The 72,089-nt window shown below is 42.8% G+C and overlaps 2 protein-coding genes across 14 annotated transcripts; one reads left to right on the plus strand and one right to left on the minus strand.

Annotated features, from left to right (window-relative positions):
- Positions 1-6,478: 6,478 nt before the first annotated feature.
- LOC112248460 (indoleamine 2,3-dioxygenase 2) lies at positions 6,479-24,333 on the minus strand. Of its 12 annotated transcripts, none has more exons than XM_042320546.1 (12): positions 24,194-24,333; positions 23,922-24,008; positions 19,051-19,148; positions 18,398-18,493; positions 15,180-15,299; positions 10,137-10,255; positions 10,009-10,023; positions 9,726-9,825; positions 9,364-9,481; positions 9,215-9,266; positions 8,661-8,809; positions 6,479-8,453 (listed from the first exon to the last, which is right to left on the minus strand). In XM_042320546.1, exons 2-12 carry the CDS (start codon positions 23,965-23,967, stop codon positions 8,029-8,031), a joined length of 1,338 nt encoding a protein of 445 aa, XP_042176480.1. In that variant the 5' UTR covers positions 23,968-24,008; positions 24,194-24,333; the 3' UTR covers positions 6,479-8,028. The 12 variants fall into 12 exon arrangements, with proteins under 12 accessions (XP_042176480.1, XP_042176481.1, XP_042176488.1 ...); XM_042320547.1 differs by having other exon boundaries at positions 24,187-24,240; XM_042320554.1 differs by lacking the exon at positions 18,398-18,493 and having other exon boundaries at positions 15,119-15,299; positions 24,187-24,240.
- On the plus strand, positions 22,523-37,443 carry LOC112248459 (rho-related BTB domain-containing protein 2). 2 transcript variants are annotated; one of them, XM_024417496.2, is made up of 11 exons: positions 22,523-22,793; positions 22,877-23,001; positions 28,033-28,234; positions 29,445-29,548; positions 29,657-29,842; positions 30,085-31,028; positions 31,112-31,230; positions 31,438-31,588; positions 32,688-32,776; positions 32,964-33,069; positions 33,252-37,443. In XM_024417496.2, exons 2-11 carry the CDS (start codon positions 22,937-22,939, stop codon positions 33,455-33,457), a joined length of 2,172 nt encoding a protein of 723 aa, XP_024273264.1. In that variant the 5' UTR covers positions 22,523-22,793; positions 22,877-22,936; the 3' UTR covers positions 33,458-37,443. The 2 variants fall into 2 exon arrangements, with proteins under 2 accessions (XP_024273264.1, XP_042176478.1); XM_042320544.1 differs by having other exon boundaries at positions 22,523-23,001.
- The last annotated feature ends 34,646 nt before the right edge of the window (positions 37,444-72,089 follow it).

Raw genomic sequence — 72,089 nt, forward strand, 5'->3', positions numbered from 1 at the left:
TGGTGAGTAAATGAGGGTTCCGTTTCTGTACATACTATAAACATTAAAATGTATTAAATTGAATAAAACTGTTTTGTGGACATCATTGTGAGAACTCACTCTGCTTCATTGATGGGCATCATTCCCCAAATCATAATCAAATGTGCACTTAAAAAAGAAATTGCGGTATTTTTGCTTGGGGTTATCGTTATATGAGTAAAAATACCCAGGTGTTCCCAAATTTACTTGCATGTGATTCTTCTGCTAACCACTCATCTCTGCTCCATTTACAACAATTTAGGAGAATGTTCAGGGCAGAACTGCCAGGCTATAGGTGTAAGGACAAATAACAAATATTCGTACATAAATTCTCAAATTTGATTAATAAATCCTCTACGGGATCAGTGTCCCCCCAGTTGAGCTAATGTGATTATCATGACGTTGTATGTAACAAGAAACTTTCCCAGGACATTATATGTCGACTACTGTGGCGGGCCGGGCGCAGTGCGCGCTAACCAAGGTTGGCAGGTGCACGGGGTTTCCTCCGACACATTGATGCGGCTGGCTTCCGGGTTGGATGGCGCTGTGTTAAGAAGCAGTGCGGCTTGGTTGGGTTGTGTATCGGAGGACGCATTACTTTCAACCTTCGTCTCTCCCGAGACTGTACGGGAGTTGTAGCGATGAGACAAGATAGTAGCTACTATCTTAAAATTCTAAACAAAAAAAGAAAATGTATCAATAAACCAATTACGCACATTTGGGCAGACTTGATACAACATTTTGAACAGTAATGTAATGGTTCTTTGGATCAGTCTAAAACTGTGCATATACACTGCTGTCATCTAGTGGCCAATATCTAAATTGCGCCTAGAGTCCTAAGTCATATAATGGCCTTTCTCATGCATTTCAAAGATGATGGAACAAAAAATAAATAAAACACGTTTTTTTTTCATTGTATTATCTTTACCCAGATCTAATGTGTTATATTCTCCTACATTAATTTAACATTTTCACAAAATTCAAAGTGTTTAATTTCAAATGGTATCAAGAATATGCATATCCTTGCTTCAGGTCCTGAGCTACAGGCAGTAGATTTGGGTATGTCATTTTAGGCGAAAATTGAAAAAAAGGGTCCAATCCTTTAGTTGAACACTGAATATTTATTCTGTAGCCCTTTCCTGCAGTCAATGACTTATTTGGCCTCATGGGTAGAATGTTATTAATATTTAATAAAGATATTTATTTATTTTTCTGATAAAATAATCAGTGTTTCTATGTAAAACAGTTTTGTTATATTTCAGTCTTCTGTGATGTACATACAGTGTAATATTGGGATGATAACTCAAAATTGAATATGTTTTATCTGACATGGTACAGGTGTTTTGTTTTTTAAGCCCATAACCATGTGTGTGAGGTGTATTCTTTTGCTTCAAAGTAGATTTTTTTAAGACTTCCAAGAATCTCTCTGTGTGACCCTGACTTATCCCACTGCACAGCAGGTTAAAAAGAGATCCTCCTTTTCTATGTCTCCTTTTAAGCATATACCACATTTTTTTCTCAGGGAATATCATTTAGGTATCCAGTACATGATTTTAAAATATACTAAATACTGTACATGAAGAGTACACCGTGGGTGGCTAGCTGAAGAAATAACTTCAGCCTTGAACCAATATTTCAGTTGGATCTCTCATGCTCTCTTCTGCAAATAATTTGCTTAATATTTTTTTTAACGATTTTGTAGTATGCTTATATCACTGTAGTAAGTCACAATATTTGGTTTCCAAATTCAGGGACTTGTATATCGCATGGCATAATATTTGAGTTTTGAGTTTTATTTTGGTTGTGTTTGGCCTGAGTGGCGGACATGATTTGGCAGAACATGTTGTAATAACTTAGAGTTCTCTGTAAATATGTGTTTCCATGACCTTAGGAATTGTCCAGGAAGCCACTGAAGGAAGAGCAGAGACCTATTAGTACTACATACATCAAAGATAGCGGTGGTAGCACAATACATACAACCACAGAGGAGCGACTTGAGCTATACTTGAGCTATGTTTGTTTACAAAGCTTGGCCTTGTCTAACCAATGTACCAAGTATCAAGCTACTATTATCACACTGTACTCATGAATGTGCTCTTTGAATGCGAGGATACTTATGGAGTTGGATAAGAGTGCATCAACAGATGTGGTCCTCTCCTCTGGGTCTCCAGGAGTACAGTGTACCCGAAGTGCACTTCTCTAACACCTTCGTGTCCTGGTTGTCCTGGTGTGTGCTGCCCCCCCTCATCCTGATCCTGCCGTGGCACGGCGGACTAGTCCCAATCCCCTGGGAGGAAGAGGAATGTTTTCCCAGGGAAGCTCCACTACAAAGAACCCATCCCTTACATAAATAAAACATCACTATGGATTAATGAGGTTTATCCCACGCAGAAAAGCTAACTGTACAGTGTGTCCTACAGTACACAATGTCCTTGACTGTGTGTGCACCACCATGTGTCTTTTCTCTGTCTGGAGTTAGAACCTCTCCATCCCTCTACTGTCATAGGGTTTATTATCACACTTTTTGCCATTATCATGTATCATCAAGGTAATATATTTACACTCAGCTACTTTTTCAGTTGATTGTAGATCTGTATAGTTTTTGCTATACAATATTACTTGCTGGAGGTTTAAGGAATTGATATGCGTAATGCAATGTTACTGTAGGATGCCTGATCAGAGCGATAAGCATTATGCTCTATGGGGCCAATTCCTACACATGCCCTTCTTATGCACTTCTCAGTGGTTGTCATGTAGACTTATCTTATGCATCGTTCTGGTGACTGGGTGTATTAATACACCACCCAAAGTGTAATTAATAACCTCAAAGGGACATTCCATGTCTGCATTTAGGTTCCCTGCTTTGCGAGGCATTGGAAATCCTTCTTGGTCTTGTGGTTGAATCTTTTTTTGAAACTCACTGCTCAACTGAGGGACCTTACAGATAATTGTATGTGTGGGGTACAAAGTCGTTGAAAAATCCTGTTACACACTATTATTGCACACAGAGTGAGTCCACAGAGTGAACTTATTATGTGACTTGTTAAGCAAATGTTTACTCCTGAACCTATTATTAGGCTTGCCATAACAAAAGGGTAGCATGCTTATTGACTTAAGACATTTTAGCTTTTCATTTTTATGAATTTGTGATAATTTGAAAATAAATCATTCAACTTTGACATTATGGGGTATTTTGTGTATTCCAGTGACGCAAAACCTACATTTAATCCATTTTAAATTCAGGCTGTACAACAAAATATGGTAAAGTCAAGGTGTGTGAATACTTTCTGAAGGCACTGTAATGTTTATGTGTGGTCTGAGTTCCATAATATTCTATTATTCTATTCTATTAATAGTCTATTCAAATAGACTACAAGTCCCAATGTTAGCCTAATATAATCGACTAAAGCTTGCGACCCTCAGGATCATCCACACAGACGTGACAGAGGAATGAAAAGTAAACAGAATGGAATGGAATGAGCCTAAATGTATGCTACAATTGGAAGAAAACTAACACTGAAGTTAGAGTTATAAATGTATGTGCCTATTACTGACGGTGGCTCTGGATAGTAGCTAATATTTAACATGTTACAAATTGTAAAATAAAATAGAGAAAAGCCTGGGCATAGAATTAAAACATACATCAACTCATACATCAACTCGGCAGGTTCAGCCCTATAACTTGTGTCTCATAATTTTGAGGGCACACAATAAAAATTTGGAATAACTGCACAGCTAATTATAGCCGACTTCCCTGTGGAAAAGGGGCCGTAATACCTGTCATGCTGATATGATTTTCAGTTTGTTTCCATATGACTGGTTTCAGATTCGCCTCCAGGGCTCATAAAAACAATTGTGTAATCCCCTCTTCCAAACGGATTACTCATTCACCTAGCTCTTATCAATAGCTCTTATATATTTAGAAATTACAGTGCATGTAGAATGCTGTTATTTCGATCAGGAAAAATGAAGTAGATTATTTTTCCACATGGAACCGATAGGTTCGCTCGACCATATTCAAGGTTTCTCGCACATAAAGGTGGTGGAATTATGAGGGAATTAAGTCAAGGTTAGAGTGTGGCTGACCTTGACACACCTCTGCCACACCTTTATTTCTTAGATCTCCATCCTGGATGAATAGCATGCTATTCTCATTCGTAATTAAGTTCAAGGTCAGAATAAGCATAGAGAGAACAATGCGCAAAAAGGGAATTACGCTCCATTTACGAACACTTAACTCGGGTCGGAATCAGCCCCAATATGCACAGGGACGTACACTATATACAGAAAAGTATGTGGACACCCCGTTGCTGACAGGTGTATAAAATCGAGTACACAGCCACATGCAATCTCCAAAAACAAACATTTTCTGAAGAGCTCAGTGACTTTCAATGTGGCACCGTCATAGATGGTCACAAGTCAGTTCGTCACATTTCTGACCTGCTAGAGATGCCCGTTCAACTGTAAGTGCTGTTATTGTGAAGTGGAAAGGTCTAGGAGCAACAACGGATAAGCCGCAAAGTGGTAAGCCACACAAGCTCACAGAACGGTATTTGGAAGCAATGTCAGCACAATAACTGTTTGTCGGGAGCTTCATGAAATAGGTTTCCATGGCCAAACAGCCGCACATAAGCCTAAGATCACCATGCACAATGCCAAACGACGGCTGGAGTGGTGTAAAGCTCATCACCATTGGATTCTGGAGCAGTGGAAATGCGTTCTCTGGAGTGATGAATCACGCTTCACCATCTGGCAGTCCGACGGACGAATCTGAAATTGGCGAATGTCAGGAGAACACTACCTGCCCCAATGCATAGCGCCAACTGCAAAGTTTGGTGGAGGAGGAATAATGGTCTAGGGAATTAAGGGAAATTTTAACACTACAGCATACAGTACAAAACCATTCTAGATGATTCTGTACTTCCAACTTTGTGGCAACAGTTTGGGGAAGGCTCTTTCCTGTTTCAGCATGATAATGCCCCCGTGCACAAAGCGAGGTCCATACAGAAATGGTTTGTCGAGATCGGTGTGGAAGAACTTGACTGGCCGGCACAGAGCCCTGACCTCATCAGTGCCTGACCTCACTAAAGCTCTTGTGTCTGAATGGAAGCAAGTCCCCACAGCAATGTTCCAACATCTACTGGAAAGCCTTCCCAGAGGAGTAGAGGCTGTTATAGCAGCAAAGGGGGACCAACTCCATATTAATTTGGAGTGAGATGATTTTGGAATGAGATGTTCGACGAGCAGGTGTCCACATACTGTTGGTCATATAGTGTATTTTTAAAGCCTTGTGTTAAAGGGCCACAGATCCAAACTGCTGTCACTCAACTGCAGCACAGGCTCAACAGGACTGCTCTTAGCTGGGTTTTGAACAGGCAGATGTGTGAACACAACCTAATGGTTCCTGAGTGTTTGCAAATTCATCACCCTCATACATAGTTGATCGGTGTTTATGTTCGATTACCTGCTGTGTAATCTATTCAGTTTCTACTTTAACTCTCAGTCATGCTCTCCATATCAAGCTATGTATCTTTTAGTGTATCTGCATGTACAGTACTCGTAGGTGTGCGGGGTGGTGGTGTGTGTCAGAGAGAGTGAGGGCGAGAGAAAGAGAGATTGATGGATAGATGGACATTCCCTCTCCATGCTGGAGAGCCCCCGAGAGCTTCCTGTAAGTTTGTTAAAAACACGGATGAGAAGCTGTTGATAACATGATTGTGTGGGCGCCATCAGGGAAGGTGACATTAGAGACAACCTTTAGTGGAAGAGGAAGTCAATCAGTGGAGCAGGAGGGAGGTGGACAGCCAGCAGTGGGACGTGTGGTGGTGCACAGGGGAATCTCTGGCTACAGGCCAGACACAGGAACATGCGGGTAGTCACGGGTGTTATGACTGTGTGTGTGTGTGTTTTTGACTGTGCACATGTGTGAGCACGTGCGGATGTGTATGTGTGAGTGTGTGTGACCCACTGGTTTAAAAAAAAGTAAAGCAACACCTCACGGCACGTGACCTACTTGTTGTGTGTACTGACATGTATGTGTACCTGATAGATCCACACACAAACTACATGTTAATATTTTTAAATGTATGGAAATTGTGAAGTATTTTGCCTGTAATATATTGTTTGTTATATGTTGGGCCCCAGTAAGACTAACTGTCACCATTGGCGTTGGCTAATAGGGACCCTAATAAATCAAATCAAATCATTGCCACTGTTTCTGTTCCACACCTGGCCAGTGAGTCACTCACTAGTGGTGTCAGTGTGAGCCGCTATGCTCGTCACTCTGATCGTGGCTCTGTTAACCTTTAAGACAAAAGGCCCTGATGTGCTCAGGCTCCTACTGACCTTGTGATGGGAGGCGCCTTGAATTACATTTATTCTTCTCTCTCTCATCTTTCATCAACTCCAAAGGTGAATCATAAAAGCAGTTTTGTCTCCTTGTTTGTAATATAACAGATTGTGAAATTCCAGGTTGTTTAATACAGTGCAATACAATCATTGACAGCAATATTACTAAATTTACATTATCTTATGGAGGTTTGACAGCTGTTACAGGACCTTGTACCAATACTACAGAATGAGGACAGAGACCAATAAATCCCCCAGCTCTAGGTTGATTTCCATGGCCATAGGTTAAGGTGGGGTTTCACCATGTAGTTTTTCCATTGTGATCGCAAATGTTTTATAACAACATAGGCAATACAATGGACTCACCTTGAATTAACAACATATGAAAGAATAAAGGGTGTGCATATGTTTTTGTGTGTGTTTGTATATCACGTCCCCCGAAAAAGCTCCACTGAACCCTCTCCCACGTGACAGACAGGCCTAACAGGCCCGGACACACAATGAACAGATCCTTAGAGATGGCCAGTGTTTACTGGAGGGTTGTCAGGGACTCCTCCACGCTGAGGTAATAAGGAAGGGATTATTTGCTTTGGCTGCAGAAGAGGGCTCTAATCAGATCACTGCGACATGTGAGTGCAGTATTTTATTTCTCGCCACCCAATTCTCTCCCTCCCTTCTTATTCTCTACTCTACTCTCCTGTATGTCTGTCTGTCTGACCGTCCCTCCCTTCCTGTCATGTTTACTACTCAGTTTCTCCGATTGTAAAAGAGGTATGTGTGAGTAAGTAAAGGAGCTCTTTCCTTCCCTGTTTGCTTGTTTAGTGAAAAATAACTAGTATACAGCCCATAAAAACATGGCTTTTGGGACAGATGCCTGATATCATTTTCCCCTCAATGACAATCTCTTGTTTTTGCATGTCCTCCCTATTCAGTATGTGGGAGAAGAGGGAGGGTAAGATAGATCAGTCACGTTTGTGGAATTGGATTTCCATGGCAGATTGACACACATCACCAGCTTTATCTGATGGTGCATGACAGTTATTGTAATGAAACGCCAATGGAGGCGAGCCAGGAAAGGTGAAGATAATGCCACGGCACACAGGCCATTCATGGCACAATCCAGCTCTTTATTTCTTTGGGTATTCCATGCTTTATCACTCCAGGAAGTGATAGCTGGGGCATGTGAGGGTTGTATGTGGGCAGGAGGAGCGCTGGTCTAGAGGAGTGAAGGAATATCTCTGGTAACTGATGGAGCTTCACTCCACTGCATTGTGTTCTGAAATAACTCCCTGATGGAGATAAGACACCTTTATATAGAGGACATACAATGGCAGTTTATATCTACTGTGCTAAAAATGTTAGTGCCCTACTTGGAAATAAATTGTATACACAATGACTACAGACATTAACAATAAGCCCGTTTTTCCTGAACACTTTATGTCTCATGGCATGTCTCTGATGGAATTTGGTGTGATGCTTTCGTCCGTCCCATTATCGTCAAACAGAAGATGAAAACATAAGGCTATTTAATCAATTCTAGAATAATACTTAAACATAACAAAATGTAGAAAAAGTCAAGGCGTCTGACCCTCATGCAGGAATTGGGGATTGTGGTATGAGCACAGTCGGTCTGGACTAGTCATCCGATACATATTTTACATTCTATTTTAGATTAAAGACGTCCCGTGTGCGATCCCTTACAGTCTTTAGGAAGCTCATGATGCCCGAGCCGCCAGTGCCCTTCTCCTCCAGTGCCGTGGGCGCCCTGCTGACAGTCTCCTCCTGGGAAATGTTCCCCTGGTTTCGGAGCTGTCGGGCACGGGCAGCAGGCACAATGATGAAGCGGCTGACCACGTTGATGTGGTAGCTGCGGAGGGCAAGCAGCTTGGTCACACAGAGCTGGAAGGCTGCGGTTAACGGCTCACAGGCCTGCTGCTGGACAAAGCCTCGCAGGGAGGGCTGCAGAGAGATGTCCTGGATCAGACGCTTGTGGGAAGGGGGCATGTAGTTCCTCATACGGGTCAGAAAGGCACCTGTACATGTAGATAGCACATTCACCCTCACGGGAAATGACATCTTTAGGATACCTAAGTACAAAAGATATGTCTATGTAGACTAACAAGGGACGTGTTACAACAACGTGTTACAACAACGTGTTACAACTCTTTGTGGTGAACATTTCCTTATTACATAAGAAAAGGCCCGTTAAAAAGTATCTCTGCATAACATTGATGGATTTTTGTGCGGTAATATTTTTTGTACGCACTGACTCTTCTGGACCTTTGCTTTCTTACCACTCATTGCTTCATGTTTGACACCCAGCAGCTCATCAAAGCAGTGCAGCAGACTGCTCTGGGCAGCACTCCCACCAGAATACTCCATAGGCTCTGCCTGGACGCCCTCATACACCAACCCAGCTGGCATGGAGGAGTTGTCTTTCCACCTGACCAACATACACACAGGTATATAACACAATGAGTATACAAAAACGTTAATAACACCTGTTCTTTCCATGACAGACTGACCAGGTGAATTCAGGTGAAAGCTCTGATCCCTCACTGATGTCACGTGTTAAATCCACTTCAATCAGTGTAGATGAAGGGGAGGTGACAGGTTAAAGAAGGATATCTAAGCCTTGAGACAAATGAGACATGGATTGTGTATGTGTGACATTCAGAGGATGAATGGGCAAGACAAAAGATGTAAGTGCCTTTGAACAGGGTATCGTATTAGGTGCCAGGCACACTGGTTTGTGTCAAGAACTGAAATGCTGCTGGGTTTTTCACACTCAACAGTTTTTAAAAAACTCATTTTATATCGTCTAGGCCTAGGGGTATTCAGTACCTACCCAGACAGATAGATCCTCATAATGCCATAGAAGACTTCTGGTTTGACATACACTGGAACAACATAAGAGACATCTACATGCTGAGAATGCAGGTGAACTGGACTGAATGTCAATGCAGTAAAAAATCTAATCTGTTTCAGCTGTAGTACCATGCATCAGTTTAAGTGCATCTGTCATGCCCTGTATGGCCTGGCTGAATTCCTCTAGTGCTCTGGTTACAGTCTCAGCATCATCGCACTGGACCCCATTAATAACCAAAGGAATACTCTGAAACACAACAAAGCATCACAAATCAACATAACACTATGGATATTATCTGCTCAGCTATGTGAGCTACTGTAGTATTTTTTATTTGTGTGTCTTGTCTATTTTGTCTTTACTAGTCACAACTAAAAGACCTCTGTTTCCTCTGACGGTTTCATGCCTGTCCTTCTCAGAATGTGCAATACATGTGTGAGCAACTGGACATGTGATTATACAGCTCTTTGTGTGTTTCAGGAGAGGCCTCCACCTTAATGGCTGGCACTGCAGCCAGCTCCACTAGCAGAGTGACCATGAAGAACCCTCTCACACTGTCCCCACCAGGTAGCGTGACAAGCAGTTCCAAGTTCCTGGGAAAGCGATGAAAACAACAACTATCACCAAGGCCACAATGACAGCTGGTAAGAAGTCAAAGTTCCAGCAAACATTTTATGAGATTTACAAATTGTATTAGCTAACAAGCAAAGACTATTGGAATGTGTGGAATCTACCAAGACAGCTTGTTGGAATCAGTTATTTAAGGCGATACTTACTCCATGTCAAACAGTCTGGTATGGAAGATGAGGTGGTGACATGAAAAATAAACACATTTTCCTTAAATATCACTGACAGACAAAAATAGAATTGTGTAACAGGAGACTGTTGAGTATTCTAATCTTACCCCTGTGGATCCCTCTTCCTCCAGTTAGCCAGTACTGCGTCTGCATGGGTAAGGATGGGAGGAAGTCCTAGGCGCTGAGACACCTCACAGTATGGAATGGCCAGGTTGCGGGGAAGCATCTTATGGTAGATAAGAGTTCATATCAGAGGGACTTGCTGTTATATAACAGCTGATACTCAGTGTATTGCATGATGACTGGGGTTACGTTTACAGATAGCCAATGTACATACAGTAAGTCCCTAATGTGCATGGATCTAGTAATGATTTGTTGCTATTCGTATCCCTGGTACCATCTCCAATTCGCACAGATCCACAGATGACGCAATCTCTGTTGCACTCCACACTGCCCTTTCCCATCTGTACAAAAGGAACACCTATGTGAGAATGCTGTTCATTGACTACAGCTCAGCATTCAACAACATAGTGCCCTCCAAGCTCATCACTAAGCTAAGGACCCTGGGACGGGATCCTAGACTTCCTCACAGACCACTTCCAGGTGGTGAGGGTAGGCAACAACAAATCTGCCACGCTGACCATTAACACGGGGGCCCCTCTGGGGGCGTGCTCAGTCCACTCCTGTTCTCCCTGTTCACCCACGTCTGCGTGGCCACGCACGACTCCAACATAATCATTAAGTTTGCCAACAACACAACGGTGGTTGTGTTGTGATTCCAACAAGCTGATTCCAACAAGCTGTCTTTGTAGATTCCACACACACACACACGACTCCAACACCATCATTAAGTTTGCCGATGACACAACAGTGGTAGGCCTGATCACAGACAACGATGAGACAGCCTATAGGGAGGAGGTCAGAGACCTGACCATGTGGTGCAAGGACAACAACCTCTCCCTCAACGTGATCAAGACAAAGGAGATGATTGTGGACTACAGGAAAATGAGGACCGAGCACACACCCATTCTCATCGATGCGGTTGCAGTGGAGCAGATTGAAAGCTTCAAGTTCCTTGGCGTCCACATCACCAACAAACTAACATGGTCCAATCACACCAAGACGATCATGAAGACTGCGGCGGCAGGGTAGCCTAGTGGTTAGAGCATTGGACTAGTAACCGGAAGGTTGCAAGTTCAAACCCTCGAGCTAAAAAGGTACAAATCTGTCGTTCTGCCCCTGAATAGGCAGTTAACCCACTGTTCCTAGGCCGTCATTGAAAATAAGAATTTGTTCTTAACTGACTTGGTTAAATAAAGGTAAAATTTTAAAAAATTAAAACATTTTTAAAAAAAGAGGGCATGACAAAACACAGCTGCACAATCGAGAGCATCCTGACTGGTTGCATCACTGCCTGGTATGGCAACTGCTCGACATCCGACCGCAAGGCACTACAGAGGGTAGTGCGTACAGCCCAGTACATCACCGGGGCCAAGCTTCCTGCCATCCAGGGCCTCTAGACCAGGCGGTGTCAGAGGGAGGCCCTAAAAATTGTGAAAGACTCCAGCCACCCTTGTCACTTGTCACAGACTGTTCTCTCTGCTCCTGCACAGTAAGCGGTACCGGAGTGCCAAGACTAGGTCCAAGAGGCTTCTAAACATCTTCTACCCCAAAGCCGTAAGACTCCTGAACATCTAATCAAATGGCTACCCAGACTATTTGCATTGCCCCCCTTCTACACCGCTGCTACTCTCTGTTATTATCTATGCAGTCACTTAAATAACTTTACCTACATGTACATTACCTCAACACCGGTGCCCCCGCACATTGACTCTGTACCGGTACCCCCTGTATTTAGCCCTGCTATTGTTATTTACTGCCACACTTGAATTATTTGTTATTCTTATCTCGTACTTTTTATTGGGGGGGGGGGTATTTACTTAAAACTGCATTGTTGGTTAAGGGCTTGTAAGTAAACATTTCACTGTAAAGTCTACACCGGTTGTATTCAGCGCTTGTGACAAATACAATTTGATTTGATTTTGTAGGCCTGATCACTGACGACGATGAGACAGCCTATAGGGAGGAGGTCAGAGACCTGGCAGTGTGGTGCCAGGACAACATCATCTCCCTCAATGTCAGCAAGATAAAGGAGCTTATCGAGGCCTACAGGAAACGGAAGGCCGAACACGACCCTCTTTACATCGACGGGGCTGTAGTAGAGCGGGTCGAGAGATTCAAGTTCCTCGGTGTCCACATCACTAAGGACCAATCATGGTCCAAATACACCAACAGTCGTGAAGAGGGTATGACAATGCCTCTTCCCCCCTCAGGAGACTGAAAAGATTTGGCATTGTTCCTCAGATCCTCAAAATGTTCTACAGCTGCACCATTGAGAGCATCTCGACTGGCTGCATCACCCCTTTGTATGGCAACTGCTTGGCATCTGACCGCAAGGCGCTACAGAGGGTAGTGCGTACGGCCCAGTACATCACTGGGGCCAAACTCCCTGCTATCCAGGACCTCTGTACTAGGAGGTACCGGAGTGCCAAGTCTGTAACCAAATGGCACCTGAACAGCTTCTACGCCCAGCGTCTACCCAGACTATTTACATTGACTCCCTTTGTTATTTATTCCTTTACCGTTTGCACTGCCTTCCTTGCACATGCTCTATGCACACTCACTAGACTCTACCCATACACTCTTTCCACACACACACACTCACTAGACTCTACCCACACACCCTATACACACACACTCACTAGACTCTACCGAGACACTCACACACAATACATACGCTCACACACACACACACACAAAACATTCTCACTAGACTCTACCCACACACTCACTAGACTCTGCCCCCCCACACACACACATACGCACTCACTAGAATACCCACACACTCACACATACAACACACATTAACTAGACTCTACCAACACCCTCACACATACTACACTGACACTCCAACTCACACACACACACGCTCACACACATAAAACACACACACACAAACGTATGCATATTGATGCCACACACACTCACACTAGAAAGTGTAGACACACTTTCACATATGCTGCTGCTACTGTTGATTATACAGTGCATTCAGAAAGTATTCAGACCCCTTTACTTTTTCCACATTTTGTTACTTTACAGCCTTATTATGAAATTGATTAAATTGTACACCATAATGAAAAAGCAAAAACTCTTTTCAGAAATTTTTGCAAATGTATATTTGAAAAAAGAATGGAAATATCACATTTAAATAAATATTCAGACCCTTTACTCATCACTTTGTTGAACCACATTTGGCAGTGATTACAGCCTCGAGTCTTCTTGGGTATGACGCTACAAGCTTGGCACATCTGTATTTGGGGAGTTTCTCCCATTATTCTCTGCAGATGCTCTCAAGCTCTGTCAGGTTGGATGGGGAGCGTCGCTTCACAGCTATTTACAGGTCTGTCTAGAGATGTTTGATAGGATTCAAGTCCGGGATCTGGCTGGGTACCTCAAGGACATTCAGAGACTTGTCCCGAAGATACTCCGTTGTCTTGGCTGTGAGTTTAGGGTCGTTGTCCTGTTGGAAGGTAAACCTTCGCCCCAGTCTGAGGTGCTGAGCACTCTGGATCAGGTTTTTATCAAGGATCTCTCTGTACTTTCCTCCGTTCATCTTTCCTTCGAGCCTGACTAGTCTTACAGTCCCTGTGGCTGAAAAACATCCCCACAGCATGATGCTACCACCTTCATGCTTCACCGTAGGGATGGTGCCAGGTTTCCTCCAGATGTGCCCCTTGGCATTCAGGTCAAAGAGTTCAATCTTGGTTTGATCAGACCAGAGAATCTTGTTTCTCAAGGTCAGAGTCCTTTAGGTGCCTTTTGGCCAACTCCAAGTGGGCTGTCAGGTGCCTTTTACTGAGGAGTGGCTTCCGTCTGGCCAATCTACCATAAAGGCCCGATTGGTGGACTGTTGCATGAGATGGGAGAACCTTCCAGAAGGACAACCATCTCCACAGTGGAACTCTGGAGCTCTGTCAGAGTGACCATTGGGTTTTTGGTCACCTTCCTGACCGAGGCCCTTCTCCCCTGATTGCTCAGTTTGGCCCGGCGGCCAGCTCTGGGAAGAGTCTTGGTGGTTCCAAACTTCTTCCATTTAAGAATGATGGAGGCCACTGTGTTCTTGGGGACTTTCAATGCTGCAGAAATGTTTTGGTATCCTTCCCCAGATCTGCGCCTCAACACAATCCTGTCTCGGAGCTCTAAAGACAATTCCTTCAACCTCATGGCTTGGTGTTTTCTCTGACATGCGCTGTCAACTGTGGGACCTTATATAAACAGGTGTGTGCCTTTCCAAATCTTGTCCAATCAATTGAATTTACCACCAGTGAACTACAATCAAGTTGTAGAAACATCTCAAGGATGATCAATGGAAACAGGATGCACCTGAGCTCAATTTCAAGTCTCATAGCAAAGGGTCTGAATATTTATGTAAATAGGTATTTCTGTTTTTTATTTTTAATACATTTGCAAAAGTTTCTAAAAACCTGTTTTCGCTTTGTCATTATGTGGTATTGTGTGTAGATTGAGAATATATTTTTTCATGTAATCAATTTTAGAATAAGGCTGCAACGTAGCAAAAAGTGTAAGAAGGAAAGGGGTCTGAATACTTTCCGAATATACTGTATGTCCTTATTGCCTAGTCACTATGACCCTACCCATATGTACATACTGCATTACATCAACTACCTCATTCCCCTGCACATTGACTTGGTACTGGCACTCCTTGTATAGAGCCTCGATATTGTTATGTATTGTGTTACTATTTCCTTTTTTATTTAGCAAATATTTGTCTTACTTTTTAACTCTGCACTGTTGGGAATGGGCTCGAGTAAACATTTCACTGTAAAGTCTACACCGGTTGCATTTGGTGCATGTGACCTAGAAACATTTATTTTATTTGATGATTTGATCTCAAACCTGAAGGTGCCAAAGTGGCTGGATATTTTGACCTTGGATTTATAGTCAGAAAATATGATCAGCAATTTTTTTCACCTGCTGTGATTTTAGAAGAAAATAATCTAACGGTTACATGTGTCTCTCTTCCCTCTCCAGGTCCAGAATATTCATAATAAGAAGGGTTGGTGGAAAACCTTGACTGTGTCATCCTCCCCCTCCTGCCACACGTAACCCATGGTCATCACACTCAGGGCCAAGTGGGCCAGACGCAGCTCTCTGTGGCTCTCCAGGAGTTGGGTGTTCAGCAGGGGCATCTGAGGGAGTAAGTATAAAAATGGAGCTGACACTACAGTTTATCACGTACAAATGTTAGTCATTATTAATACACTATGCTTGGAATATTACACATTACCCAGTTACTTTGTTAGATATTTGAATGCTTCAGGCTATGTAATGAATCAATGAAATTAATGAATGAATCTTCATCATCCGGAGGCTGCATTCATTGTAGCTGGGGATTTTAACAAGGCTAATCTGAAAACAAGACTCCCTAAATTTTATCAGCATATCGATTGCGCAACCAGGGGTGGAAAGACCCTGGATCATTGTTACTCTAACTTCCGCGACGCATATAAGGCCCTGCCCCGCCCCCCTTTCGGAAAAGCTGACCACGACTCCATTTTGTTGATCCCTGCCTACAGACAGAAACTAAAACAAGAAGCTCCCACGCTGAGGTCTGTCCAACGCTGGTCCGACCAAGCTGACTCCACACTCCAAGACTGCTTCCATCACGTGGACTGGGAGATGTTTCGTATTGCGTCAGACAACAACATTGACGAATACGCTGATACGGTGTGCGAGTTCATTAGAACGTGCGTTGAAGATGTCGTTCCCATAGCAACGATTAAAACATTCCCTAACCAGAAACCGTGGATTGATGGCAGCATTCGTGTGAAACTGAAGGCACGAACCACTGCTTTTAATCAGGGCAAGGTGTCTGGTAACATGACTGAATACAAACAGTGCAGCTATTCCCTCCGCAAGGCTATCAAACAAGCTAAGCGCCAGTACAGAGACAAAGTAGAATCTCAATTCAACGGCTCAGACACAAGAGGTATGTGGCAGGGTCTACAGTCAATCACGGACTACAGGAAGAAACCCAGCCCAGTCACGGACCAGGATGTCTTGCTCCCAGGCAGCCTAAATAACTTTTTGCCCGCTTTGAGGACAATACAGTGCCACTGACACGGCCTGCAACGGAAACATGCGGTCTCTCCTTCACTGCAGCCGAAGTGAGTAAGACATTTAAACGTGTTAACCCTCGCAAGGCTGCAGGCCCAGACGGCATCCCCAGCCGTGCCCTCAGAGCATGCGCAGACCAGCTGGCCGGTGTGTTTACGGACATATTCAATCAATCCCTATACCAGTCTGCTGTTCCCACATGCTTCAAGAGGGCCACCATTGTTCCTGTTCCCAAGAAAGCTAAGGTAACTGAGCTAAACGACTACCGCCCCGTAGCACTCACATCCGTCATCATGAAGTGCTTTGAGAGACTAGTCAAGGACCATATCACCTCCACCCTACCTGACACCCTTGACCCACTCCAATTTGCTTACCGCCCAAATAGGTCCACAGACGATGCAATCTCAACCACACTGCACACTGCCCTAACCCATCTGGACAAGAGGAATACCTATGTGAGAATGCTGTTCATCGACTACAGCTCGGCATTCAACACCATAGTACCCTCCAAGCTCGTCATCAAGCTCGAGACCCTGGGTCTCGACCCCGCCCTGTGCAACTGGGTACTGGACTTCCTGACGGGCCGCCCCCAGGTGGTGAGGGTAGGCAACAACATCTCCTCCCCGCTGATCCTCAACACTGGGGCCCCACAAGGGTGCGTTCTGAGCCCTCTCCTGTACTCCCTGTTCACCCACGACTGCGTGGCCATGCACGCCTCCAACTCAATCATCAAGTTTGCGGACGACACAAGTGGTAGGCTTGATTACCAACAACGAGGGGACGGCCTACAGGGAGGAGGTGAGGGCCCTCGGAGTGTGGTGTCAGGAAAATAACCTCACACTCAACGTCAACAAAACTAAGGAGATGATTGTGGACTTCAGGAAACAGCAGAGGGAACACCCCCCCATCCACATCGATGGAACAGTAGTGGAGAGGGTAGCAAGTTTTAAGTTCCTCGGCATACACATCACAGACAAACTGAATTGGTCCACTCACACAGACAGCATCGTGAGGAAGGCGCAGCAGCGCCTCTTCAACCTCAGGAGGCTGAAGAAATTCGGCTTGTCACCAAAAGCACTCACAAACTTCTACAGATGCACAATCGAGAGCATCCTGGCGGGCTGTATCACCGCCTGGTATGGCAACTGCACCGCCCTCAACCGTAAGGCTCTCCAGAGGGTAGTGAGGTCTGCACAACGCATCACCGGGGGCAAACTACCTGCCCTCCAGGACACCTACACCACCCGATGCTACATGAAGGCGATAAAGATCATCAAGGACATCAACCACCCGAGCCACTGCCTGTTCACCCCGCTGCCATCCAGAAGGCGAGGTCAGTACAGGTGCATCAAAGCTGGGACCGAGAGACTGAAAAACAGCTTCTATCTCAAGGCCATCAGACTGTTAAACAGCCACCACTAACATTGAGTGGCTACTGCCAACACACTGTCAATGACACTGACTCTACTCCAGCCACTTTAATCATGGGAATTGATGGGAAATGATGTAAATATATCACTAGCCACTTTAAACAATGCTACCTTATACAATGTTACTTACCCTACATTGTTCATCTCATATGCATACGTTGATACTGTACTCTATATCATCGACTGCATCCTTATGTAATACATGTATCACTAGCCACTTTAACTATACCACTTGGTTTACATACTTATCTCATATGTATATACTGTACTCGATATCATCTACTGTATCTTGCCTATGCTGCTCTGTACCATCACTCATTCATATATCCTTATGTACATATTCTTTATCCCCTTACACTGTGTATGACAGTATTTTTTTTTTTTTTGGAATTGTTAGTTAGATTACTTGCTCGTTATTACTGCATTGTCGGAACTAGAAGCACAAGCATTTCGCTACACTCGCATTAACATCTGCTAACCATGTGTATGTGACAAATAAAATTTGATTTGATTTGATTTGATCATCAAACCAGATGTATCTTTTGTCATCATCTCTTCACACATGAAGTCACACATTGTTATTAACAGTGTGGAACTGTCACCAAAAGCTGTTGAACTTATAAATCTATTTAATTTCCACTGTTTAATGTCTTCCAAACCAGGTGGTAGAATTCCATTCCCCCTATTTCACCCCTTGTTACTTACTGATCAGCTGAGTTTTACAGTATAGACAGCTTTACCTTGAGAATGTGGGAGCGCAGCATGTGAGAGTAAATGAGCTCTGTAACATGCTGGGCAATGTCCATCCAGGGCTGGTAGTATGGCGGCAACTCTGCCTTTAGGGTATTGAGTCATATTGAAAAGTGTCAAGTTATTGTCCTGGATTGGAATGCTCTCATCTGCACTCCAAATTCAAACGCCAATGCAGTCTAGAGCAGGGCTCTCCAACCCTGTTCCTGGAGAGCTACAGTCCTGTAGGTTCACTCCAACCCTAATCTAGCCAGCTGATTCTAATGATTACAGTAGCTGGTTGATATGCAGAATCAGATTAGTAACAACTGGAGTTGTAGTGAAAAACCTACAGATGGATAGCTCTCCAGGAACACGGTTGGAGAGACAAAAAATTCCAATACCAAACTACCTACACAAAAAAAAAACACAGCTTGATTTGGGGTCTCAGGAAAATGAATGTCACTGTGTGAGGCTAAGAAAGTTATAACCTGCCAAACACATATCAAAATTAATCAATGCTACTTACTTTACACTTACTTTCAATCAACAAACAAAAACAAATGACTATAAGCAGCAGCAGCAGACCTAATGAGATTCAGCAAATACCAACTATTGACTGACACCAATTACAAATGCAATTGGTATCCATTGAAATACCTACCAGGGGTGCAGGAAGGATGAAGCCAAATTCCTCAGAGACATGGTAGGGGTCCAAAGAGAAAGGCTTCTGTGAGTCTGTGATAGTAGTGGCCATGGGGGCTGAAAGAGCACAGTTTGAATGATCTGGTAAGTATGCTAAGTTAGAGTCCAGCCAGACCTCAAACTGTATGGACCCCAGCACAGAGTTCACTTGTAAACCGTGTCAACAAAAATCTGCTTACACAACTTTTCTCTTTGCCTGTAGTCACACTATTGCACATGGTCTCATATCATTATGTGTTAGTAGTTCTAGGGTCGAGACATGCTTTTGGCCTTGTGATCTAGTTTGACCTGTACTGGTATCAATCTATAAACATGTCTATGCGAGAAATGTTATGTTCAATCAATATCGCATTCTGATTACCAGTGATGTCAAAATAGTAGCTTACGTGAAGAAAATAGTAATGCAGCAGCCTCATCTAGTGGAATATATAACACATTACAATGGTTAGAATAACATGGTGGACACATTTTGGTACTTATTCACATATGTCAATTAACATATGCAATGTCTCAATGTCTCATTGTCTCAAGCAATGTCTTGATTAGGGTTACTGTAGCCAAAAACACACATGTTTATGAAAGTCAATAACTAATTAGTCCTTCCCAAAGGGGGTTACTGTTAACAATAGCTGTTTACTGTAAAATGAGAGAGTGTGCACCGATATGGGTGCGATGCAGCCCCTGGCTCATTATTGTTATCTAAAAACATTGTGTCTGGGCAATTTTGCAATCTATAGAAAATACATTACTAACTGTCATTACACAATTATACCATTTTGGTGTAACCAGTAGGCCTACTCTGGATTTTCTTTCCACACCAGGACATTTAACACTGTGGAAAATTACTGCTCTGGGTAAGTTTATAGAACGTTCAACTCTAATGGTAAAATGTAATTTAATCTTCCTGTTCTCTCAACAAAGTTAAAATATACCAAAACATGTGACTGTGTGAGAGAGAGAGAGAGATGTACTGAGCAAATGTCAAATTGGCTTTTTACCAAATTACCGTACAACAGACCATGTATTCACCCTGCACACCCTAATTGACAACCAAACAAACCAAAACAAAGGCAAAGTCTTCTCATGCTTTGTTGATTTCAAAAAAGCCTTGACTCAATTTGGCATGAGGGTCTGCTATACAAACTGATGGAAAGTGGTGTTGGGGGTAAAACATACGACATTATAAAATCCATGTACACAAACAAGTGTGCGGTTAAAATTGGCAAAAAACACAAATTTCTTCACACAGGGTCGTGGGGTTAGATAGGGATGCAGCTTAAGCCCCACCCTCTTCAACATATATATCAACGAATTGGCGCGGGCACTAGAAAAGTCTGCAGCACCCGGCCTCACCCTACTAGAATCCGAAGTCAAATGTTGTTTGCTGATGATCTGGTGCTTCTGTCACCAACCAAGGATGGCCTACAGCAGCACCTAGATCTTATGCACAGATTCTGTCAGACCTGGGCCCTGACAGTAAATCTCAGTAAGACCAAAATAATGGTGTTCCAAAAAAGGTCCAGTCACCAGGACCACAAATACAAATTCCATCTAGACACCGTTGCCCTAGAGCACACACAAAACTATACATACCTTGGCCTAAACATCAGCGCCACAGGTAACTTCCACAAAGCTGTGAACGATCTGAGAGACAAGGCAAGAAGGGCATTCTATGCCATCAAAAGGAACATAAATTTCAACATACCAATTAGGATTTGGCTAAAAATACTTGAATCAGTCATAGAGCCCATTGCCCTTTATGGTTGTGAGGTCTGGGGTCCGCTCACCAACCAAGACTTCACAAAATGGGACAAACACCAAATTGAGACTCTGCATGCAGAATTCTGCAAAAATATCCTCCGTGTACAACGTAGAACACCAAATAATGCATGCAGAGCAGAATTAGGCCGATACCCACTAATTATCAAAATCCAGAAAAGAGCCGTTAAATTCTATAACCACCTAAAAGGAAGCGATTCCCAAACCTTCCACAACAAAGCCATCACCTACAGAGAGATGAACCTGGAGAAGAGTCCCCTAAGCAAGCTGGTCCTGGGGCTCTGTTCACAAACAAAAACACACCCTACAGAGCCCCAGGACAGCAGCACAATTAGACCCAACCAAATCATGAGAAAACAAAAAGATAATTACTTGACACATTTGAAAGAATTAACAAAAAAAACAGAGCAAACTAGAATGCTATTTGGCCCTACACAGAGAGTACACAGCGGCAGAATACCTGACCACTGTGACTGACCCAAAATTAAGGAAAGCTTTGACTATGTACAGACTCAGTGAGCATAGCCTTGCTATTGAGAAAGGCTGCCGTAGGCAGACATGGCTCTCAAGAGAAGACAGGCTATGTGCACACTGCCCACAAAATGAGGTGGAAACTGAGCTGCACTTCCTAACCTCCTGCCCAATGTATGACCATATTAGAGAAACATATTTCCCTCAGATTACACAGATCCACGAAGAATTCGAAAACAAATCCAATTTAGAAAAACTCCCATATCTACTGGGTGAAAGTCCACAGTGTGCCATCACAGCAGCAAGATTTGTGACCTGTTGCCACAAGAAAAGGGCAACCAGTGAAGAACACACACCATTGTAAATACAACCCATATTTATTTTCTCTTGTGTCCTTTACCATTTGTACATTGTTAAAACACTGTATATATAATATGACATTTGTAATGTCTTTATTGTTTTGAAACTTCTGTATGTGTAATGTTTACTGTTAATTTTTATTGTTTATTTCACTTTATATATTATCTACCTCACTTGCTTTGGCAATGTTAACACATGTTTCCCATGCCAATAAAGCCCCTTGAATTGAATTGAGAGAGAGACAGAGAGAGAGACAGAGAGAGAGACAGAGAGAGAGACAGGCAAAAAGGAAAGGTAGGGGGTGACAGCATGCCTCACAGAGAGAGAAAGAGAGGGGGGGGCAAAAGAGGAAAGGGGGGGGTGGAATATTGAAAGTGGAAGGATGAGTGACCATTCTTTCTTAAACAAACTAAGGTGCAGTGTTTGGCCAGCCCATAAGAGAACAGGTAAGAAGCTTAAAATAATTTTCAAACAGTATTTATGATGCCTGTGGGTGTTTAAAATGTTTTAACGTGTGTACAATCTTGTTTATAAAGGCTATGCTTTGAGTTAGGTTAGAACTTTGCCAAATGACACATGGTTAAATTGACCTATAGTCATGCAAATATTTTATTTATATTTGGAAGGTTTTATGTTTTGTGAACAGAATACTTGAGGGGAAAAAAACAACCCCATTGAGTGATGGCAGTCATGGCAACTTTAAAGTCCACTCAGATCACATCCCATTATGTTTGCAATAGCCTTCCTTTTTTAAGAGATATATATAGTTTATTGCTTATCTCAGACATAATATTTGGAGTTTAGACATTAACCGTAATAATGATCTGTACAGTAGCCGAGCTGAGACTAAATGTCTTTACAGTAGAATCTGAACCAGAAGATACAGCAGCTAAATAGCCTACGTTTGGATTGAATGGGATTTACGGGAGATTTGCAGTGGAACGCTGTTTTATAATGAATGGGGTTTTTATTGGTGCGCGTGCTTCTATAATAAATTACGTAGGTGACTGGAGCTGGTTCTTTGACGCGGCGTGGCCTGCGGTTGACGGTGAAGACGGACTCATGTAGACCACAAGTGTCCTCAGGCACACGGTGATGATAACCTTATTATTTTTACCAAGTATACTTTTCTGGTGACTTAATCCCCTATATTTAATATATTTAATTCCCTATAGTTATCCTTGCTGCGAAAATGACGTTCAGCCCAGGCTATGGTAGAGTGCTAGCCGCATCGGATGGAGCCCTCTTCTTCTCAGTCTCAAACATCGGTCAATCCGATGCACCATTTCCTTATGTTGAGGTAAGGAGACATTTTGGCCAAATGCGCAACGGGATAGGCTTTTGGGTTAGTAACCTATAATAGCCTATACTAATCTAACATTTTGGCATGCACCTCAATAACATAAAATGGCACAAGGAAGGAACCTCTGGGTGTTACGTAACGGTGGCGCTGAATGACCAGTGACTCGGCTTGATGGAAATGGCTTTTGTAGCAAGCTGGGTGAATGTTATTAGCTAAACCCTTTATAATTTGCTTACCTGCACGTATGGTCAGTTCTTGGAGCGGATATAGCCTCTAGTATAGTTATATTATAAAGCGGCTATCATATGGTCTGTATGGCTAAGTTATCTAATTAATGGAATCCTCTGAAATAATGAGTTTTTTAGGCTATGATATATCAAACGTACTAGTTATGTCAGTCTAATTTGCATCTAAAGCTGCCTAACTAAAAGGGTCCATAGGCTCATGAGAATCCATACGTCCATAATATAACGAAATAACTATGGAATTCTTCTTTGCACACAAGGTAGCGCTAGACATGTTGTATAGGCTATTCTATGACAGACAGGATTTGGTTGCATCACCTCGGCATTAGCCAGAGGTCTGAACTGCAGCTGAAGTACCTCGGTTGAGTTCTTGCTAAATTATGATTGATGACATGGCTATTTGTTAAAACCTCTTGGGGATAGTGAGACTCTAGCGTCTCAAGTGGCCAATTGCCCCTGGAAATGCAGAAGCCAATTTCAAATAAAATGTTATAAAACTCAAACTTTCATTAAATCACACATGCAGGATACTCAATTAAAGCTACACTCGTTGTGAATCCAGCCAACATGTCAGATTTTAAAAATGCTTTTCAGCAAAAGCATGAGAAGCTATTATCTGATAGCATGCACCCATCTGAACCAGTAAACAAAAGAACAAGCGTAATGCATTACCTTTGACAAGCTTCTTTGTTGGCACTCCAATATTTCCCATAAACATCACAATTGGTCCTTTTTTTCAATTAATAAAGCAGGTTTGATCTGGAAAAAAAACAGCTTGTCAAAACACAATGTCACTACAAAATATTTCAAAAGTTAATAAACTTTGACAAAATATTTCAAACTACTTTTGTAATACAACTTTAGGTATTTTTAAGCATTAATAATCGATCAAATTGTAGACGGGGCAATCTGTATTCAATAGAGCAAGTAAACAAACCATGCACCTTTTTTCCTCTTGCGTAACTCTCAACAGTGTAACGTTGTTCCAGGATGTGCCTCTTCTTGTTGCACCAATGATTAACTTCAACCCAATTCCAAAGACTGGTGACATCATGTGAAAGTCATAGGAACTGTAAAATGGTCGCTATCAAATATCCCTTGGCAAAGACAACTGAGGGAACGTAAAAATGTAAAAAATCTGAACAGTTTTTCCTCAGGGTTTTGCCTGCTACATAAGTTCTTTTATAGTCACAGACATGATTGAACCAATTTTAGAAACTTCAGAGTGTTTTCTATCCACACCAACTAATCATATGCATATAATGTATTCCTGGCATGAGTAGCAGGAAGTTGAAATTGTGCACGCTATTTATCCAAAAGTGAAAATGCTGCCCCCTATCCTTAAGAAGTTTTAAGCACAGACTGTTGCCAAATAGTCAACATTACCAACGAGAGAAAATGGCATTGAGGAGTAGGTTGGCAATCCACCACAGAATTCAGCTTCTGCCGCCTTCCAAGTTCGCAGCCTTCTTCCATTCACAAACATAATATTGAAGCTATTTTTAATGAATTGGCGTGCTGCAGATAGACCTGCAATGTAGTTAGTAGGCTAATAGCCCTATATTGGAACCCACAGAGACCAAGCATAACCAGCCAACGGTACAGCCATGCAGAGTGGACACTCGAATTTCGTCGAAACACAATGTCATCATGTTTCGCGCCCTCATTGTCAAAGACGGTGGAGACATTGTTGCAACTCATAGTTGCGGAGGTTGTCTGGGTATTGGGAATGGACATTTTATTAACGAGTTAAGATACGGCGGTGTAGTAGCTGGCCAGATATGCTATTACATTTTTTCCTCATGGTCCAGTCTGGCTCATGTCTGGCCACATTGTTTACATTTTTGCGAGTGGCTGTCAGTCTACTTTGTAAAGGTCATTCAGTTGCCATACACCTGTTACAGTAGGGTAAGGTATGACACAGAAGCAAGAAGCAAATCTGGTTCCCTTGGAAACTGGATAACGAGATCAGCAACCACTATTTTTCTAGACGTGGATAGGTGTCCGTCTGTCTGTCAACTAATTATGTTCACCACAATTTTCTTGGATCCTAGACTGATCTATGGTTCGATTTTTTTTGGGGGGGGGGCTTGCTAAGATTGCCAAGGAGGGGTTCTTGATCAAATAACGCTTAGATGATTGAATGTATAAATTCATCAAGAGACAGATGTCAGTGTGAGTATTTTTGTCCAAAAGAACGCTGTTGTTTGACATTGCCAGGCCTATTGGTAAGACCATGGCTGAATTTATTGAAAAATGTGTTTTGGTTGCAAGTGCTCTATAGAGAACTGTGATTTCAGCTGCATCCTTGCATAATGGGACTCCCCGTGGTCTGTTTAATTTGATCAAAGATGTATCTCATCGGGTAATAATGTGAATCATGTTATATTTTGTTATGTTGAAAGTGGCTTATGTTGGAGAGAGATTGTGATCCTATAACACATTGTTCTGGGAAATGGAATGTCCTCTCCTTTCAGTATAACTTAGTATGTAAGTCTGCATAAAACACAGGGAAACACAAAATGACTAGACACAGATACTGCCTGAGTATAACCCAGATGCTAGACAAATTAAGTTAGCAGAGTCTGTGCTTATTTTTAGGAACACATCCTACTTCACTTCCAGAACTCTGAAATCCCCAGCGTGTCTCTTGAAATGAAAGAGTAAGGAACGTCAGGGACCTTCCGAATTGGCACAGGCACTCAGCCACATCACTGGGGCCGAGCTCCCTGCCATCCAGGACCTCTATACCAGAAGGTGTCTGAGGAAGGCCATAAAAATGTTCAAAGACTACAGCCACCCAAGTCATAGACTGTTTTCTCTGCTACCGAATGGAGAGCGGTAGCCCCAAGCCATAAGACTGCTAAATAGACTTAAATAGACTGCTAAATAGTATCTGCACTAACTTTTTTGACTCATCACATATGCTGCTGCTACTGTTTATTATCTGTCACTATATTCCTAGTTATATGCACATATCTACAGTGCCTTGCGAAAGTATTCGCCCCCCTTGAACTTTGCGACCTTTTGCCACATTTCAGGCTTCAAACATAAAGATATAAAACTGTATTTTTTTGTGAAGAATCAACAACAAGTGGGACACAATCATGAAGTGGAACGACATTTATTGGATATTTCAAACTTTTTTAACAAATCAAAAACTGAAAAATTGGGTGTGCAAAATTATTCAGCTCCTTTACTTTCAGTGCAGCAAACTCTCTCCAGAAGTTCAGTGAGGATCTCTGAATGATCCAATGTTGACCTAAATGACTAATGATGATAAATACAATCCACCTGTGTGTAATCAAGTCTCCGTATAAATGCACCTGCACTGTGATAGTCTCAGAGGTCCGTTAAAAGCGCAGAGAGTATCATGAAGAACAAGGAACACACCAGGCAGGTCCGAGATACTGTGTTGTGAAGAAGTTTAAAGCCGGATTTGGATACAAAAAGATTTCCCAAGCTTTAAACATCCCAAGGAGCACTGTGCAAGCGATAATATTGAAATGGAAGGAGTATCAGACCACTGCAAATCTACCAAGACCTGGCCGTCCCTCTAAACTTTCAGCTCATACAAGGAGAAGACTGATCAGAGATGCAGCCAAGAGGCCCATGATCACTCTGGATGAACTGCAGAGATCTACAGCTGAGGTGGGAGACTCTGTCCATAGGACAACAATCAGTCGTATATTGCACAAATCTGGCCTTTATGGAAGAGTGGCAAGAAGAAAGCCATTTCTTAAAGATATCCATAAAAAGTGTTGTTTAAAGTTTGCCACAAGCCACCTGGGAGACACACCAAACATGTGGAAGAAGGTGCTCTGGTCAGATGAAACCATAATTGAACTTTTTGGCAACAATGCAAAACGTTATGTTTGGCGTAAAAGCAACACAGCTCATCACCCTGACCACACCATCCCCACTGTCAAACATGGTGGTGGCACCATCATGGTTTGGGCCTACTTTTCTTCAGCAGGGACAGGGAAGATGGTTAAAATTGATGGGAAGATGGATGGAGCCAAATACAGGACCATTCTGGAAGAAAACCTGATGGAGTCTGCAAAAGACCTGAGACTGGGACGGAGATTTGTCTTCCAACAAGACAATGATCCAAAACAAAGCAAAATCTACAATGGAATGGTTCAAAAATGAACCTATCCAGGTGTTAGAATGGCCAAGTCAAAGTCCAGACCTGAATCCAATCGAGAATCTGTGGAAAGAACTGAAAACTGCTGTTCACAAATGCTCTCCATCCAACCTCACTGAGCTCGAGCTGTTTTGCAAGGAGGAATGGGAAAAAATTTCAGTCTCTTGATGTGCAAAACTGACAGACATACCCCAAGCGACTTACAGCTGTAATCGCAGCAAAAGGTGGCGCTAAAAAGTATTAACTTAAGGGGGCCGAATACTTTCGCATGGCACTGTACCTCAATTACCTCGTACCCCTGCACATCAACTCGGTACTGGTACCGCGTGTATCATTGTGTATCTATTATTATGTGTTTTATTACGTGTTCTGTTATTTCTCTATTTTCTTTCTCTCTGCATTGTTGGGAAGGGCCCGTAAGTAAGCATCTCACTGTTAGTCTACACCTGTTGTTTACAAAGTATGTGACAAATAAAATGTGATTTGATTGCAGTATTGATACCTGATGGGGTCAGAGGGGTTTTGATGAGGTGAAATGTTTTTAACAAGCTCCTCAGTACCTCTGTGATATTTGATATCTCCAGTTGATTATCCCTTTGGAATTTGATCAAACTCTGCTTTCCTCTGCCCTGACAGGCCCCAGTTGATGGATTCTGACATGGACTATGAGAGGCCAAATGTTGAGACTATCAAGTGTGTGGTGGTAGGGGACAACGCTGTTGGGAAGACCCGCCTTATCTGTGCCCGGGCCTGTAATGCCACACTCACTCAGTACCAATTGCTTGCCACACATGTACCCACTGTCTGGGCCATAGACCAGTACAGAGTTTGCCAGGAGGTGAGTGGTTGTAACGGTTTTGACTTGAGGTTATTATTTATAGGGGTGCCAGGTAGGTTGTGCCTACCAGAGAAAACATTAGTTTCTCCTTTTGGTTTGGGAGGGAACGAGTCCCATCTGGTCTGTCAAGTCTACACCAATACAAAAGGACTTATGTAAAAGTCAGGATGGAAATAAACTTTTCATAAACCCTTAACATTGGAAAGAACTTCCAAAACAACTATATTCTTTTGCGTGGGTTGTATTAACAACATCAATGATTACACACACATATAATAATATAACATAATGAGTTCTGGTTCCTCCAGAAATGTCCTGTACCTCGGGCCTAAAAAGAGTCCAGCCTGGTAAAGGAGTTCAGTGAACTCAAGTGACTTTTGTCACGCAATGTTTGTCTGTTCATTCCGTGTAGCGTAAACCCAGTATTAAACATACACTTTAAAGTTCTGTGGTAAAATAATTGTATCAACTCTTACTAAGTCCTCAACTACAACTAACTACATATAATCACAGTATACATCACATCAAAACAAATGAAATACCGTATACAAAAAGGTGGTGGTCAGTCAGACAATCCAATCCGCCAATAGATCTCCAGCGGAGAAAGGCCACGAAGAACGGAGAGGTGTAGTCCACGGACGCAAAGAGTGGATCCGATCCTGGGTAAATTCTATTAGGCTACAAAACACACGTTTAACGGCAACAAAACAAACGGAATAGAGAAGCTTCGGAACTGAGGGTTGAACACATCCTCATTCACGTCTCCATCACAACCCCACTTTTGCACAGCTGATGCTGGCTATTTAATTGGGAATTAAAGGGAAAGCGCCCTTTGGAAGGAGCTGCACTGAGACGGTTCAGAATAATTCAGGGCCGTCACATGGTGGAGTTCTCTGGTTTTGACTGTTAATTAATGAAAAGCATTATTTGTTTGTCGGTTTTCTCTATTTGTGGCTATGTTTTTTGTAATGGACTGCATGGGGTTTGAAATGAACTGTTTGGTCCACCAGCAACTTGACGGTGAAGGAAAACAATACTGAAATCTTCTGTTTTAAGTGCTACAGTTGGGTAAACCGTTGTTGCACATTAACAAACCTGCAAGACAATGTATATCTTGGGCTTAGCACATTAGGCTGGTGGGCAGGTGTTAGTTTCACACTTTGTAGTTGTTGGTAATATCCATGCATATGATAGATGTCTCTCTGGTCAGGTTCTGGAGCGATCTAGGGATGTGGTGGATGACGTCAGTGTGTCGCTGCGGCTCTGGGACACGTTCGGGGACCATCACAAGGACCGACGCTTTGCGTATGGAAGGTGAGATCAGCTGACCTTGTTTACTCATGCAAGTCATGGTACTGGTGCAGAGTAAAGTAAGTGGACCTTTCCTGTCTGTCCCTTCCATAACCCCACTCGTCATTGCAGGTCGGATGTGGTGGTTCTGTGTTTCTCCATCGCCAACCCCAACTCCTTGTACCATGTGAAGACCATGTGGTACCCTGAGATCAAACACTTCTGCCCCCGGGCTCCAGTCATCCTGGTGGGCTGCCAGCTGGACCTGCGCTACGCTGACCTGGAGGCAGTCAACCGGGCACGACGACCACTAGCAAGGTGCCCTACAACTCCTAAGTCAATCTAAAACAGTGCTTTTCATCTCAAGTTAAAGTTGATAGCCTGTGATTGATAGATTCACTGTGTCATCATTAGAAATGTAGGTACCACTTTGTACTAAGATTTGTAAACAATATACAATGTTATTCATCCTCATGCTGCTCTGAATCATGTTCATTTAGTCTGTAAACTCACTTAACCGTTGGCCTCTTTTTGGCCTCATTTATGGTCATATCTTCCAGACCCATTAAATACAATGAGATTCTGCCTCCAGAGAGGGGCCGTGAGGTGGCCAAAGAGCTGGGAGTGCCGTACTATGAGACCAGCGTTGTGGCTCAGTTTGGAGTAAAGGACGTATTTGATAACGCCATCCGGGCCGCCCTAATCTCACGACGTCACCTGCAGTTCTGGAAGTCACACCTGCGCAACGTGCAGCGGTCCCTCCTCCAGGCCCCCTTCCTGCCTCCCAAACCCCCACCACCCATCATCACTGTGCCACCTCCCCCCACCACCACTGAGGAGCATCCTGTCCGTCTTCTAGAGGACCCCCTGTGTTCCGATGTCATCCTGGTCCTACAGGAGAAGCAGAGAATCTTCGCCCACAAGATCTACTTGGCCACGTCCTCCTCCAAGTTCTATGACCTCTTCGTCCTGGACGCCCGGTCTGAGGAGACCGAGCGGCCCCCTCGCGCCACCGCTCTGTCTGGCCGTGAGATGCTGATGCGTGCTGCCAGCTTCGATGTATGTGAGAGCCCTGACGAAGGTGACAGGGCCAACCTGCGGGCCTGCACCAGTGACGGCACCCTGAGGGACTCTGAAGGGGGCCGGAGGGGCAGACTGCTGTCTACCTGGAGCAGGGCTTTTGTCAGCATCCAGGAGGAGCTGGTGGATGACCCAGTGACCTACAGCCCCAGGCCTATGACCGTGGTGCACATGGACCAGTCCATGCAACTGGGGCCCTTCCGCGCTGTGCTGCGCTACCTGTACACTGGTCAGCTGGACGAGCACGAGAAGGAGCTAATGCACATCGCACACATTGCTGAGCTGCTGGAGGTCTTTGACCTGCGCATGATGGTGGCCAATATCCTTAACAACGAGTCCTTCATGAACCAGGAAATCACCAAAGCCTTTCATGTACGGCGCACCAACAGAGTCAAAGAGTGCCTGGCCAAAGGCACCTTTTCTGGTGAGCGCACACCATAATACTGAGGGATTTTGTACACTCTGTGTTTCTCCTTGGATGCAGTATGATTTCTCTTTGTGTTCCAGATGTAGTGTTCAAGCTGGATGATGGAACGATCATGGCCCATAAGCCCCTGCTCATCTCCAGCTGTGACTGGATGGCAGCTATGTTTGGGGGGCCCTTTGTGGAGAGCTGCACCAAAGAAGTAAGTCAATTCTTTACACCCTCTCACTGGAGTTAGAGAGTGTGCCACTATATTACATTTTTGTGCACAATATCAAGACCTCCTGCAAGTCACCTGAATAACCAGCCTGAATAACTAACCTAAATAACCAAACACACAAGATCACAGTAGAATACACTAGTGAATAGGAACAGGAAGAATGATGTCGATCTGTGCCTTTTGTCTCAGGTGCTGTTTCCTAACACGACTCGCAGCTGTATGAGGGCTGTGCTGGAGTACCTGTACACTGGGCGTTTCTGTTCCCGCACTGACCTGGATGCAATGGAGCTCATTGTTCTCGCCAACCGTCTTTGCCTCCCACACCTAGTTGCACTAACAGGTATCTACTTGTTTTTGAGCACACCGTCATACACAAAGCCACATCTGTGCAACACTAGACATGCACATTTTTAACACACACTTCCCCCTCTTCTTCCTTCTCTTCATAGTGTCTATTAGGCTAATATGTGTGTTGAGAGAGTTGTTTCTGTTACTTTTAATAATTCTGTTGCAAGTTAGATTTGGCAATGTGCACAGTGACAGACTGGGTTTTATAGGATAGGATGATCTTCGAATGTCCCAGAAGGAAATATTGTCTTAGACACATTACTGCTGTAAACAAAATAGACTATGTACATTACACACTCAACATAATATATACACTACATGTTACTCTTATTATACATGTTGTACACTTATAGCCAAATACATAATACGTTGCACATTCCCTTATATTCTGTCAGTGGTGTACTATCATAGCTCAGGTTGACTTACAGTATTGCTGTTTAGGTATTTGATGGACATGGGAAGGAAGGAGTGCTTATATCTGTTCAGCTTACAAGTAGGGACCCTATAGCGTCTGCCTGAAGGGAGGAGTTGATACTCAGAGTGAAGTACATGGGAGGGATCAGAAATTATGCTGCCTCACACCCATGACCTTCATGGCAGTTTGTATGAGGTGGGCAATTTGAGATTTCAGTTGAATATCTATATGACCGCATGGTAGATCAGGATAATTATTTTCAGGACAACTCCTGAAAGCCATAGGAAGTAGAGGTGTTGTTGGACTCTGGAGCAGACACTCTTTACTTGGACCTTCCAGCTCAGCACATTGTCCATATATACACCCAGGTACCTGTACAAACTAAGCTGTGCTATGTTGACATTGTGGACAACCACAGGCACATGGTCACTAACAGATTTGGGTTCAAACACTATCTTCTCTGTTTTCTTTACATTAAGGATGAGCTGGTGCTCATCACACCACTTGACAAACTTTTGAATTTCTGACCTGTACACAGTAGTATCAGCATGTTTATACATCAGACCAAGAATGGTGGTATCATCAGAAAACTTGACAATACAATTATCATAATTACTGCAAATGATTATTATTCTGTTGTTCTTGGGATACCCTGCATGTCATGCCTCTGCTTTAGAACTCTATACAGTGACAGTCCTGATGGAGGCTGCTATGATGGGGGCTGATATTGACGGAGATGTGCTGTTATACCTGGAGATGGCTCAGGTAAGATGGAGGCCTTGTTCCTATTGCAATTCCATGAGTGTATTTATTCTTTATACTGTTTTTCTCCAATCTCACAACTGTTTCTATTTCTAATGCTAATTTCTTTAACAAGTGTTACACTTTTAAATGTAAAAAGTTAGAACGTGTGGAATAGGGTCTTCTATAATATCTTGTGTCTCTCTGGCAGTTCCATTGTGCCCAACAGCTAACTGGCTGGTGCCTTCACCACATCTGCACCAACTATAATAGTGTGTGCCGCAAGTTTCCTCGAGACATGAAGGCCACGTCTACAGGTAATGCAAGTGAAATACTAACTAAAGAGACCTGTATGTGCGTGTAACTACGACTGTCATTTGAATCTCCCCTTTACATCAATGCAGGATTTATAGAGAAGTTATCATTATATGAAGCATTTGTGTCTGCACATCTGTCTGCATGTGATGTTGCTAAAGCTGTTGAGCCATGCCTCTTGCAGGCAACCAGGACTACTTTGAGAAGCACCGCTGGCCACCAGTGTGGTTCCTGAAGGAGGATGACCACTACCAGAGAGCAAGGAAGGAGCGGGACAAGGAGGACTACTTGTACCAGAGGAGGCAGTGTAAACGCAAGTGGCTCTTCTGGAACTTTCCCTCTTCTCCCTCTGCCAACTCCGCCTCTTCTGGTTCCAATGCTGTCGTCTGATTGGCACTCAGGTTACAGGCAAGGCCCTCTGTGGGGATCTGTAGAGATGGCTTGGGAAAGTGGAGAATCAGCACTGTTGGCCAGACGTTAGGCCCACTCATTCAGGCCCTCACCTCTCCCTCCCTCATTTCTGTTTTGCATCTGCAGCCAAGCTACACTCCCCCAGGTTTGCAGGGTCAGCTAAATCCGATAATGAACGTAATTAGTCTCTTTCTTTTTGTGTTAGCATATCCATGCAAAGACAATGAAGCTCAAACCGTAAAGATCAGTGACTTAAACCTTATGAACAAGGCAAGGTAGATAGTGCTGGTGACTGCTCAATATGTTGTTGATATTCCTGCATACACCACCAGGGGGAGAACTGAGCAAGTTATGAAGGGGCTTGGCTTCAAGGTATAGAACTGTGATCCTAAGCTCATGATAACCATTGACTGACTTGAATTGACAACCAAGTGCTTATCAGCTGCAACAGACATAGCAAAGACCAATAACCAGCAAAGTAACACAGAAATCAAATCTCAGTGATAACACTTTCTTGCCCTTAAGTGTTTGCACAATCTACCAAACCAGGATGTGTACAGTACAATTATAATCACTCAACCAGAAATATCAAAAAAATGCATTAGGTCTGCATTAAGATGAATCTATTCAAGTCATATAGGACATCCCCTTAGATCATCTGCCTACTGGAAACCACTAAGTCTGTACAGAATTACGACTTAAATGACAACAGCGGAGATTTGACTCCTGTCCTCTTTTGTACAGTTATTGTATCTTGCATTTTTCTGTACAACTTGCACAGCTGACATTGATGTGAGTGTATACACGACCCCTGTGTTGTGACGTATGGCTACATGTCAGAAAAGGGCTTTCTTTTACACAGCCACGTTTGTCTTTTGACAAGATGCAAGGGAACCTGATTCACAGAGTATTGTTCAGCATTTGCTTTTGAAACGCCAACAAACATAAACAAAGCTCACCACACTGTGTTGCAACAATGGAATAGCTTTGCACTACCAAGTTTCCTTTTCCTTAAAATCGGCAATTGTACCTTATCAGGACAGTCTGATATAATTATCCACGTATCTTGGACCCCACAGCTTTATGGTGAATGCCACTATCAACCGGACCATTCCACATTATAGCAATGGATCTGGTGCATTTCAGAAACCAATAGGCCAACTCTTGGACTTGGAGAATCCACATGTACAGCAGTTCCCCTCTTGGACGGTGGTGTCTTAGGCTTGTCTGTCTGTAATGGCAGTGACCTTGCCTTTTAGAAGTTTGACATTATGCTTATAGGGTATCCCTGTGATTGCATGTTATTGGTCATTTCAGACGTACACATACAGGAGACTGTCTCGTGTCTGGGTCTCATCATTCATCTATAAACTCCTCCTCACACCCTGCTACTGGACTCTTCTCAAGAGAGGTGAGAGCACCACCTGTATGTATCAGTATTCTGATGAGAAGAGCACCGAGGCCATTACACTACTGGACACACATGTCTGACAAGCTTCAAACAGTCTAAATGAGCTTGGAGAGATGATCATAGGATGAGAAAAATAACAGCACTACAAGACAATCCTCGGTGTACGCTGAAGAGATATCTGAAGAGGATGTTTATATCCCTGTTGTCATTTCACCAACGACAACCCACAGTATTGTTTTGATTTAAAAGCATGGTGCTCATTCATTATTGTGAGTATTTACAGCAGGTGTATATCAAAAGTGGATCACCGATTTCTAGCAACACTTTACATGAAGTTGTCCCCATTGCAGTGCCCTGGAATTACTATGGAATGCCGGTGGTGACCAGAATTAATAACAAAACTTGACTTGTTTCACACACATAATTATGAATGCTGCTAACTTATCAATGAAATTGAAAATCCATGTTGTTTTGTGCTATTTGGGCAACTTATTGTAAGGTGTGATAGTCTACTAGATTTTGTTTGTTTTATGGATAGTTTTTTCAGATTTCTCCAGTGCTTGTGCTGACCTCTGGTTACATGTATGGTATGCAGGCAAACTGCTTTCAGATCAAAAGAAGTGGCTCTATGGCTTGAGAAGGAAAATATGACATGGAGCACCCTTCTAGCCAATATACATTATTGTGAAGAATTTACTTGTAAAAAATATATATATATAAAATAATAGAATGTAGACATAGCTTTTTGTAAGATAATGTAAGTTACTTGTAGGATATTGTTCTCCTTCATGCACTTAGAAAATATAGCCTACATCCTTTATGACATCACTAAAACGAGCTTCACAGTAATTTAAATACCATGAATCCACTTAACATGATATCTCAGAATGTTGTTTTAAATGCTCAATTATACAAATAGACTGCATGTACAAGGCTCATATAGATGTGTAATCTGTCATTTAAGGTATAGATTATGGCAGTGCAGGAGCACAAGGCAGTATCTTTACATTTTTAGATCAAGTTCATATGTGATTTGTTGCTATAATCTAATTGAAAAAGGCAGGTTTGACATATGTATCTTGTAAAAGGATGAATCACGTGGCATACCATCCCAACTCCTAATCACTTGGATCATTCTGTATTGCACTGGACATCCGAGTATGTAGGCTTGTTTAGTCGTCAATGTTCTGTTTTTACCAAGTAGTGAAATTATTCAATGTTTTGGAATTGTTTGTCTGTAAAATGGTTTTGTTGTGTTTTGTCAAATTGGTAAATGCATCAATGAACCACTGTCTCACTTTGAAATATTGTATTAATCATATATTTTATCAAATTTACCCTTAGAAGATTTATGTTTTGATTCAGACCTTTTTTTTCAGTTTTGTCCATTCCACTTGACAATCCGCATTTACATGCTGTGGTTGAAATGCATTTGAGTATATCTCAATTAGCCCTCTTCTGCTAATGCACTGCATCCAAGAAGACACCTCATGCCTTAATGTATAGTGAGTGAGAGACATTGAATGTAGATATTGTTACTGTGGTCACTAGTTTGTGTGTACTAAAGATGTGTCAATGTACCATGGTACTGAAGGCTTTGTTTATGTGTAAGTGTACATATCTGAGTGTGGCATTAATGTGTGTACACTTGAAAGCATCATGAACCTGTGCTTTTGTTAGTTTAGACAGTGTTTTGGTTGAATATTTTCATGCTCTGAATGGAATGTTTAGTAGTAAACCACTTTTCACCACACCAATAGACTAACACGATGACAAGCCCACTCTAGGGAACACATTAATCAATTACAAAAGTCAGCACATCCCCATCAAATTAATGCAGAGAATACCAATTCTAATTTGTTTTCTGATCATTAACTTCACTATGGAGAAATATCAGTATTATCATTACAACGGATGGCATTGACTTGGTGTGGGAATTAGAAGTTGGATTATAAATCAAAAACATAGATAATGGCCAATTGTTTTACAACTGTTATAATGTGGCCGAGCTGTACATATTTCAGCATAGATACTGGCTGATTTTGTACACTATGCAGGACATAGGCACACCAGTGTCGTTTAAACCATAAATGCACATTGCATTATGTAGACTGAGAGCCTTAGCTCATATTCTTAGATGAGTAGGCAACCTCAGGTGTTAATTGCAAATATATTATGACTAGATAAAAAGAAAAGTTATCTCAGAACTTTTAAAGCCCTTTTCCATGTGTTTAGGTGCTATATCACCGCTGCAGAGAAGCACAAACCAAAGGGAGCTTGTAGCAGTACCAGGACACCAATCTGCTGCACAATCAGTTGCATAGTTATAAACAAGACTTGTATTGAATGGTTGAATTCAAAACTTGAATCTTTTCTCAGTGTTTATAGCCTGGTCTGACATTTTTGCTCGTCAACAGGTATTTATTTTTGTTGTTCTGGAGAGTTACAGATGTTTGTATTGTTTGTTAGGAGCTGTAGATCTTGAGTTCTGTAGCATGTGTTCTTGAAATGTGTAAATAGTGTTTATGTAATAAATATAAAGTAGCAGCCTGCACACAGATGTCTTTGTGTATGACTCCGATCCTATAGAAAGTGGTCCAATCGCCAAACAGGGTGTTGATTAATGATCTGACTTCTCCAGTCATCTAGGCAGGGCCGGTTATAGCATTTTTGGGGGACTTAAGCGAGATTTGGTTCGGGGGCGCCCCACATCGCTGCAAAATATTTTAATGGCCTCTGTCATGACAGCAGATAGAAAAATGTAAGTTTTTCAAGTTCATTTTCTGTAAGCTTTAAACCACTCCAGCCGACACTTGGCATTGCGCATGCTGATCTTAGGCTTGTGTGCTCCTTCTCGGCCATGGAAACTAATTTCATGAATCTCTCGACTAACAGTTATTCTGCTGACGTTGCTTCCAGAGGCAGTTTGGAACTTGGTAGTGAGTGTTGCAACTAAGGAAAGACTATTTTTACGCAGTACCCACTTCAGCACTTGCCGGTCCCATTCTATGAGCTTGTGTGTTCTACCACTTCACGGCTGAGCCGTTGTTGCTCCTAGACATTTCCACTTCACAATAACAGCACTTACAGTTGACCGAGGCAGCTCTAGCAGGGCAGAAATGAGATGAACTGACTTGTTGGAAAAGTGGCATCCTATGAGGGTGCAACGTTGACAGTCAATGAGCTCTTCAGTACGGGCCATTCTACTGACAATGTTTGTCTTTGCAGATTGCATGGCTGTTTGCTCAATTTTAAACACCTGTCAGCAATGGGTGTGGCTGAAATATAGCTGAATCCACTCATTTGAAGGAGTGTCCACATACTTTTGTATATATAGTGTATATTTTATTTTAATACAGACCAACAAAAAAAGTTAAACATTACAAATTATCCAGTGGATAATGTCAGTGCCCTACTTGTAGTTATTTCTCCATTCCACGTGGAAATCACCACAACCTTCCAAATATACTTTAACATGACTATAATCCAATCAAAACCATGTAGAAATGATAATGGACCTACATTTCTACACTTTCTAAAAACAATGGATAGAATAATTGGCCAATTTTGACACATTTTCAGTGTGGCTCTGGACCTCTTTGAAGACCGAATGTGGCCCTGGGACGAAGTCAGTTTGACACCCCTGATGTAAATACTGTATATTTTGGGGGAATATCTCATCTCAGAATTCTTTGCCCTTTACAAAAACATTTGTTTCTATATAATCCTGCACAACTCTCTTCTTAATCATGGATGAGATTGGGAGATGTAAGTAATCAACTTCTTTTTTTAATTGGGAGGGTAGAGATGACTGATCCAGAACTGGACATCAACAAGTGCCTGATATTCCCTGGGGATCATCAAATCAGAGAGAAGATCAGCAAAGGACAGGGTGCTCCAAAGATACACCCGTCTAGCCAGCGCTAAAAAGGCGAGGAATCTGTAATGTATCTGATTCAAAAATACCATTCAATTAACTTCTTTATTTAAACACTAGAGAGTACTAAAGCACATCTAAGTAAAACAATTAAAATAATTGTTTGAGCCTAAGTCATTGAATGCAGTGATTATGAGCAATTGTGTGTCTTCAGTGTGTACAATAGATGTATTATTCAAACTCTCTAATCAATTAATGGCACAACACTAGGCCTCTGTCACCATAACCTATTTCTACTCGGGTTTATGTGCTTCTCTGAGCCTTCACATCCTTCTCCGTTGTCAGTGTTGTTATAACCATTGTTTACCAGAGGGTGGTGTAAGCACCCTATATTTTAGCCAAATGTTTCTTAGCCAGAACTGCATTGTGATTTGAAATCTAATTTTTACATTTTTATATAGATTTGACATGTTCTGTACATAATTAAAATACAGACAAATAAATGTGGAGGATTTTAAATACATTTTAATCTAAATCGTAGAACTATACTGAACACATTTTTCAGTTATGTTGTTTCTACTCACTACAGTACCATAAGCAAAGAAAATGATCACTGTATTACTCGTCTTTTTGTGATAGCTGCAGATGATTCAGTAATTACATCATAGAAGAATGTTTTATCTTATTGGGAATAAAATCAGTGGAATATAAAGTCTGCTTCACTCAATCACTAAGATACGGTATAATATGCTTTAAAATTGTAAACCATTGTATGTAACAGCATACATTATTTTATTACTGTATTATCAGTATGAATTTGACTCAGTTTAAAAATGCAGATTTTCAAGATACAATGTGGAAATTAAATTATTTTGAATTTGATATAGTGGCAAACTGAAATAATCATACTGTCATTTATCATGTTAGCAAAAGGTGACACCACCAGCACATCCCTTGATATGCATTATTCTACTCATATTCATGTGCATTCAGCATTATGACCAAAGATGAAGATATGATGTGAAAGGGAAGAAAATATAGTGTATCAGTAGCTCCTAATGTCAAAGCCAACTGTATGGCAGATGATTTCCTGCCATAACTTTATATAAAACAATGGTCTGAACAGGTGTGAAACCCTGCAAGTGTACTGTTGAGCAATGTATTTGTTTTAGAATCGGCCCAATGGCAAGTGTGGTTCAGTTTGAGAGATCTAGAGCCCCCCTTAGACAAACTAAACACGAAACAAATTAACTCAGACAAAATTCTGTCTTTAAATCGAAAACTAAAATTGAAAGCCACCTCAATTTAGGAGGTAGTTTATAAATTCTAGAGCTAAGCAGTGATCTATTGCCCTTATGTCAGCCAAACTCCAATTGATGTATGGTCGTATTATCTATAATACTGTCTTACATAATTCCCTTTTATTGCCAGAATCGGTGGCAGACAGCAAAACAGATTACATGTTAGATCAAATCAATAGAAACTTTATTTACTGGGCTTTGAAATGTAATTCCTTTTTTCCCTGACACTTTTAAAAACACATGCAGTACTAGCTGAGGCTTGAGCAGGAGGGTTCATACAGGTAGTGTACTACTGTACAGTACACGTGTGTTTGTTCTGCGGTAGGTCTACAGCGTGTCTGTTGCTGCCACTGTAGTGCTGCCAGCAGTGCCATTAGGGCCCACTGCAGGAGCCAGTGTCTGAGGAACAGAACAGAGCTCCAGAGCAGTGTTCAGTCACTGTCCGGTCCACCCACTGTGACACCCTCTTCATTACCCCGATGCTAGCCTGCTGAGTAATTATAATGGAGCGGAATGGGCAGAAGTCCAGCAAACGCTGCCTCTAAATAGGTTTTTATTACCAAAAACAAAAGCAAAGGCCCACAGAAACAACAGATTTCCTTGTCCACACTACAAAGTAATGATTCACCACATGACTTGAATTTAGTTTCCCATTTGGAGAGGCTGTACGTATGTTGTTGCAATGCATTTTGAAATGACTAATTGAGCCGTAAAGCACCATAAGCATCTATTATGTGGATGTGAAGTAGTAATGATATAACATGATGAGTTGAAATGCTTGTTGATAGCACTAGGAGTTTGTTTCAGTTGGCGGTAGATTTAAAAACCTACGTGCTGTTACACATTCCTTTATATTTAACTTTTTTGATGTCATGAAGTGTTAATGAGGGTCAAGAGTGGGCTATGGACAAACTCCTTGGGAGTGATTGAAGTTGTTTATCATTTAATGATAACCCGTGGGAAATGTATTAAGATCACAGAGGGTCCCCTTGGGAATAGTGTGCTGAAATCTATTCCACAGAATGCTGCCATGAATAGTCTGTATAACAACATGGGCCATTGAACACACATAGGAATATGTAGAAGTGTTTTGCATTGAGTGTTGTTTATGTGGATGGCATTCACCATCTACTGCTTTAATGGTAAATATTTGCATACTTTTCACTACCAAGGCAAATCACATTTCAAGTGAAAAAATGTGTTGGCTCACCTACCATCAACCTACCACCTACCCAAGGTCCATCCATCAATAAGAAGTGTTTAGGCTGTGTGTTGTCTGTTGTGCAGCTACACTACTTGAACTTGTGAGCTTTGCATTAAGGTATCAGTTGTGCATCAACTTACAGTAACTGCAAGATTGTAAATCAATCTTTTCAGCTTTGTTTAAGCAAATCTGGCCTCTGGAGTACTCTTCACTTCCTTGGTATTCTAAAATGTAAGTCAGTTGTGGAGTTTGGTTTTTGAGAAGGGCCCAGAGCCACAGGGCACAGTCTTAGGCATGGGGATTTTGGTTTTTGTGGAGATGTTTTTTCCACATCTGGTGGAGGGTATGAGGGCTTAAACCATTACTGCGATTAGAACTGCCTCACTATGATCTCTTGAGCTTGCTTACTGCTGCTAATAGCTGTTTCCTCTCTATTTCTCTCAATATCTTTTTCTCTCTCTTTCTGTCTCACTCTGTGTGAATGATTTTTTACGCTTTGCTAAACCATGTGGGGGCGTTGAGAGAGGATTTAAATTCGAAGATCCCCCTCCTCTTTTTTTGGTGAATCTCAGTGTTCTTTTCTGCAAGCCTCTGATGACGACAGGGCAGCATTAAGCCTGGCAGTGCCCACGGCAGGCTGCCGTTTCAGTGCTAGCTGCCCACTCTCACCAGCCTTGGCATGGTGGAGAACGCGAGGGTGGGGTTCCTCTCCAACAGACCCTGTCATTCCCAGGAAAGCCTACACGTCCACCCATGCAGGATTCCTGAAAGGTCTTCCTGTTGGGGATGTGAGAGCGCAGAGATGTGGATTTGAATTTCTGTAGGCGATCGTCCTCATTCAGTGGAAGAGTCAGCAATTTATATTTAGATGTCTGAGGATACTTCACAATACCATTAGTTATCATAACATGAGACCCAAGGTCTGCAAATTAAATGTGATGTCTGTCTCGTGTCATCAAGTGGGTGTAGTTGGCTGGTAGGATTACAGCATCTCATTTAGCCAAGATTGAGGGTGTTTATTTCGTAGCTAATGGTCCAGTTTGTCGTAATAACAACCCTGTTAAGCTGACCTGTGACCCACTTTATTCAGTCATCACCCATTCTTACACAACTTGTATGATTCATGGAATGCTCTAAAGAGTAAAGCATTACCTCTGATACTAGAAGTGATGGATTGATTATGCATATTCAGTTGAATGGAGAGAGGCAAGATAGCCTAGAGGTTTAAAAAAAAAACTGTAGTTGATTTCCGCGCCCCCTCTGAAATCTAATTAGCATAATACAAAAAATGCTGTACAGACCGCCATACTGTAAAGCCCATAGCAGCATATGTTAACCTATGAAGTTTGCCCTGGTTGAGTGGACTTTGTGGTGATCACCACAACATTGTGGTGATGTTCCAGCTTGCTCAATTACCCCTTTTTAAATTTTACCCCCTTTTCTCCCAAATTTCGTGGTATCCAATTGTTTTTAGTAGCTACTATCTTGTCTCATCGCTACAACTCCCGTACGGGCTCAGGAGAGATGAAGGTTGAAAGTCATGCGTCCTCCGATACACAACCCAACCAAGCCGCACTGCTTCTTAACACAGCGCACATCCAACCCGGAAGCCAGCCGCACCAATGTGTCGGAGGAAACACCGTGCACCTGGCAACCTTGGTTAGCGCGCACTGCGCCGGCCCGCCACAGGAGTCGCTGGTGCATGACCGGCCAAGCCCTCCCTAACCCGGACTACGCCAATTGTGCCACGGACCTCCCGGTCGTGGCCGGTTACGACAGAGCCTGGGCGTGAACCCAGGGTCTCTGGTGGCACAGCTGACGCTGCAGTACAGCGCCCTTAACCACTGGGCCACCCGGGAGGCCTCATTTACCCCTCTTGACCTCTCTTTCTGTCTCTACCCCTCACTCAATTATTATTACTTTCCTTATTGCTACAGTACTGGCAGTATTCTTATCCTTATTTGTAACGTGTACCCTGGGAGTTTGGAAGCAAGTACAGGGAGTGAATCATTTTAATAGAATAGAACATGGTAGAACATGGTACAAAACAAGAAAAGCGTAGACATGAAACCCAAACAGAGTCAATAACAGCTGAGGAAAGAACCAAAGGAGTGACAGATATTTGAATTTGTTCTTCACTGACTTGCCTAGTTAAAGGTAAAAAAAAAAAAATATATATATATATACAGTGGGGAGAACAAGTATTTGATACACTGCCAATTCTTTAGGTTTTCCAATTTACAAAACATGTAGAGGTCTGTCTGTAATTTTGATCATAGTTACACTTCAACTGTGAGAGACAGAATCTAAAACAAAAATCCAGAAAATCACATTGTATAATTTTTCAATAATTAATTTGCATTTTATTATAAGACATAAGTTTTTGATACATCAGAAAAGCAGAACTTAATATTTGGTACAGAAACCTTTGTTTGCAAATAAAGAGATCATACGTTTCCTGTAGTTCTTGACCAGGTTTGCACACACTGCAGCAGGGATTTTGGCCCACTCCTCCATACAGACCTTCTCCAGATCCTTCAGGTTTCGGGGCTGTAGCTGGGCAACATGGACATTCAGCTCCCTCCAAAGATTTTTGATTGGGTTCAGGTCTGGAGACTGGCTAGGCCACTCCAGGACCTTGAGATGCTTCTTACGGAGCCACTCCTTAGTTGCCCTGGCTGTGTGTTTCGGGTCGTTGTCATGCTGGAAGACCCAGCCACGACCCATCTTCAATGCTCTTACTGAGGGAAGGAGGTTGTTGGCCAAGATCTCGCGATACATGGCCCCATCCATGCTCCCCTCAATATGGTGCAGTCGTCCTGTCCCCTTTGCAGAAAAACATCCCCAAAGAATGATGTTTCCACCTCCATGCTTCACGGTTGGGAACGTGATCTTGGGGTTGTACTCATCCTTCTTCTTCCTCCAAACACGGCGAGTGGAGTTTAGACCGAAAATCTCTATTTTTGTCTCATCAGACCACATGACCTTCTCCCATTCCTCCTCTGGATCATCCAGATGGTCATTGGCAAACTTTAGACGGGCCTGGACATGCGCTGGCTTGAGCAGGGGGACCTTGCGTGCGCTGCAGGATTTTAATCCATGACAGTGTAATGTGTTACTAATGGTTTTCTTTGAGACTGTGGTCCTAGCTCTCTTCAGGTCATTGACCAGGTCCTGCCATGTAGTTCTGGGCTGATCCCTCACCTTGCTCATGATCATTGATGCCCCACGAGGGGAGATCTTGCATGGAGCCCCAGACCGAGGGTGATTGACTGTCATCTTGAACTTCTTCCATTTTCTAATAATTGCGCCAACAGTTGTTGCCTTCTCACCAAGCTGCTTGCCTATAGTCCTGTAGCCCATCCCAGCCTTGTGCAGGTCTACAATTTTATCCCTGATGTCCTTACACAGCCCTCTGATCTTGGCCATTGTGGAGAGGTTGGAGTCTGTTTGATTGAGTATGTGGACAGGTGTCTTTTATACAGGTAACAAGTTAAAACAGGTACAGGTAATGAGTGGAGAACAGAAGGGCTTCTTAAAGAAAAACTAACAGGTCTGTGAGAGACGGAATTCTTACTGGTTGGTAGGTGATCAAATACTTATGTCATGCAATAAAATGCAAATTAATTACTTAAAAATCATACAATGTGATTGTCTGGATTTTTGTTTTAGATTTCGTCTCTCACAGTTGAAGTGTACCTATGATAACAATTACACACCTCTACATGCTTTGTAAGTAGGAAACCCTGCACAATCGACAGTGTTTCAAATACTTGTTCTCCCCACTGTGTGTGTATATATATATATATATATATATATATATATATATATATATATATATATATATATAGGTGAGGTAATCAAGAAAGTGAGTGTCATGAGGCACAGGTGCACGTAATGATTAGACAACAGGCGACAACGAGCACTAGAGAGGAGCGGGAATAGACATGACAGTACCCCCTTCTTGACACACGGCTCCAGCCGCAGGACGCTGATCAGAAAGACTGTCTCAAGGACAATGAATGGCCCGGTCGCTGAGGCGCGGGGAACCTGACGAGCCAACCGAGTCTTGAGAACCTTTCGAGCCAGCTAAGGGCATTCCCGATTGCTTTGGCCCGAGGCACGGGAACCTTTAAAGCCGGCTGAGGTATGGGAGCCTGACGAGGTGGCTGAGGCATGGGAGCCTACCGAGCCAACCGAATCCTGAAAACTTGACGAGCCAGCTGAGGCATGAAAGCCTGACAAGCCAGCTGAGGCATCCCCTGTTGCTCGGCAGCAGCATTTGGACCCGAAGTCACCAGAAAAAAAGAAGAAAAAAACACTCCCTGATGCTCCACTTCGGGGAGGTGTTATTCTATAACGTGTACATTGGGAGTCTGGGATCAAGTAGAGGGAGTGAATAATTTAATAAATAGAACATGGTACAAAACAAGAAACAGGAAAAACGTACAGACATGAAACCCAAACAGTCAATAACACCAGAGGAAAGAACCAAGGGGAGTGACAGATATAGGGGAGGTAATCAAGAAAGTGATGGAGTCCAGCTGAGTGTCAAGGGGCACAGGTATGCGTAATGATTAGACAACTGGGATGACAACAACGAGCACCAGAGAGGAGGAGTAGACTTGACATTATCTTATTTTTTAGTTTTCTCCTTCCCTCTCTTGCTTAGTATTACACAGTGACTATGAGTAAAATATGCTTTCAATTACCATGAAATTATGTTTTTATCACCAATGAGGGTGGTGTGTAAGGGCAGAGCAGGGGAATACCGATGTGGTGTGAATGGCTAAGGCCAGGTTAGTATGCAAGCAGACGTATAACATGTTGTAAATCCTGGATTATTGTCCAAACGTGTCGGCTGCTTTCAGTGAACCCTGGTCATGCGTTTTCACAGTTCGCTCTATTCTGGTGGGGTAAAACAGAAAGAATCAAGAGCAAAGACAACTGAAAGAGGAAGATGAAAAGACAGTCAGTACCCAACCTGTTGTTTTTTGTGAATATCATTCAAATGGCAGCTCCGTCTTGCCAGTTTAGCCAGTTGACTCTCAGATCTGTTTGAACAGAGATTCATAATCTGCGCAGGAAAGTGCATTTGTTGCTGTGAATGCTAGGAGAAACATACAAGATTACATTTCTATTTATATGAGGGCACAGAAACCAACTAATGCTGTAGCATAGACCACAAGAGCAACCTCGGGCCACCTTCAGTATAAGCAATAATGTTAACGATGTACTGTAGGATGTTTTCACTTTCAGTCTGGAGGTAGGCTCATGAAATGTGTTTTGTGTTTAGTTGTCTGTGGCCTTACTGAACAGTGGCATGAAATCCAACACTGGCATTTCAAATCATGCTTGTTTTATTCAGACTCTTCTCTGCAGGTTCCTGCCTATGTCTTGCCACCTCATCTCTTCTCTATAGAGACAGAACTATTGGATTTAAACTTTAGTGTGCCACAAATGTTTCTGAGTGATGATAAAGTTAAAGAAGTCGTAGACTATAAAGTTGACAGCCTACGAGGAAGCTTTGGCTCTGTGGTATTTTGCCCAAATTGTATTATGTTTCTCATCCATAGTCCAGCTTTGGGTTTAGTTACAGTTCTGTCCCAATCCTCTGATTCACCTTCTTTAAGAATAGCTCCAGGGCTGCTCTTAATGCTAAAGTCTCCATAATGCCGTCCCCATTCCATCCCTCCTGGTGGTGTTATTGTCTTAACTCTGGATGGAGACGATGTCAGGAAAATGGGGTAAACACAAATTTGGCAACCTGCACATTTTAGTTTGAAGAATAAGACGATTTGCCTAATTGAAATAAGAGCGTCTCTTTCTCTTTCTATCAGAGGTAGCTCTGATAGATAATAAACTGATCAAAAAAATATCTGTTCCATATCTGATTTAATGGAAAACTCTGATTGATCTGAGCTGGCTTTGTTCCTCTCTAGAGAATACAGTTGCTGATAAGACGGAGCAGCCATCACTTCCTTGTCATTCCTCTGATCCTGTGGTTTAGAAGCAGTGAAAATGGTATGCAAATGATTTGTTAATCCCTTTAAATTATTTTGTTCCATTTCTCCCTTTTATTTTCACACTCAATGATTTCTAGTGCAGCTTCCGTGTTTAACAGAACGGCAAGCTGACAGCCAGACACCCTCAGTTTCACAATTCCTCTGATAGAAAAGGACTGACAAGCAATCCTGCATTGGGAATATACCTGATTGAATTAAGTAATTTGATATATCTCAGTAATAAATAAATGGAAATTATGATTTTGATAAAAAACAAAATAATTTCGAGGGAAACCAATCAACCAATGACAAAACGTGTGAAATACAATGGTTGTTGATAGTTTTATCCAAAGTATTATTGAAAGTTTGAACTACTTAGGGATATAATTTACATATTATTTTCACCATATCTACTTAGTTATCTCTCATACTTTTACCAATAGATTATGAACCCTTAGAAAATACCAACATTTCATGATCAAAATTAAGACCATATAAAGTATTGGCACAGGCAGAAAAAGACAAAACAACCAAATCTAATTCAAGAGTAGCATAACGGAGATATGAGATTGTGACCTGTGTTTTGTTGTCCTAAGGGTTGGTGTTTAAATAATAAGAAGGAAGTGGGATGGTCTTATATCCAAGAAGCTTAAAATGCAAAATCTGGAATAAGCCTCATTTTCTTCAGCCAATCGCATTTGATTTTCGAGGGTTTCTGTTGATCGTCTGAACTGACACACACACCCCCCTCCCTAAATTAAAACACTAGAGGTTTATGTGGCTTTTCCCCAAAAAATTATCTAGACATTTATCCAGTTTAATCTTCTTAACATATTAAAGTGATTTGCATTACCCTGAAGTGGCTAAAGCTGTATCGAGATCATCCCCTTTAATGCATTGAGACCTGGAAGGCATTGTGGACATATGCAGCTCTTAAATAAAACAGAGGTGGGCAGGAGTCAACTTTCTCAGCCGTGGAGATTTGGCCGTCACTGCTGTGCGTCCATTTTTCTTGCTCTGTTGATAATCAAACTATTGCACTCAGTCGGTATGCTTTTGCACGTGGCTCTGCCAGAACTACCCACACTGTGAGGTGGAGGTTTGAAGCGCTCATCTTTTGAGCCTCACTGAATGAGCTTTCCCATAACATACACTACTGGTGAAAAGTTTTAGACACCTACTCTTTCAAGGATGTTTCTTAATTTGTACTATTTTCTAAATTGTAGAATAACAGTGAAGAAATCAAAACTATGAAATAACACATATGGAATCATGTAGTAACCAAAAAAGTGTTCAACAAATCAAAATATATTTTATCTTTGAGATTCTTCAAAGTAGCCACCATTTGCCTTGATGACAGCTTTGCACACTCTTGGCATTCTATCAACCAGGTTCACATGGAATGCTTTTCCAACAGTCTTGAAGGAGTTCCCACATTTGCTGAGCACTTGTTGGCTGCTTTTCCTTCACTCTGCGGTCTGATTCATCCCACTGGAGGCATTTCAATTTGGTTGAGGTCAGGGGATTGTGGAGGACAGGTCATCTGATGCAGCACTCTTCACTCTCCTTCTTGGTCAAATAGCCCTTACACAGCCTGGAGGTGTGTTGGGTCATTGTCCTGTTGAAAAACAAATGATAGTCCCACTAAGCCTGAACCAGATGGGATGGCATATCACCGAAGAATGCTGTGGTAGCCATGCTGGTTAGGTGTGCCTTGAATTCTAAATAAATCACAGACAGTGTCACCAGCAAAGCACCCCCACACCATAACACCTTCTCCTCCATGCTTTACAGTGGGAGATACACATGCGGAGATCATCCATTCACCCACACCATGATTCACAAAGACACATCGGTTGGAACCAAATATCTCCAATTTGGACTCCAAACCAAAGAACACATTTCCACCGGTCTAATGTACATTGTTCATATTTCTTGGCTCAAAAGCAAGTCTCTTCTTATTATTGGTGTCCTTTAGTAGTGGTTTCTTTGCAGCAAATTGACAATTAAGGCCTGATTCACACAGTTCACACACTCTGAACAGTTGATGTTGAGATGTGTCTATTACTTGAACTCGGTGAAGCATTTATTTGGGCTGCAATTTCTGAGGCTGGTAAGTCTAATGAACTTACAGTATCCTCCTTATCCTAACTCTGGGTCTTCCATTCCTGTCTTAAAGTAATGATGGACTGTCATATCTCTTTGCTTTTTTGAGTTGTTCTTGCCATAATATGGACTTGGTCTTTTACCAAATAGGGCTATCTTGTGTACACCCCACCTTGTCACAACAGAACTTATTGGCTCAGATGTATTAAGAAGGAGAGAAATTTCACAAATACAATTTTAAGAAGGCCCACCTGTTAATTAAAATGCATTCCAGGTGACTACCTCATGAAGCTGGTTGAGAGAATGCCAAGAGTGTGCTATTTGAAGAATCTCAAATATAAAATATATTTTGATTTATTTTGGTTACTACATGATTCCATATATGTTATTTCATAGTTTTGATGTCTTCACTATTATTCTACAATGTTGAAAATAGTAAAACATTTAGGAAAACCCTTGAATGAGTAGGTGTTCCTAAAACCTTTGACCGGTAGTGTAGGTATTGGCGAGATATTTCGAGTTTTTCCTCTGTGAATGTTATGAGAAGTGATATGAATAGTTAGAAAAGGCATAACCATGGAGTGCAGGCACGATTGGTCTGTATGTTAATAGGTTTGCGCATTTCAAGTGGAAGATGCTCTAACCTTTTCAGGGTTAAAAGCTCTGGGCTGGGAAGCCTTGGTCACAACAAAGTAACTAATTCAAAACTGAGCCTTTCTGTGCTATGATGTGTCCAGTATGTTGCCAGGTATTTTCTCATCAACTAGTGACTACCCCATGTTGCATTACACATTTATTGTCATCATTGTCATCAGAGTCACTTCACCAGGGGTGGACTGGGACCAGATATTGTCCCTGGCATTTCAAACACACCAGCCCATTTTTCCCTCCTTGAGACCCCACATCAGCCCATTTTTTCCTTGAGGTAAGGAGTTAGGTGATGCGACAAACAATGGACTCTATGCAGGAATACTACAAAAAAAACACAATTAACAAATCTGTTTTCACTATATATCAATAATGTGGTCAGCAAAATACATAAATAATGTTAAAACATTAAGGTGGCAGATGTTACCCATGTCTAAAACAGGGAGATTGTTCAAGATTTACTTAGAAATTGGACTTATATCCATTTCTTGAGGACTTCGGAAAATGCCTTAAAAACCGGCCATTATGGACAACAGTGAGCGCTATTACCATGGTTTTGCTAGGGCATTGTGTACATGTCACGGCCGTTGAATGAAGAGGACCAAGGCGTAGCGTGGTGAGCATACATTTTCTTTTTATTAGAAAAGACGCCGAACAAAACAATAATCACTACAAACAAACCGTGAAGCTAAAGGCTATGTGCCATAAACAAAGTAAACTTCCCACAAAGACAGGTGGGAAAAAGTGCTACCTACAGTGGGGCAAAAAAGTATTTAGTCAGCCACCAATTGTGCAAGTTCTCCCACTTAAAAAGATGAGAGGCCTGTAATTTTCATCATAGGTACACTTCAACTATGACAGAAAATCACATTGTAGGATTTTTAATTAATTTATTTGCAAATTATGGTGGAAAATAAGTATTTGGTCAATAACAAAAGTTTATCTCAATACTTTGTTATATACCCTTTGTTGGCAATGACAGAGGTCAAACATTTTCTGTAAGTCTTCACAAGGTTTTCACACACTGTTGCTGGTATTTTGGCCCATTCCTCCATGCAGATCTCCTCTAGAGCAGTGATGTTTTGGGGCTGTTGCTGGGCAACACGGACATTCAACTCCCTACAAAGATTTTCTATGGGGTTGAGATCTGGAGACTGGCTAGGCCACTCCAGGACCTTGAAATGCTTCTTACGAAGCCACTCCTTCGTTGCCCGGGCGGTGTGTTTGAGATCATTGTCATGCTGAAAGACCCAGCCACGTTTCATCTTCAATGCCCTTGCTGATGGAAGGAGGTTTTCACTCAAAATCTCACGATACATGGCCCCATTCATTCTTTCCTTTACACGGATCAGTCGTCCTGGTCCCTTTGCAGAAAAACAGCCCCAAAGCATGATGTTTCCACCCCCATGCTTCACAGTAGGTATGGTGTTCTTTGGATGCAACTCAACTTTCTTTGTCCTCCAAACACGACGAGTTGAGTTTTTACCAAAAAGTTATATTTTGGTTTCATCTGACCATATGACATTCTCCCAATCCTCTTCTGGATCATCCAAATGCTCTCTAGCAAACTTCAGACGGGCCTGGACATGTACTGGCTTAAGCAGGGGGACACGTCTGGCACTGCAGGATTTGAGTCCCTGGCGGCGTAATGTGTTACTGATGGTAGGCTTTGTTACTTTGGTCCCAGCTCTCTGCAGGTCATTCACTACGTCCCCCCGTGTGGTTCTGGGATTTTTGCTCACCGTTCTTGTGATCATTTTGACCCCACGGGGTGAGATCTTGCGTGGAGCCCCAGATCGAGGGAGATTATCAGTGGTCTTGAATGTTGATTTTGTCTGTCATAGTTGAAGTGTACCTATGATGAAAATTACAGGCCTCTCTCATCTTTTCATGTGGGAGAACTTGCACAATTGGCTGCTGACTAAATACTTTTTTGCCCCACTGTAAGTATAGTTCTCAATCAGAGACAACGATAGACATCTGTCCCTGATTGAGAACCCTACCCGGCCAAAACATAGAAATACAAATAATAGAACATAGAATACCCACCCCAAATCACACCCTGACCAAACCAAATAGAGACAAAAAAGGATCTCTAAGGTCAGGGCGTGACAGTAGGCTGATGGGCGCAATCCCATGACTCTGGAATACAAGGTTACTTGATCGATCCCAGTGGTGGATATTAACCCTATCCCAAACCTTAACCATTCGGAATGAGTGCCTAAACTTCAACCGTAAATTTGAATTTTCAAGAAACGTGGATAAATGTCTAACTCTGCAGTGAGAGCTTGTTGGTCTAAAAATCCCAATACTGTACGTTGTGATATTTACGCGATATGAGCCCAAATGTAAAGCAAGTGCCATGCTAAGAACGTTCAAATCTCTGGGACAGCCTTTTTTGTGAAACACATGAAATCAGTGTGTTCTTGCACACTATTACAGACTACTAAGGGAAGCACAGTCACGAGCTGCCCAGTGACACGAGCCTACCAGACTAGCTAAATTACTACTATTCTCGCTTCGAGGCAAGTAAAACTGAAACATGCATGAGAGCATCAACTGTTCTGGACGAATGTGTGATCACGCTCTCCGTAGCCAATGTGAGTGAGACCTTTAAACAGGTCAACATTTACAAGGCCGCAGGGCCAGACGGATTTCCAGGACGTGTACTCCGTGCAAGCGCTGACCAACCGGCAATCGTCTTCATTGACATTTTCAACCGCTCCCTGACTGAGTCTGTAATACCAACATGTTTCAAGCAGACCAACATAGTCCCCGTGCCCAAGAACACTAAGGTAACCTGCCTAAATGACTACCGACCCGTAGCACTCACGCCTGTAGCCATGAAGTGCTTTGAAAGGCTGGTCATGCCCCACATCAACACCATTTTCAATTTGCATAAAGCCCCAACAGATCCACAGATGATGCAATCTCTATTGCACTCCACACTGCCCTTTCCCACCTGGATAAAAGGAACACCTACATGAGAATGGTATTCATTGACTACAGCTCAGCATTCAACACCATAGTGCCCTCAAAGCTCATCACTAAGCTAAGGACCCTGGGACTAAACACCTCCCTCTGCAACTGGATCCTGGACTTCCTGACGGGCCACCCCCAGGTGGTAAGGGTAGGTAACAACACATCCGCCACGCTGATCCTCAACACCAGGCCCCTCAGGGGTGCATGCTTAGTCCCCTCCTGTACTCCCTGTTCACTCATGACTGCATGGCCAGGCACAACTCCAACACCATCATCAGGTTTGCTGATGACACAACGGTGGTAGGCCTTATCACTGACAACGATGAGACAGCCTATAGGGAGGAGGTCAGAGACCTGGCCTATGGTGCCAGGACAACAACCTTTCCCTCAACATGATCAAGACAAAGGAGATGATTGTGGACTCCAGGAAAAGGAGGATCGAGGACACCCCCATTCTCATCAATGGGGCTGTAATGGAGCAGATTGAGAGCTTCAAGTTCCTTGGTGTCCATATCACCAACAAACTATCATGGTCCAAACACACTAAGACCATCGTGAAGGGAGCATGACAAAACCTATTCCCCGTCAGTAGACTAAAAAGACTTGGCATGGGTCCTCAGATCCTCAAAAGGTTCTACAGCTGCACCATCGAGAGCATCCTGACTGGTTGCATCACTGCCTGGTATGGCAACTTCTCGGCCTGTGACCGCAAGGCACTACAGAGTGTAGTGCGAACGGCCCAGTACATCACTGGAGCCATGCTTCCTGCCATCCAAGACCTCTATACCGGGTGGTGTCAGAGGAAGGCCCTAAAAATTGTCAAAGACTCCAGCCACCCTAGTCATAAACTGTTCTCTTTGCTACCATATGGCAAGCGGTACCAGAGCACCAAGTCTAGGTCCAAGAGGCTTCTACACAGCTTCTACCCCCAAGCTATAAGACTCCTGAACAGCTAATCAAAGGGCTACCCAGACCCCTATTTTACGCTGCTGCTTCTCTCTGTTTATTATCTATGCATAGTCACTTTAACTCTACCTACAGTACATGTACACATTACCTCGACTAACCGGTGCTCCTGCACATTGACTCTGTACCGGTACCCCCTGTATACAGCCTAACTTGTTATTTTAATGCTGCTGTTTAATTATTTGTTACTTTTATTTTCTATTTTTTACTTATCACTTATTTTTTCTTAACCTCTTAAAGCATTGTTGGTTAAGGGCTTGTAAGCATTTCACTGTTAAGGTCTACTACAGCCTTTGTATTCGGCGCATGTGACAAATAAAATAAAATTAGATTTGATTCATATTTTCTCTTTGTCATGGGTATTCCTCAACCTATCAGTGTACGATCAATGTGACATTATATTGCCAAGAAATATGGGAATGTCCTGAGTGTGTTTCAGTCATTGGATGTCTTTTGACTGAAATTTAAGGTGAAATGTTTTTCCTTAGTTTCTGTCGTTCAGATATTTTATATATATATATATTTATATTTTATATATATTATCCTCATTCAATTGAGTGTTCTGTATTCCTGAGAAGCTTCTCTATACAAATTATCACACCAGAATTAAAGTTTCACTTTGTCCCATAACACGCTACTTGAGCCCCCGATTATTAACCAGATAATGATCATTATGCGCAAAAAAACTAAAACAAGTTAGACAGGCCCACTGGGCTGAAAATGGACCAGCCCATCTGGCATTTGCCCCGAATTCCCAGATGGCCAGTCCGCCCCGAATTCCCAGATGGCCAGTCCGCCCATCACTTCACAGCGTAATAGATGTTGAGATCTTCATAGTAATGAGTGATTTTCTAATTTTTTATGTGTCATACTCTTATCTGTAAAAATACATTGTCTTTCTATTATGCCTGCAGAGTTTTTCAGATACTTTTTTTGTAAAGCTGTTAAAAGGAAATTATCGTTTTTAATTCTCAATTACTTTTTATTTTCTAGGTTGCATTAGGTTTATTGGCTATATAAAATTAAGCTGATGATACTGCCAGAGTCTGTCTGAAAAATACTTGTTCTAACCTTAGTTAATTCATGTATAACCGTAGTATAATGCAGTGTCCACATCATGAGAAATATAATTCTTCATTTAACTCTGTTCCTATTTTCAATGCTTTTGTATGTTTTCCTATTGCCGTCAATTGCTTTCCTGTTCATACTGTAGCTACTACTCCACAACTATTGCCAGGCATCTCTTTGCAGTGTAAAAATGTTGGCCTCTTACTCTAGTACTTCCTCTAAGAAGCTGAGAGATGGTTTAAGAACGGCTGTTCTTAAAGGATCTTCATCTCTGTCAACGTGGCTGAGTTACTCACAGACACTTCACATAAACCACCAGTCGTTGCTTCTTTTCATATCATATAAAATTTAAGAAATGTATTGAAACTGGAAGGTTTGAAAACAGGCCTTTCCCCTTTTTCCTCAGTCAACCATGAATACCTTGCTAGAAAATTGGATTTTTTTGTTGTTCTGGCTTTGTTTTTATTTCTTTGTCCAAGTCCTATCGAATGGTGCTTCAGGTTCTTCCTTGAGTAAAAAGTTGATGTTGTAGTGAAGCGGAAGAAAGGACTTTTTTCTTTGAGTTGGAATGTGGATTTTCCCCCCGTGAAATCCTAATTGTGCCTTGGAGGGCTGGTAGTATGTAGGGTATCTCTGCTCAGCTCAGCAGGATTTGTGTCTGTGTATGTTGGAGTGTCTTTCAGCCTGGATGCGAATATAACCCTTTCAGTGCACAAGCGCGGATTCCTTGTATTTGCCACTAGGCTGATCCTGTGCATCTATGCAGCTTTGTGGTGAACACATTGAAACTTTTTTTTGGGTTGCTACCATTTAAAAAAGGACAGTTGTTTGTCATGTGCAGAGTAGGGACTGAAAACTTGGCATAATTTCAGTTCAGTAAAATACGCTCTCAGGTAGTCGACTCTTGGCTGTGGAACAACCACATAAGAACTAAGGTCTTACAAAGCTATTGTTAATATGGCTCGTGGCCAGAGTGGACCATAAGATAGCAACAGCGCAGATATCAGGTCAAGACTCAGGTCTCTGCTTAGCCCCAGAATTATTTATTTGAATGTATCTATGCAAATCCAGGATAAGATGTTATCTGCCTGCAGCTACCAACTCCCCAGGGGCAAACATGCCTGGGTCCATCAGGTTATTGATGACAGTCAAACAAGGAGGAAAAGGCCACATCTGTTAAGATTGTGGTGCTTTGGTGGTTAATTGTTTTCTGAATGGGGTTCAGACCTTTAGATCAGTGTCAGTTCGATAATCTATCAGCACTGCCTGAGCTCACATATCTTTCCGTTTTCATTTGCTTATCTTAGAATTCAGTAAAATATGCTTTATTCAAATGAATGGTGGAGAGTATTCAGATGATATATGGCCCCGTGGGGATAGGCCAGGATGGAGCTGTTTGTGGAGCAGCTTTATTTGTTGTGTCTTTATCAGTGTGTCAGGCAGGGGGAGAGGCAGAGCATGCTCTGTAAGAATGGACGAGCCCTTGAACCATAAACCTGCAGCTCGGCTGATAACATTTTCAGTATTGTGAAATCTGTCATTCTGCCCTGCGTCTTCCTCTTGACAGAGCTTTATATATCAACACTTACTAAATCAGGGTCCTGCCACAGGGAGGATCATTTTGAACCTGCCCTCCGAATTAAGGTTTTCCATTCAGTGTTTTTATTGCAGTTTCTTTTTGAGATTGAAGGGGATTAAATAATAGAGGGAGAACATCTAACTCTCCTTTTGTGTTTTACCCATTTACTGTTCTGTACCTGGTGGGTAGGAGCGTTTGGCCAGTAACCAAAAGGTTGCTGGATTGAATGCCCGAGCTGACAAGGTAAAAATCTGTTCTGCCCCTGAGCAAGGCACACAGCAAATTGGCCAGTGTTAACAAGTGTTAATTTTCTTGGTGTTACATTTTTAGTGTTCAGAGGTGTTGATTTAAGAGTTGTTTTTACACCCTCTGTGCTAATATTGTCACGCCCTGATCTGTATCACATGTCCTTATACAGGTGTTGCCCATCTTCTCCACTTATCCTCTGGGTATTTATACCTGTGTTTTCTGTCTGTGCCAGTTCATCTTCTTTGTTTAAGCCTACCGGAATTTTGTCTCAGCTCCTGTTTTTCTCCAGTCTCTCTTTTTCTCGTCCTCCTAGTTTTTGACCCTTTGACCCTGTACCCACCCACCTGAGCACTCTGCCTGAGCCTGCCTGCCGTCATGTACCTTTCCTCCACCAATGGATTACCGAACTCTGCCTGACCTGACCCTGAGCTTGCATGTCATCCTGTACCTTGGGTTTGCATGTCATCCTGTACCTTGGGCCCTACTCTGGATTATTGACCCCTGCCTGCCTTGACCTGTCGTTTGCCTGCCCCTGTTGTTACAATAAACAATGTTACTTCACACAGTCTGCACTTGATTCCTGATTGTACGAACTGACCATGACGGACCCAGCAGACTTGGACCAGCTCCGCAACACGATCTCCTCACAAGGAGCCACCATTTGTAGGCACAAGGAGTTTCTTTGAGGTCTGATGGAAGGGTTCCAGGCCGTGGCCAAACGTCACAACCTAGCCTTGGCGGGAGCAATTACATGGGTTGCCTACTAGGCAGCCTACCATGACGGTAACCTCCCAGCAGTAACCCGACTGGTTACAGCGCTGTCACACCGGTTTCCCGGGAACCCCACTAACCTCCCCCGGAGTGCTACGATGGAGATTCCAGAACCTGCTGAGCCTTTCTCTCCCAGTGCTCCCTCATTTTCGAGTTGCAACCTTTTTCGTTCCCCTCGGACTGCTCGAAGATGGCGTACATTATAATGCTGATGTCCGGGAGGGCACTCGCCTGGGCCATGGCGATGTGGGAGCAACAATGTGCTGTCTGCCTCAGTCTGGAGGTATTCATGGCAGATGTGAGAAAAGTTTGAGGCTCCGGTGTCCAGGAGAGAGGCTTCCCGGAAGTTACTCCAGCTTCGGCAGGACACCCTCAGTGTGGCAGACTATGCGGTGGAGTTCCACATGTTAGCAGCTGAGGGGACCTGGACCTGGAAGCGGTGTTCGACATGTTCCTGCATGGATTATCGGAGGAGGTAAAGGATGAGCTGGCAGCCCGAGTACTACCAACGGATCTCAACTCACTCATTGCTTTAACCATCCGAATTGATGGTTGGCTACGGGAACACAGGAGGGAGAAGAGGTCTGATTGCGGTCCCAATCGCTCACTCAGGAATCCCACCTTGCATCTCATGTACTCCAGAAGTCCCCGGCGTCTACGTCACCGAGCGTATCCGAGCTTACCCGAGTCCCTCCAAAAGCCTCCGGAGACTGCCGATTCACCTCTTCCCAAGCCAATGCAGCTCAGCAGGGCTAGACTGTCACCAGCCAAATGCGTACCCCGACTTGAGACCCAGATTTGTCTGTATTGCTGTACTGCCATTAATTTTGTGTTTACCTGGCCCTTCAAGAGACCCAGCTCATTCGTTGGAGTGAGTACACTGGTGGATCTCAAAGAGAATTGTTCTTCTCCCCTTCTCCCCTCTCCATGCCACCCTGTTGTGGGGCGACCAGTCCAGGTCTCTCCAGGTACTCATCGACTTGGGGACCGATGTGAGTCTCATGGACGCTACCCTGGCGTCTGAGCTGGGCCCACTCAACCCCTCTCCATGCCCATGGGTGTTAGAGTGCTTGACGGGCGCTCTATAGGCCGGGTCACCCACCAGGCCACCCCCGTCAACCTATAAGTGTCGGGGAACCACAGTGAGACTAGTGGTTCTTAACCTTGTTGGAGGTACTGAACCCCACCAGTTTCATATGCGCATTCACCGAACCCTTCTTAATTGGAAAAAATAAAATATGATTTTTTTCAAATTCAAAACATAGGTATATATTTTACTAGAGCACAAAATGAACCGTGCATCAACATCACTGTGTTCAAAGAACAAAATCATCAAAACATGATTTTCACACAAAAACAAAAACATAATAATGAATATTTACTGCAAATCAGTGTGACTTCTGCTGTTGCCTTTCAGAGACCAGTTCAGAAATGCGCGGCTTCACCTTGGCAAGTGCCACTCTCATGTCATTTTCACAACAAAGTCTCTTCCTTTTCTTCGTGTTTATGTCCAGCATCCTCGAAAAGGATTGCTCGCAAAGATATGTTGTAACAAATGGTATGAAAATTTCCAGAGCTTTCTTAGCAATAACAGGGTACGTTACCATTTGTTGACACCAAAATGTTGAAAGTGTTGTTGTTCTGAAGAGTTGCTGTTGAATCTGGCTCTGCGGCAGGGTAGCCTAGGGGTTGGACTAGTAACCGGAAGGTTGCAAGTTCAAACCCCCGAGCTGACAAGGTACAAATCTGTCGTTCTGTCCCTGAACAGGCAGTTAACCCACTGTTCCTAGGCCATCATTGAAAATAAGAATTTGTTCTTAACTGACTTGCCTAGTTAAATAAAGGTTAAAAAAAAAAAAAAAAAAATTGACATCTGTTGTCTCAACACTAAACGTGAACGGCTGTCTCACCCATGCTGGATATGACTCTCTTGTAGGGAAGTATCCGTCGAGAGACTTTGCAAGCTCATCTAAGTGCGTGGCAATTGCTTGCTTCAGTTCCGCGGGTACAGAAATGTCTCCGATTCCAGATACATCTTCGATCTTACTTACACAGTCGTCCAGCAGGGGAAAGTTTGCGAAGTTATCTTTCTCTGTTCTTTGTTTCCATAATGGTAGCTTTTTTTGAAAAGCCTTCAGGTTTTCCTCCGCTTCGATGATGTTGACTCCACCGCCCTGCATCTTTTGATTGAGATGATTGAGAGCTGCGAAGATATCAGCCATTTTAGCCATGTACATTTTAGCCATGTACGCTAAAATGAGAATGGACTCAATCTGCATGACAATGTTGGTGCTCTTGCAAAAACAGGGCTAATTCCACATGCACTGCAAAAACACGATTCAGCACCTATCCCCGGGATTACCACCGAACGTTAGAATGGTACAGAAGTACCTCGAATTCAGAGCCCATTTCTTTACACAGCTCACTGAAGATGCAGTGCCTCAGAGCACTAGTTCACACATAGTTCACGCATTCCACTACAATTTTTAATACTTCTGCCAGTTTTGGAGGCAAGGTTTTTGTTGCCAACGCATGCCTGTGCAGAATACAATGCGTAACAAAGATGTGTGGTGCATCGGCTTTCACTAGCGCACCAAACCCAGACTTTCTTCCCAGCATGACTGGAGCTCTGTCCGAACAAACTGCAGAAACCATATCGAAAGATTGTTGTCTTTGAAGAAGTCATCCACAAGTTTCTTCACATCGGCTGCCTTAGTTGTTGTTGTAAAAATAACAAAATAAAATATCTTCCTTTATCACGTCGTCTTTCACATAGCGCACGAATACAGCAAGCTGGCTTAGATTGGAAACGTCTGTGGTCTCATCGAGTTGAAGGCTGAATTTTGCCGGGCTTGAAATCAGATCTGCAACTACTTGAGCCAAGATGTCTTTGCTCATGTCCTCTATTATGTCGCTGATGGTGTCATTTGAAAGAGGAATTTGGGATAACTTAACTTCAGCCTCTTTTCCCAGCATGATATTCGCCATCTTCAACACAGCTGGTTTTATGAGTGTTTCACCAATGGTGTGTGGTTTGCCCTGCTTTGCGACCAGGTAAGCAACCTCGTACGATGCTGTGAGGATCGGTTTGTTGATGGGTACAAAGCCGAGAACCGGCAGAGTAGCTTTTTTATCGAATCTGTCTCTCTTCACCTTGAATTCAGCGAGCGTTGTGTTCTTGTATTTTCCATCTCCATGCAGCTTAAGGAAGTGTTCTCTTAGTTTTGCCGGTGCTAGACTAGAATTGCTCAACTTGGCATTGCAAATCATGCAGTTAGGACATTGACTCCCATCACGTTCCGTTATACATGTGAATCCATATTGTACATATTCGTCCGACCACTTTCCTTTTTTGCTCGACATAGTAAGTATGAAGGGATTAAAATATTAAGAAAGAAATCACAAGACGTACCATCACGACAGTCACAAGTCGACTACAGAGCGCACCAAATTCCCTGTAGCACAGATAGGCCAAGCGATGTAGCGTGATCACCTGCAGCCAATGATGGCCAAGCGGGGCGTGTCATCACGAATCATATGAGTCGGATGTGTGTCTTGACCTCCGCCGAATCCCTGAGACTGACTCACCGAACCCCTGGGGTTCGATCAAACCTAGGTTAAGAACCACTGGACTATCCAATTCCTGCTGGTTGAGTCTCCGCAGGTTCCCGTGGTATTGGGATTCTCTTGGCTCCAGTGTCACAGTCCCTCCATTGACTGCTACTGGTGCCATCGTGGGATGGAGCCAGTCCTGCCACACTCATTGCCCTCATCACAGCTCTGCCTGCCCGGGTTTGTCTTTCTGGGGTTTTGCAAATTGCCCCTGACCTCTCTGCTAGCTCCGCAGAGTACCAGGACCTCTGGGAGGGGTTCAGTAAGGCCCGGGCCACTTCGCTTCCGCAGCACAGACCGGAATCCAAGAAGGTCAAGCCTGAGGCACTGGCACGCTGCTATAGTGCCGCGGCTACACCCCCGGAAGCCGAGACCTTTACCCCCCGCTCCAAGATCATTAGCCCCTCCGCTGTACGCTGACTAGTGCACTTTCATCGTGTAAAATGATACAGTAATAGTTGTGTAATTTCTTTTTTGAGTTGTCTCTTCATTGTCTTAACATGTGGAGAGTGACTTAAAAATACCCTTTGTGTGTTGCAGTCATGCTGCAGCATTGAGGACCATCTTGATGGGAGCCATGGTCGACAGTCATTCCTCCAAAGCAAGATTGACAACTACTACATCGTGGTGGACAAGAGGCTTGTTCCCTGCCAAGCAACTAGTGGTCTGTGTGCGTTTGATGAACTGTTCAAAGCCCACTTTGTCTTTATCCTGACGTACGATGATGCTCTTGTCAACTTCTACACATTTGTGCAGACAACCATCTACAACATTGATGTATGCAAAACAAGAGAGGCCCCTAGCATGATGGAGTTGAGGTGTCACGACTTCCGCCGAAGTTGGTGCCTCTCCTTGTTCGGGCGGCGTTCAGGGGTCGACGTCACCGGCTTTCTAGCTGCCACCGATCTACGTTTCTTTTTCCTTTTGTTTTTTCTTGATTGTACACACCTGGTTTCCATTACGTTATAATTGATTCCCTATTTAACCATCTGGTTCCCACATGGTTTTGTGCGTGTTTTTTCTTTGTTAAGTGGTCGCTCTTTTGTGTCGAGCTGGAATATTTCCCTGTATGGAATTAGTGATTTATTAGAGTGAAGTACGCTTTTACTCAGTTCTGTGTCCTGCGCCTGACTCCGTCCTACCCGCTACACACTGACACTTGACATGAGGACAACACTTCTTAACTAGATAAATGTATGTCACAGTGCTTTTATTATAAAGTGTTGCACAGAAACAACCAGTCATTGATGTCTAAGTTTTATACTTGAACCTAGCTTCTGTCCCTCCACCAAGTTTAGATTTGTCTGTGCTCAAGATGGTTGTAGACAGCAGTTTTCAACATACTTATGGTTCAAAAAACATTTGAATAGTATTCATAAGGATATTGGTCAAGTAGTTGATGCATTAAGCTTAAAAGGGCCCTCTCATGTTGTTGATTCTCCAGTCTAATCAGGAGCTTCACAAATAGGTGGTGACATTGGTGTCTCACTTGATAACACTCAAAGTGATTGTTTTGAGAAGAATAGACAGTCTTGCTGAATATATGTGTGCCTCCATCATTTCCAAGTTGCAAGCTAGTGGTGTTGCAAATAGTTTTGTCAACAATAGTGTGTGATTTAGAATAACTTACAACTGAGCTGCACTGCCAAATTAAATAAGATGTTCTGTCAGTTACGCCTATGGATAACACCTCTACATCTGCTGTAAAGGATTATAGCAGGTGAAATAAACAAACAGGCATGTATGGTCAAGTCATCTGTGGAAGACACTAATGAAGACTTTTGTGATGGAAGTTACTTTAAGATTCATCCCTTGGTCTCAAAACATAGTACAATTGAATCTGAAAAGCATTTCTATGATGACTTTGAATCTGCCAACTAGCTTGGATCCAAGCGTGGTGTTCATAAGATAGGCGCTATTTATTTGCCACCCAAGTTTAACTCTGCTGTGATGAATATTCATTGTGTATCATTATTTCATTATCAAGATCTAAAGAAATATGGCTTTGATGCCATTCTAGAGCCCTTGGTTAATGATGTTAAAAACTGGAGTGTGATGGTGTAAATTTGCCTTTTCAACTTAACTGATAGTACCATAAACTCTATCTGACAAATAACTAGACACAATTTGGGCAATGCATGCAGTCCTTGGTTTCACAGAGTCCTTCAGTGGTCATTACTTTTGCCGGTTCTGTTTGATAGAAAAGTCTAATGCTCAGACGGTTTACAGAGAGGATGACCCTAAGATTGCTTGTGTGGTAAATATCCATTTGAAATGCATTTGAATCAGTTGCAATCAGACCCACAGCTCCCATCTGTGTATGGTGTAAAGAAAAATTCGAAACCAAGTTTTATAGCACTTCCATGTTTGTAGTCATTTTTCTGTGGACATAATGCATGACATTCTTGAAGGGGTGGCTCAGTTTGAGTTAAAATTGTTGTTTGAGGGCCTCCCGGGTGGCGCAGTGGTTAAGGGCGCTGTACTGCAGCGCCAGCTGTGCCATCAGAGTCCCTGGGTTAGCGCCCAGGCTCGTAACCAGCCCGTGACCGGGAGGTCCGTGGGGCGACGCACAATTGGCCTAGCGTCGTCCGGGTTAGGGAGGGCTTGGTCGGTAGGGATGTCCTTGTCTCATCGTGCACCAGCGACTCCTGTGGCGGGCCGGGCGCAGTGCGCGCTAACCAAGGTTGCCAGGTGCACGGTGTTTCCTCTGACACATTGGTGCAGCTGGCTTCCGGGTTGGATGCTCACTGTGTAAGAAGAAGTATGGCTGGTTGGGTTGTGTTTCGTAGGACGCATGACTTTCAACCTTCGTTTCTCCCGAGCCCGTACGGGAGTTGTAGCGATGAGACAAGATAGTAGCTACTACAACAATTGGATACCACGAAAAATTGTATTTAGAAACGTGCACTTCTCTCTAGAATCTACTCGATTGACTATGGGTACATGGAGTGCAGACTAAAGTCAACCTAGAGAATAGTGGAAATAGCATAGTACTTAATTCTATTCAAACTCTTGTGAGAAACGTTCCCTTTATTTTGGGTGATGTTGTTCCACCAGGAAATGAGAACTGGAATTTCCTGCTAATCTTACTGCAAATAATCAACATTGTTTCTTCCCCCCTTTTCTTAGCCAGGACATGACTATATCTGAAGCATTTGATCATTGAACATCACACACGTTTCAAACAGTTGTACCCACATAAAAACTTAATACCCAAACATCACTTTATGATACGTTACCCAGCATGCACAAGACAATTCGGTCCATTATTACATATGTGACTCACCACCTGGATTCGGTGTTGTGTAGCAAAATTTGAAATTGTATTTTTTACATTGAATAAAAGAAAAGACTCAGAGCTACAAAATTGTATATCATACACTGCATTTGTGGAAGAATGGGAAAGTAATTCTGCTTTGAAAGTTGATGAACTTGTAAACTCACTTTTGAGAAAATGGCCTTTGAACGTTTTGGTACCTAGTGAAGAGCTCTTCTTTGCCTACACCCTTTCAGCATCATTCACACCCTCTTAAGCCACCCATCTCGTTCCTCTCTCGGAGCGCACACTTAACGCTCTGGCCGATGATTTGTTTACCTATGGATAACATGAAAACAGCCTAACCAGCTCTGCTTGCGACAATTTCATTTAAGCTTTTTTGCAGACGTTTACTGACACTGGCCATATTCAACGAGTGTTGTACACACGAATAATAACGTCAGTTAGAGAGCCAGCCAGCTAACGTTAGCTAGCTAACAGTATTCTTTAGCTTAACTTCTTGACACACCCATCCTCCATCCCGTCAACATCCGCTGAAGTGCAGAGCGCCAAATTCAAATTAAATTACTAAAAATATTAAATTTTCATGAAATCACAAGTGCAATATAGCAAAACACAGCTTAGCTTGTTGTTAATCCACCTGGCGTGTCAGATTTCAAAAATGCTTTTCAGCGAAAGCATACCAAGCGTTTATGTCAGAACATCTCTCTCAGCAGACAAAACATTACAAACAGCAAAGTAGATTGGTCACGAAAATCAGAAAAGCAATAAAATTAATCAACCTTTGATGATCTTCGGATGTTTGCACTCACGAGACTCCCAGTTACACAATAAATGTTCCTTTTGTTCCATAAAGATTTATTTTTTAAATATATATATATATTTTTAGATTTTACCCCCTTTTCTCCCCAATTTCGTGGTATCCAATTGTTGGTAGTTACTATCTTGTCTCATCGATACAACTCCCGAACGGGCTCGGGAGAGACGAAGGTCGAAAGCCATGCGTCCTCCGAAACACAACCCAACCAAGCCGCACTGCTTCTTAACACAGCGAGCATCCAACCCGGAAGCCAGCCGCACCAATGTGTCGAAGGAAACACTGTCCACCTGGCGACCTGGTTAGCGCACACTGCCCCCGGCCCGCCACAGGAGTCGCTAGTGCGCGATGAGACATGGATATCCCTACCGGCCAAACCCTCGCTAACCCGGACGACGTTAGGCCAATTGTGCGTCGCCCCACGGACTTCTGTCGCGGCCGGCTGCGACAGAGCCTGGGCGCAAACCCAGAGTCTCTGGTGCCACAGCTAGCACTGCGACGCAGTGCCCTAGACCACTGCACCACCCGGTAGGCCCATAAAGATTATTTTTATATCCAAAATACCTCCATTTGGTTGGCGCGTTATGTTCAGAAATCCACAGGCTCGAGCGGTCACGACGGGGCAGACATGTGAAACATGTCATGTGAAACATTTTTTATAATCAATCCTCAGGTTGTTTATACAATATATAATCAATAATATTTCAACTGGACTGTAGCTTCTTCAACAGGGGAGAGAGAGAAAATGTCTTCTCCACTCTGTTGGCGCATTCAAAACGCTGCTGGCACCCAGCCATCCAATGACGCGATGTGATCTTTCTCGCTCATTTTTCAGAATAAAAGCCTGGAACTATGCCTAAAGACTGTTCAGACCATGTGGAAGCCATAGGAACAGGAATCTGGTTGATATCGCGATAAATGGAGGGAATGCATGCAATTGAACAGAGAGCTTTCAGGAAAAACAGCACTTCCTGGTTGGATTTTCCTCGGGTTTTCGCCTGCAAAATCAGTTCTGTCATACTAACAGACAATATTTTGACCGTGTTGGAAACTTTAGAGTGTTTTCTATCCTAATCTGACAATTATATGCATATTCTAGATTCTGGGACTGAGAAATAGGCAGTTTCATTTGGGTATATTTTTCATCCAAACATCAAAATACTGCCCCCTACACTCAAGAGGTTATAAGACATGTAGCTAGCAAGGTAAACGATAAACCTAGATAGGTAAGCAAAGTGTAAGATCACACATGTAACATTAGCTAATGAGCCAGCCAGCTAACGTTAGCTAGTTAAACAATGAACACAGCACCAACAATGCTGTTTAGCTAACCAACCAGGTTCAATGTTAGCTAGCTAACATTAGGCTTTAACTAGAAAAGCAAATGGCTCTGGGATACTAGTCAAGGATCAATTCACCTCCACCTTACCTGCCACCCTAGACCCACTTCGGTTTGCTTACCACCCCAATAGACCAACAGACGATGTAATCGCCATACACTGCACACTGCCCTGTCCCATCTGGACAAGAGACATCCCTATGTAAGAATGCTGTTCAACACCATAGTACCCGCCAAGCTCATCATCAAGCTTGAGGCCCTGGGTCTGAACCCCGCCCTGTGCAACTGGGTCCTAGACTTCCTGACGGGTCTCCCCCAGGTGGTGAATGTAGGAAACAACACCTCTTCGCTGATTCTCAACACTGGGGCCACACAAGGGTGCGTGCTCAGCCCCCTCCTGTACTCCCTGTTCACCCATGACTGTGTGACTACACACACCTCCAACTCAATCATTAAGTTTGCAGACGACACAACAGTAGTAGGCTTGATTACCAACAGCGATGAGACAGTCTAGAGTGAGGAGGTGAGGGCTCTGGGAGTGTGGTGCCAGGAAAATAACCTCTCACTCAATGTCAACAAAACTAAGGAGATGATTGTGGACTTCAGGAAACAGCAGAGAGAGCACCCCCTTATCCACATCGATGGAACCGCAGTGGAGAAGGTGGAAAGCTTCAAGTTCCTTGGCATACACATCACTGACAAACTGAAATGGTCCACCCACACAGACAGTGTGGTGAAGAAGGCACAACAGCACCTTTTCAACCACAGGTGGCTAAAGAAATTTTGCTTAACACCTAAAACCCTCAAACTTTTACAGATCACCGCCTGGTATGGCAACTGCACTGCCCACGACCGCAAAGCTCTCCAGTGGGTGATGCGGTCTGCCCAACGCATTACCGGGGGCACACTTCCCGCCCTCCTGGACACCTACAGCACCAGATGCCATAGAAAGGCCAAAAAAGATCATCAAGGACATCAACCACCTGAGCCATTGTCTGTTCACCCCGCTATCATCCAGAAGGTGAGGTCAGAACAGGTGCATCAAAGCTGGGACCGAGAGACAGAAGCTGTTTTTCAGTCTCAAGGCCATCAGACTGCTAAACAGCCATCACTAGCACATCAGATGCGGCTGCCTATAGACATAGATTAGGAATCACTGGCCACTTTTAGAAATGGATCACTAGCCACTTTAATAATGTTTCCTGTATCTATCATTGCTCATCTCATATGTATAAACTGCACTCCACACTATTCTACAGTATCTTAGTCACTTTTAAATTGTGTTTACGTATTGCATCACCCATTTCATATGTATGTACTGTGTTCTATTCTATACTACACCACTGACTGTTAAACAGGCACCTCCAGCACATCAGAGGTTGCTGCCTATAGACATAGATTAGGAATCACTGGCCACTTTAAGGAAATGAAACACGAGTAATGTCTCTGTATCTTGCAATACTCATCTCATATGTATAAACTGTACTCTATACTATTTTACGGTATCTAGTCACTTTAATTGTGTGTAAATATTGTATCTCCCATCTCATATGTATATACTGTATTCTATACTATGTCACTGTATCTTACTCCAATGCCGCTCTGATATATATGTATATGTATTCTTATTCCATTCCTTACTTAAAAATGTACGTGTATTTTTGGGTATATGTTTTGAAACTGTTAGATATTACTTGTTAGATATTACTGCACTGTCGGAGCTAGAACCACAAGCATTTCGCTACACCCGCAATAACATCTTCTAAACACGTATATGTGACCAATACGTTTGATTTGATACAAATAATGTCAGCTAGGGAGCCAGCCAGCTAACGTTAGCTAACTAACAGTACAATTTAGCTTAAGACATGTAGCTAGATAGGTAAACAAAGCGTAAGATCACACGTTATGTAACGTTAGCTAACGAGCCAGCCAGCTAGCTAGCTAACAGTACACTTTAGCTTGAAATGAAACGACTTTCTGTCAAAATTAGAAACATGTCATATCTGAAAATGTAGCTAGCTATCTTACCTTTATACATCATCATGCATGATGGACTTGTCTCCCTGTCAGGAATGCCATACCACCATTGCCCTAAGTTTGAAGATGTAATCCGGAGACAGGTGTTTCCTCCATCTCTTACCTATCATACTCTCTAATTTCACTGACTTCAAAACTTGTTCCTCCAGAAAGTGGAGAGCAACACTTATGCAGCTCCACTACACAATATATTTTTTTAAAGCCGTGTTCGACAGGATTACCAACACAGACTGACAACCTCAAATAGACAGAAGCCCTCTATATGGCAGACCAATCCGAACTCATCTCTCGGCTTGTCCAGCCCACTCATTATCTCAGCCAATCATGGCTCGTGGGTAGGTTGCTGCCTTTTTCTGTGGCAAGTCTCGCAATTTAACCATTTTATTCGTATTTACAGATGGCATACAATTTTCACATGTTCGAGAAGGCATTTCTGCCCCCCAAAAAATGTATTTTTGCTAAAAAAATATATATTTTTACGTTCAAACGGCTCTCCTGTGAAGTTGTGACTTGCGACATATGCCTAGTTTCCTGAATCGGGTCTCATATATGGAGCATGAGGTTCGACTCTTTAAGAACAGCTTCAAAAACTTAAAGAACATTGCCAAAAAACACAAATTTGCTGTAGGCCATCACTGGGAGACATCACCATTGCGACATACTGAGTATGGACCGATGAAAGCATTTTCACTTAGGGATTTTACTGGTGGTGAGGAGTTGGCAGCGTCACTTTAGGTCACTATGCAGAAAGCCATTTACTCTACCAGCTGGGTTAAGAAGGATGGCATGGAGTACAGAGAGGGACCGTTAGTTTGCAGTAAGATGGAGCATGAAATACCAGTCTGTAAAATAAGATCATTGTGGTTGACAATAATGTATACCTATTGCTGGACAAGTTGCAAACTCCCGAGTGCTCCCAAGTGGCGCAGCGGCTGTGATGCACTGATTTCATTCTGATGCGCCTGTGGTGCACTGTTTTCATTCTGATGCGCCTGTGATGCACTGTTTTCATTCTGATGCGCCTGTGATGCACTGATTTCATCCTGATGCGCCTGTGATGCACTGTTTTCATTCTGATGCGCCTGTGATGCACTGATTTCATCCTGATGCGCCTGTGATGCACTGTTTTCATCCTGATGCGCCTGTGATGCACTGTTTTCATTCTGATGCACCTTCTCTTTGTGGCCTAAATAAAGTAGAGTCAAGACTCATGTAACATATCCTTTATTGTTTCTGTTTAACTCACCTACAACTTGCAGGCTTGATTTATGAGTGGGAGAGAACCAGCCAAAAAGTTGTTATTTCCTAGTGTGAATATTTAGCACTTGGTGTCAATTCAGCTACAAGATGCATTCTCTAGAGATGATCCTCAACACTAAAAGGTGTTGCTGCTTAATACTGAGGGTGTTGAAATTTGAACAACACCTGAAGTGTACAACACCTGAACAACACCTGAAGTGTTATATCATTCAGTGTTTCAATGTTAACACAACACAAAGTGTTAAATTAACACTAATAGTGGACCTATATAAATACCAGACGAGTGTTAAAATGAACTGTGCAGTTAACCCACTGTTCCCCGGGCGCCCATGACATGGATGTCGATTAATGGAGCCCCACACACCTCTCTGATTCAGAGGGGTTGGGTTAATTGCGGAAGACACATTTCAGTTGAATGCATTCAGTTGTACAACAGACTACTGTAGGTATCCCCCTTTCCTTTACATGAAGTAGCGTTTCAATTTTGTTTTTAGTCAGCCAGGACTTCAGTCATGCACTGACGTCTTAGCACTCTACCTCCTGTTAGTGAGATGAGTGCTCCCTGAACTACTCAGCGCCTCTCTGATCACATGGCCCTGATTGTCAGACTGGTGGGCTGGTGATATATGAACACAGACGGTGCTTGTCTGGTTTAAATACGTCAAGCTTCCAAACCCTGGGCAGTCTTCTCTCCCAGTCTCCCAACACCCAGGATCGCCCACTGAAACCAGAGACTCCCAGAGACATACTGGAGAATCTGGCCCTGTGAACTGGCAGCCTGGATCTGGTTCAGCCCACATACACAGGCACAGACTGCACTGCCCCGTCTCTGATAGACACTAAAGCTTGCCACCCTACAGTATGTAGATGTCTTCTGGTGGCTGTCCATTAATGGCGTCAATGGCATCTTCCTACACAGGCATGAGTAAACAGAGGGCACAAGCAAATGTGGGAATAATTGACACTTTCCCACTATATAGTGCATCAGAAGCATTAATGAATCATGATGTAGAGAACGTGGAAGGCATCCAGGCTGGTGAAGCACACAGTGCCTGTGAACAGCTCTGACACCTCTGATGGCTCTGAAGGGGGTTTTGACAAATAAAAATCTTGGGGTCATTTTCCAGACTGTTTACTTAGTTATAGACATAGTATGGACTAATTACTCATGGCTCACCTTTTTCCTGTCTAAAGTAGCAAGACTGTGTTAACTATTGTCATTATAAGGGGCTACAACATAGAGTTAGGGAGGGGGCTGAATTCTGACATTAATTGTCCCCGGTAGAGATCATATTGTTTTGCTCCTGCAGTGTAAATGTAAAAGGTGTGATCGAGGGAGAATCTCAATTGTTTCTCCTCGCATCCTCTTCCCTCTCTCATCGCCTCCTTCTCAAAACCCATTGGAGGAGAAGGTCAGAGGGACGGGACCTCTGGCTTTCTCATCCAATGGGTTTTGAGAAGGAGGCGAGGAGAGAGGACGCAAGGAGAATGCAATTGAGATCTTCCTGGAGGGTTCCAGACTGTTCCCTAACCCCTCCCTCCCAACCCTATTTCTATGCGCCAACCCCCCTTATTATCACAAACAAAAAAGGGTTACCATAGAAACCATATAGCTGCCTGGAGTCAAACTAAAATCCCATTTTCAATATATGTTTATATTTAGAATATCCCTCTCAAGGGGCTGAATATCAGATAGCTCTCAGAGACCTTGTTTAATTGTCTTCAGGCAGTTATAGCTTCGAAATATAATCTTTCCCGATATTGTGTGACTTTTGGAGTGAGCTTGTACCGAATGTATTTTTTTGCTGCTAAAAATACTGGAACTGTCTGTACATAGAGATTTTATTCATCGCTGGATTAAAACGATATGGTGTCTTGAATAGATACGCTTATTTTTTTCTCTCTTTCAGTGATGCATTTCTCCAAATGATTGAGTTTTTCTGCAGCTGCCAGGTTTTTGCACGATGTATAGGCCTACATGATATAGGCCTGAATGTTTTCATTTTGTATCTACATTCCCCCAAAAAAAAAAAAAATGTGGGAGTTAACTCCTCCACAATCCAACCAAGTGGCAACGCAACACTATGACCTTTCGTAGG

Source organism: Oncorhynchus tshawytscha, linkage group LG04, assembly GCF_018296145.1.
Source record: "Oncorhynchus tshawytscha isolate Ot180627B linkage group LG04, Otsh_v2.0, whole genome shotgun sequence".
In the NCBI taxonomy this organism is placed as follows: Eukaryota; Metazoa; Chordata; class Actinopteri; order Salmoniformes; family Salmonidae; genus Oncorhynchus; species Oncorhynchus tshawytscha.

What these genes read in the sequence shown, in the direction of transcription:
- LOC112248459 (XM_042320544.1), top strand. Translation starts at nt 22,937, where the DNA reads ATGGAGCCCTCTTCTTCTCAGTCTCAAACATCGGTCAATCCGATGCAC. An exon ending in CGACGCTTTGCGTATGGAAG is followed by an intron (nt 29,549 to 29,656) that starts GTGAGATCAGCT and finishes TCGTCATTGCAG; the next exon opens with GTCGGATGTGGTGGTTCTGT. An exon ending in GCACGACGACCACTAGCAAG is followed by an intron (nt 29,843 to 30,084) that starts GTGCCCTACAAC and finishes CATATCTTCCAG; the next exon opens with ACCCATTAAATACAATGAGA.
- LOC112248460 (XM_042320545.1), bottom strand. Translation starts at nt 19,559, where the DNA reads ATGTGTCCACCATGTTATTCTAACCATTGTAATGTGTTATATATTCCA. An exon ending in CTGCAGTGCCAGCCATTAAG is followed by an intron (nt 9,482 to 9,725) that starts GTGGAGGCCTCT and finishes GTTGTGTTTCAG; the next exon opens with AGTATTCCTTTGGTTATTAA. An exon ending in TGCACTTAAACTGATGCATG is followed by an intron (nt 9,267 to 9,363) that starts GTACTACAGCTG and finishes ATGTTGTTCCAG; the next exon opens with TGTATGTCAAACCAGAAGTC.